Source organism: Crinia signifera, chromosome 3, assembly GCF_055691185.1.
Source record: "Crinia signifera chromosome 3, ASM5569118v1, whole genome shotgun sequence".
Taxonomy (NCBI): Eukaryota; Metazoa; Chordata; class Amphibia; order Anura; family Myobatrachidae; genus Crinia; species Crinia signifera.
The window spans coordinates 68,288,178-68,360,266 of NC_139219.1; the positions used below are offsets into that span (position 1 = coordinate 68,288,178).

The window sequence follows — 72,089 nt, forward strand, 5'->3', positions numbered from 1 at the left end:
GGGGATATCCACCCTTGTTGCCACAGGGACTAATACCCCTTTCACACCGGCCTAATTTCCCGGGTCCGCACTGGTTTGTAAGGTTCCCGGACCAAAATCCAGGGAAAAATTTGCCGGAATTTCAACCCTGCTATGGAGCAGGGTTGTTCCCGGGTTCAACCTGGGGTCCTGGCCAGTGTAAAAGGGGTAGGGGGTACTAAACCGGGTTGCCGGTCCACGGTGCGGGTGGTCAGGCCGGGGAACCACACAGGCGGCAGACGCAGATGACACATTCTTGCCTACTTTTGAAAACTAGTTTCAAGGAGATTATAGTTGGTAGAATTTTGCAAAGCGTCCCATTGAGGGGGCATGTCATGCTCCTCTCAAAGGGTGTGTCTAGTTCCATATATGGAGAGATTGTGAAAAGAGATTTTGAACATGGCACCTAGAAACGTGGGTGTGTACTGCTACATCTGAGAGGAATCTTTTAAAATGACTTATATTAGGGTTGCCGACTTTTTAATGCTCCTCTCCGGGAGAAGCCCGGAGAGGAGGCTTTCCTTACCCGATCGGGGGGTGGGGCTTGACGGTGACGTAATTAAGCCCCGCCCCCACTACGGGAAATAGTAGAAATGACTGATATCCATGGAGGGGGCGGGGCTAAAATGACGCGATTGTGTCATTTTAGCTCCGCCCCCTCCTCTGAGACCCGCGGATTGCGGCATTTACATGCTGCGATTCGGTGGTTTCAGGGGGGTCCTCCAGATTACGGGAGGGTTGCCCACCCTTCCGGGGGGCCGGGAGGGGGACCCAATTTTCGGGAGACTCCCGGGAATTTCGGGAGGGTCGGCAACCCTGACTTATATCCAAATGTAGATGAGCCTCAGAGCAGTTAGTAAGAGCTACTATACTTGCTAAAGTGCTGAGAAATGGTGCTGATGATTCAATGTAAATGTATCTATCTCTCATTCTTTTTTTTCCCCTCAAAAATGTAACAGTGTAATGTGGGCTAGGTGAAATGAGGGAGATTGCTAGACTAATGAGGGAGAGAGGGAGATTGCTCTTATTTTAGGGAGTCTCCTGCAGAATGCAGGAGGGTAGGCAACTATGAGATGACAGGACATGTGGCGGATGAAGATGACGCAGCTCTCCGGCACCCTCACATCAGCCGAAGAGCTGCGTCATCTGCGCCCCCCGTCTGACCTGTCATCTGCGCCCGCCACCTGTGTGGATCCCAGCCTGCACCGAGTGTACTTCCTCCCACCTCCTCCCCACACAAGAAAATGTAGGGAATTTTGTGCCCTACTCAGAATCAGCCTATGTGTATCTACACTTAGAAATAAGTGACACAAAGTCATTGAGCACTGAACCATACCATTTACTTATTCATTATTGCTAAGCTTCTAACTTCACTAAAGTAAATGGCAGCTATATCTCCTATATATTTGGCTACATCTGTCACTCAAAGTGGGTGTCTGTGTCTATAACGCTCTGTTCCTGGACTTTCCTCTTAATGTGTGATTGCCTTCATCTGTGCTGAACACCTTTCTGAGAAATTAACCTGTTTAAAACAGGTGATGGCAATCATACATTAAGGGGAAGTCTAGAAACAGAGCATTGTGTCCCTCCTGGAGAGGGTCATGTTGGGAGGTATGTGACAGAGAACCAGCCCAGTGAGCCCACAGACAGTGCCAGACACCCACTGCCTTCCCATGTTGCCCAGCACTGCTACTCCACAGCCACCAGGTGAGCGCCCCCCTCCCGCGATTTGCGGCAAAACCTCCCCTCCCGCGCGCCCCCCCCTCCCGCGATTCGCGGCAAAAACACCCGCTCCCCCGTGACCCCCCCTACCGCGATTCGCAGCAAAAACACCCCCGCGACCCCCCCTCCCGCGATTCGCTGCAAAAAGAACCCCCCCATGACCCCTCCCGCAATTCGCGGCATAACCACCACCCCGCGACCCCACCCCCTCCCGCGAATCGCGGCAAACCCTCCCCCGTGACCCCCCCCCCCGATTCGTGGAAAAAACACCCCCCCCGCGACCTCCCTCCCGCGATTCGCGGCAAAAAGAACCCCCCCGCGACCCCCCCTTGCACGATTGGCGGCACCCCCCCTGCGACCCCCCTCCCGCGATTCGCGGCACAACCCCCCCCCCCGCAATTCGCAGCAGCCCCAGGATTAAATGGCACATGCAAAACACTGACATGGCTATGGTCGACAATGAAAAAGGTTGACATGAGTTTTTGAAGATTTATTTTTAATTTTTTTAATTTTTTCATATTCATTGTCATGTGTCGACATGGACACCAATGAAGTGGCACACTTATGTCAACATTTACATGTGTTGACCTTTCTGTGTTGATTTTTTCTTGTGGCGATTCGTGTCACACCCCCCCCCCGCGATTCGCGGCACCCCCCGTGACCCCCCACAATTCGCGGCAACCCCCCACCGGAACCCCTGTGAACCCCGCCCTCCCGCGATTCGCGGCACCCAACCCCGCGACCCCCCCTCCCGCAATTCGCGGCACCCCCCGTGATTCGCGGCAGCTCCAGAATTAAATTGCACATGGAAAACACTGACATGGCTATGGTCGACAATGAAAAAGGTTGACATGAGTTTTTGAAGTTTTTTTGTCATTTTTTGAATATTTTCATATTCATTCTCATGTGTCGACATGGACACCAATGAAGTGCCACACTTATGTCAACATTTACATGTGTTGACCTTTCTGTGTTGATTTTTTCTTGTGGCGATTTGCGTCACACCCCCCCACCCCCCCCCACAACCCCCACTCCCGCGATTCACGGCACACACACACACCTCCCCCGCGATTCTCGGCACCCCACCCAGTGACCCCCCTTCCCGTGATTCACGGCACACCCCCGCGACCCCCCCTCCCATGATTCGCCGCAACCCCCGCCCCGTAACCCCCCCTCCCGCGATTCGCGGCACCCACCCCCGCGACCCCCCCTCCCGCAATTCTCGGCACCCCCCACGATTCGCGGCAGCTCCAGAATTAAATTGCACATGGAAAACACTGACATGGCTATGGTCGACAATGAAAAAGGTTGACATGAGTTTTTGAAGTGTTTTTTTTTTTCATTTTTTGAATGTTTTCATATTCATTCTCATGTGTCGACATGGACACCAATGAAGTGCCACACTTATGTCAACATTTACATGTGTTGACCTTTCTGTGTTGATTTTTTCTTGTGGCGATTCGCGTCACACCCCCCCCACCCCCCCCGCAACCCCCACTCCCGCGATTCACGGCACACACACACCCCCCCGCGATTCTCGGCACCCCACCCCGTGACCCCCCCTCCCGTGATTCACGGCACACCCCCTGCGACCCCCCCTACCATGATTCGCGGCAGCTCCAGAATTAAATTGCACATGGAAAACACTGACATGGCTATGGTCGACAATGAAAAAGGTTGACATGAGTTTTTGAAGTTTTTTTGTCATTTTTTGAATATTTTCATATTCATTCTCATGTGTCGACATGGACACCAATGAAGTGCCACACTTATGTCAACATTTACATGTGTTGACCTTTCTGTGTTGATTTTTTCTTGTGGCGATTTGCGTCACACCCCCCCACCCCCCCCCCCCACAACCCCCACTCCCGCGATTCACGGCACACACACACACCTCCCCCGCGATTCTCGGCACCCCACCCAGTGACCCCCCTTCCCGTGATTCACGGCACACCCCCGCGACCCCCCCTCCCATGATTCGCCGCAACCCCCGCCCCGTAACCCCCCCTCCCGCGATTCGCGGCACCCACCCCCGCGACCCCCCCTCCCGCAATTCTCGGCACCCCCCCGCGATTCGCGGCAGCTCCAGAATTAAATTGCACATGGAAAACACTGACATGGCTATGGTCGACAATGAAAAAGGTTGACATGAGTTTTTGAAGTGTTTTTTTTTTTCATTTTTTGAATGTTTTCATATTCATTCTCATGTGTCGACATGGACACCAATGAAGTGCCACACTTATGTCAACATTTACATGTGTTGACCTTTCTGTGTTGATTTTTTCTTGTGGCGATTTGCGTCACACCCCCCCACCCACAACCCCCACTCCCGCGATTCACGGCACACACACACACCTCCCCCGCGATTCTCGGCACCCCACCCAGTGACCCCCCTTCCCGTGATTCACGGCACACCCCCGCGACCCCCCCTCCCATGATTCGCCGCAACCCCCGCCCCGTAACCCCCCCTCCCGCGATTCACGGCACCCACCCCCGCGACCCCCTCTCCCGCAATTCTCGGCACCCCCCCGCGATTCGCGGCAGCTCCAGAATTAAATTGCACATGGAAAACACTGACATGGCTATGGTCGACAATGAAAAAGGTTGACATGAGTTTTTGAAGTGTTTTTTTTTTTCATTTTTTGAATGTTTTCATATTCATTCTCATGTGTCGACATGGACACCAATGAAGTGCCACACTTATGTCAACATTTACATGTGTTGACCTTTCTGTGTTGATTTTTTCTTGTGGCGATTCGCGTCACACCCCCCCCACCCCCCCCGCAACCCCCACTCCCGCGATTCACGGCACACACACACCCCCCCGCGATTCTCGGCACCCCACCCCGTGACCCCCCCTCCCGTGATTCACGGCACACCCCCTGCGACCCCCCCTACCATGATTCGCCGCAACCCCCGCCCCATCACCCCCCTCCCGCGATTTGTGGCAACCCACCCCGCGACCCTCCTCCCGTGATTCTCTGCAATCCCTCCCCTCCCGCGATTCGCAGCATCCACCCCCCCACAACCCCCCCCCCCCTCCTGCAATTCGCGGCACCCCCAGCGACCCCCCCTCCTGCAATTCACGGCACCCTCCGCGACCCCCCCCTTCCCTCGATTCGCGGACACCTAAGTTGCAATACAGGGCATCTTTCATACAATTCTAACCATATTTCTCATATACAAACGTTCACAAATTAAGGGGGCGCAGCCCCTTACGACGGTGTGAAGAGCGCCCGTAGGGCGCGATGAATCACCTAGTCACATAATAAACAGCTTCGGCCTCTCATCTGGAATCTGCTGCGTTGTCAATAAAGTTGTCGTTTGTAAAGTAAACTTTCTTTTAGCGGGCGTGGCCGCAGCACCAGGCAGAGAGAGTGAGATAGGCGGACACCGTGCTGCAGCGGGAGAAGCCTTCTTCAGTAGACACTCTTGTACTGTTGCTGCTGCGTGACGACGCGCCAGCCAAGCGCCTGACAGCACCCGACACAAGCTGCCAGTCGCAAGTGACTGCGGTGCAATGGCTTCTTTTATGGAGGCGTGGCTATACAGGCGTTGGGCGTGACTCTGGGGCACTGGGGGCGAGGTTTGCGCTTGGTTGTGAGACGGCTGCCGCTTGTCAGGAAGCTACGCTACCCCAGAATCGATTCCAGCAGCCAGTTCTCCCGGCAGGGTCTGCGTGACACACAGGCTGTGCAGCGGCGGCATGGCCTCTCAGACTCTGACAGCAGAGGAGACCGGCTCCTACAAGGTACAGACACCCTGATTCTTATTACTGGCTCACCTACGTTCGCTGTATGCAGCAGTGGGGCACTTCCTGATCCCAGATCTATGGCAGCAGCTCCCCGTGTCTTATGTGTGCTGTAGCATAGTACTCTGTATCTTCTCTCTGGAGTTTGCTCATTATTCTAGACGTGGTACAAACTAGCTATATGCACATACCTGGTCCTGTCATTTGCTGCAAGATGTTTTTTTTTTTTTATTTATTTCTTACTGTAATATTTATTATTATTATTATTATTAATAATATTGCAACTATATATAATTCATGATTTCAGTGAAACTTTTGCAAATGATCAGTCATGAGTGCAGTGTTTCTGCAAGTCTTTTATACATAATAATATTTTTATTTCTATAGCGCTCTTTTGCCAACCAGATTTGAATAAACTATTGCTCATGGTGACTAATAGGATACCCTTCTCTGTTTTGATGGAAAATCATTGGGTTTCAAAATACATCCTTGCATTCATAAAATAAATACAAAAATTGGCGTCATAAACCTATAATTTGTGCGCCATATGGTGCAAGACTTGGAAGTTTTGCCACCCAAGTATCAGATTAAACATCGTGATGCATTGGTCTCTAGCTTGTGCCTTTCTCCAAGATAACATTTTCCCCTGAGTTTTGCTACTTAATTTGTTAATTTTATTAGATTTTGGTTTCAAAGGAATTGGTATAAAGAACCAGGTTATGATGTGTATTTTAAGAAAGTCATATGGTGCAGCTAATATACTTACTGAACAAAAAACACCAGGATATTGGCACGATAACGCAGGTCCTGACTAAGTGTAAAATTGTCTACCTGGGTCCAAATTCTCAGGCCTCCACCCCATGCCATTTGCTACCATGGTTATTCCTAGACCTGACTCATGGAAGCCTCAGGTGTAAATGGCATGACCCGGGTCACGTTGACGTGAACCATGCCTTAAAGGAGCTGATTGGCATGCCCAGCAGTGATTAGTGATACCTAGTGTTCATTCTAGCACATGCTATCTTTGAAACCCATGCAGTTCCTCTTCCCTGCCTGTGGTGTCGCTGTCTGCTGTAGAGCTTCTAACACAGTGTGGTCTGTATATCAGCACTGATATGCAAACCAGACCTGTGCTAGAAACACCACAGCAGCCAGGGTAGAGGAACTGCATGGATTTTCAAAGATAGCGGGTGCTAGAATGAACACTAGATACCATCTGTGAAAGGTAACAATCCAGGAATCCGTCAGTGTGAAAGTGGTAAGTAACCTAAAACCCGTGTCTTAAGTTGGAGTCAAGTTTTGTGAAAGTGATATAGTGCTAGACCTAGGGGGTTATTCTGGTTGATATGCAAGGCTGCGAATTCACCAAACTCCACCCGGCGAATGCTGTGCTGCCCGCCTGCCTTTGCAGCGTGTGTTCCCACGCACAGGCTGCGAATGGATGTTTAACATAAACATCCATTTGAATGCTGCGGGGAACACCCGAATATTTCGATAGTCGCTGATCATCAAAAGATGTGGGAGGTACACGCATATAAAAGTGACTTTCAAGTCACTTACATATGCGTGCACGCTGGGATGGAAATGGATGGCAACTGACACCCAGTGATGTCAGCTGCCCGCCCCCCGCACCTGCGTCACAGCCTCATTACCATGAGAACGCCCAGCCATCTCATGGGAATGCCCATGAAACACTGGGCATTCTCATATGGTGATGGTGCTGGCCGGCGCCCCATACCCCTCTCCACCCCCCTGTCCGCTATGTTGGGTGTGTGCACCCGGCGAACAGAATGTTCGCTGTGGGTGCACTCACCCTCCGTATGCGCACTAACAAAACATCGGTCCCCGTGCGAACACAGACTAGCTGCGAATGGACCTGAATAAGGCCCAAAGTGCCAGCATTTTTGGCCCTGGGGCCCATTCATACCAGCAATAGACCCGGGTCGACCTGGGAAGCTGGTGTGAAAGGGGCCAACCCGGGAATGCCCCAGCATGCTCCCGGGACTGCATTCCCTGTGAAAGAGGTAAGTTGCAAATTCTTTGGCATGCCAGACAAGGCTGTTTGGTGCAAATTGATATACATTTTTATTTTATGTATTTTCAATGTATTCTCAATATGTGTTTTGTACACAAAGTTTACATTTATCATAAAACTGTAAAACCTTACTAGGGCTCATTTCAATTAGGTGCAGTCATATTCTGCCTGTGAGTATCTGTTGCTATATGCCGCAAATACGGAAGCTCCGCGCTGATTTTTGAACGCAGCCCTACTGAGCTTCAAACAACATTTGTCAAGTCTGAGTGAGATTGGGCTATAAGAGGTGCAAGTTCCGCTGTTGCCGCTGGAATTTCTGGAGCGTTGTAATGGCAACTCGCCACTAACTTAATTTATCCATTAGAATATTTTACGTTATTTGTAGTACAATAGAAAATATTGTACTACATCTCTAAACACTCAGTCAAATGTCAATAGACTATTAGAAAATCACTGTCATTATACAGTATAGTGTTTTGGAAAGCCTGTCTTGATTTCTGTATGTTTGTGATCATATTGTTAAAGTGTTAAACTTTGATATATTTTACATATTTATAAGTAAATTGATTATAGGTTATTAAAATATTGCTAGGTGTGGCTTGATGGCTGTTCCTCACTGGTCATGTGAGACATGCAGTGACCTAAGCAATTCACTGGTAATCCTTTATAAAAGATACAATGACTATTTCCTGCACAAACACTTTATAAATCTTCTGGGTATAGTTGCACAAATTATTTCATATAGATAGTTAAAAATGCACAAATTATTTCATATAGATAGTTAAAATATTAGGTACTTGTTTCCTATCTGGGCGCCCGTCGCGGGCATCGCGGGTACATTTATGCCTGCCCGCGACGCGACCGACGCGATGCCCGCGATTTTCCCATTGAAAACCATGTTAAACCTGAAAAATCGCGTCGGTCGCGTCGCGGCCGGCCATAAATGTACCCGCGATGCCCGCGACGCGATGCTCACGATTTCCCATAGGAATCAATGTTAAAAGCCGCGATGGACCCGATTTTACTGTTAAATGCCTCAATCCACCCGATTTGGCCATAGGAATCAATGTTAAATGGGCCACAGAGCCCATTAACCCTTAAATGTCCCCCCCATTTTTTGACGCCACCCCACGATCGACGCCAACCCGAAGCGTGGCGAGCGCAGCGAGCCCGCGAGGGGCGGCGGTACGCGTCCTCCGACCTTTTCATGCCCTACTATCCACTAGGGCGTGGTGTGAGAATATAATAGTGTGGCGAGCGCAGCGAGCCACCGAGCCCGAAGCGTGGCGAGCGGACGCGGATACCTTCACAATTATGTGCGTCCCCTCGCGGCCTTCACAGTGAAGGTATCCGCGTCCCCTCGCGGGGCTCGCTGCGCTCGCCACGCTTCGGGCTCGGTGGCTCGCTACGCTCGCCACACTATTATATTCTCACACCACGCCCTAGTGGATAGTAGGGCATGAAAAGGTCGGAGGACGCGTACCGCCGCCCCTCGCGGGCTCGCTGCGCTCGCCACGCTTCGGGTTGGCGTCGATCGTGGGGTGGCGTCAAAAATTGGGGGGGACATTTAAGGGTTAATTGGGCCTAATTCAGGGTTAATATGGCCAAATCGGGTCAATTGAGCCATTTAACAGTGAAATCGCGGTCAATCAGCCTTTTTAACATTGTTCCCTATGGGAAAATCGCGGTGATCGCGGTCATCGCGGGCATCGCGACCATCCAATTTTACCCGCGATGCCCGCGATGACCGCGATCACCGCGATTTTTACCCCCGATCACCGCGATTTTGATCGTGGGCGCCCAGATAGGAAACAAGTACCTAATATTATATAAAAAAACAACTAATTTTAGAATCCAAAAGAGGCAAAAAAAAAAGTCAGTGTAGTTGGATTTCCCATATTTGCTATTATTTTTATTTCGCCGGTGTACTGTTTTTATTACCTATTTGTACCATATTGGATTGCTTGGCATTGAGGAGATAAGCTGGGACAATTGAATGTGGTTAAATTCTGGGAATGTTTAAAGAATTTACTACAAGTTTTCACTGTAGATTCTTTCTGCTGACTTATACATTAGAGTTTTTTTTTATATCTACATACTATGTAGCAAAAATGGTGTATGTAGTGAAGCTTGTCCAGCATAAATACTCAATGATTTGTTACCTAATTAGACGGCAAAAATGTTTGAGGCAGTTCTGCCAAATGCACGCTTACAGTAGGAGCATTTTCGCAGCGAATTACCACACCGGGCCAATGCAATTAGCAGAGATCTAGACAAGCTTTATTCACATAGTCCACTTTTCGTTGCAGCTTAATGAGCTGTGAGGGAAAATTCCACACAAAAATAAAGCACCACTGGGGGTTAGCATGTGGGGAAAGCTCATTGATTCTCTATTTTCCATGGAACAAGTGAGTTTTTGCACATTAACCGCTGATTTTCAATTTAGGGATAAGGCTTCTTAATTGAGTAGCGTTTCCTTATGCGGAGGGGTTGGGATCGTTTTGTCTACAAACATTAGGTCGACATGGGTCTAGGTCGATGCAAGGAAAAGGTCAACATGGTGTTTTTCACTGTTTTTTTTTTTTTTCCCACCAAAATGTTGACATGGACACTGAAACGTAGCACTGCATCCCCTCACATTGCTTGCCATGCTTCGGGCACACTATTTTTTTTTCTCCCTCCACGCCCTAGTCAGGGCCGTCTTTTCGTATGGGCTTAATGGGCACTTGCCCAGGGGCCCCAGGTGTATAAGGGCCATATGCTGATTGCTGAGGATCCCCTTTTTCCAGGGATACCAGAATTTTGAAAATCGGCCCTGGGGAACTGGAGATATCGAACTTCAAAGCAGCAGTCCACATCTGACCTGTTAATTGCATTTGCCAGTATTTCTCAGGTTCTCTCTGACAGGGTTTTTCTAAGTATATTCCAAAAGCTGGGACTCTCCCCTTTCTGTCGGCACTAGCAGCTTGTCTCTAACCAGAGTATCAGCCTTCGAGCAGCCGATCCCTGCTCCAGCTCCAAACATCTGGTGTACAGATTTATATTTTTGTCAATGGATTGCTCTGGCTCCTGATCTCTGATCCCCAAGTTCCCAGCACCTCCTGAAAGTTGGGACTCTAGGTTTTTATGCTATTGAAGGCTAAGAACTCTATTTCCAGATAATGGCGATATCTGCAGTCAAAGAAGCTGCCCTTCCACCGGAAAAATTACGAATATTAAGCCCACTCCATTATCCAACCCTCCCCTGCATATAAAGCACCCCCTACCTCCCTGGAAGTCATTTACAAGGGACCCTTCATTCAGCTCAGTGCCCCCTTCCACACGTTAGTGTTCTCCCTCCCACCACCTGTGCCGTAAAGGTGTAATTAGCAGATGTTACTGCTCCAGGTCCTACATGTTGAATGGAAGATAGAGTACCCCCTGGCTGCTGCTGATAGCACCCCCCACCCCTAGGAGGGGAGAATGAGTACGGGCCCCAGTGCATTGCTTTGCCCAGGGGCCCACACTGCTGTTAAGATGGCCCTAGTGGATGGAAGAGCATTAAATACCGCCTGTCAGCACATGTCAGCTCAAAAAACCCATGTCGATCTTTTGACTGTCGACCTAATGACCTGTCAACCTAAAGCCATGTCGACCTAGACACATGTCAACCTAATTGGAGGTATGCACCCAGCAGGTGCACTCATTATCCAGACACATTTTAAAAGATCCACAAGTGGAGCTAATTATGTCACTTGTGATTCTGTGTGGAGACCTGGAAAATGTGCACTGTTGGGGGTACTTGAGGACCAGGGTTGGGAACCACTGCTGTAGACCAAATGACCGCATCCCATGCAGAGTGGTGCGTTAATTAGCTGCTCACTGAATAATGCCCCTAGTATAACTTTCTCAGCGCTCTATTAACTCTGGTTAAATTCCCAAAAAACGATATAGCAATGCACATGTGTGCACACGCTTTATGACAAGTATTCATTTCCCTTTTTGCTTGGATCGCTTTTTGCATTCTGTCAAGGAAAAAATAGAAAAGGGAAAGTATTATCTTAGTTGAGGCACTCCAAAGTATTCAAGGAAAGGAAGGAACTAAACTATGGCTCATCCCCTAAGGTTGTTAGAAAAAAAAAATGTCAGGACATATTTGCTTCCGGACTAAAACAAGAAAAAAAGTGGAGGGGAGTGAGGGGTAGTGGTTGGTGGTTTGTAGTGAAATTGTTTTTCTATTGCAAAACATAGTAGTCTTTGTTAATGGTACTTTAAAGAGAAATAAAATTCTTATCAAATTTAAAAAATGTTTACAGATTAATACAATGGGTGACATTTAATAGAATGCGATTTTTAGTAACTTTACAAAATCACCCATTCCGGGCAAAAAAAATAATGGGCGATTTTTTTTTTTTTTTTTTTTTTTTTTATTCCTGAGCATAACTAGCCCCGGGCTCATTGAGCCGGACCTGGTTCCAAAAATACGGGGGACAAAAAAAATCTGGGGTTTCCCCGTATTTTGAAACCAGCACCAACAGCCCCCGGTGTTATGACACTTTTTACATAAGGTCCCCCGGCCGAACCATGAGCACCATGGATGGTCAGCCTTGTCAGGGTCCCTGTGGGGGGGGGGGAGAGGGCTTTATTGGTGGGGTTCCCACTCCCCTAGGGACCCTGTCCAAGGCTGACCAGCCACGGTGCTCATGGTTCGGCCGCATGACCTTATGTAAAAAGTGTCCCCCGTCTGTGGCATGACACCGCCTGCTGTTGGAGCCCGGTGCTTGTTTCAAATTACAGGGGGACCCCCAAAATTTTTTTTGTCCCCCGTATTTTTGGAACCAGGTCCGGCTCAATGAGCCCAGGGCTGGTTATGCTCAGGAGGGGGGACCCCACGCCATTTATAAAAAAAAAAAAAAAATTCAATGATTCCTGCAGGTTTCTGCCCAATTCGCCTGTCAGAACCTGGTCTGCATGTGTGGCGATTTTTAGACACATTTTCCCGAATTTGCATCTCTCATTAAATATGCGATTTGTATACTTTTCAATGGGAGAACATCTCGATGCGAGTTCCGGTGTTACTAAAATCGCACCTTCAGAATGTGCGATTTCGCGGCAAAAACTGAAGTTTTTGCCGTTTTCGCATCTCATTAAATATGCGAATTCAGAATGGGATGGTTTTTTTTACTAAAAATCGCACAAATCACGTTTTCACATCTCATTTAGGGGGAAATTTACTAGAGGAAATTTGTAAAAAAAAATGGGTGTATTTGTATCCAGAAATACACTTATTTTTGGCATTTACTATCCCGAAAATACGGCAATTCGTAGTCGTATTGATGTGCTATCAATACGAATACGAATTGCCGTATTTTCGGGATAGTAAATGTCAAAAATAAGTGTATTTCTGGATACAAATACACCTATTTTTTACAAATTTCCTTTAGTAAATGTCACCCAAAAGCTCTATTTTGCCGATTTGATCTATGCGAGTAAGCGAGCCATGTGTATAAAAGTGGTGTCTTTAATATCAAAATAAACCTAATATCTTAATGGATTGCCTATTGCATATTCGCATGGTTCAGCCAGTGTTGTACATGGAGGTAGAACAAAAGGGTTATTGCTGTAGATCAGTGGTTCCTAACCTTTTTTCTCTCCCGTACCCCTTGATTAGGTTTTTCATTTATAATTACCCCTCCTCTCAATTTGAAATATCCACAGTACTTATGAGTGGAAGTGAGCAGTATGCGTGTCCTAATATTAGGGAGTACCCGTGGATTAGTATATGGTCAGGAATCAGGTCCGTCTTTGTCTGGCCGCTGGCTGTGTATTGTCCCCAGAGTTCCCGCTAATGCCTGTTGGATTAATGCTTCTTCCACCCATGTCCGTGTGGGGCAGATGTTCACAGGTAGCTCTCAGTGAATTGCTGTTTGGGCAAAAGCACGAGGAGATGCTGATGACGCTGCAGATGGAACTGGAAATGACACAACGTGGCTTGTTTCCATGTCAATGGTAGACTTAATTTGCCATTGGGAGACTTTTTCTTCTTCCGCCATTACCAATATTATTTCCAAGTACCCCCAACTGGTCTGCAGAGTACCCCAGGGGTACGAGAACCCCAGGTTGGGAACCACTGCTGTAGATGTTTGTTATTCGGATAACTTTTCACAGGTGAACATCTGGTATAGTCATTTAAACCATTTTATTTATGTTCTATGATATAATTTATATAGATGCATTTTCTGGCCCCGGTACTTGCGGTACTTGTTTTCTAGCACGGCGCTACCGATTTTGATTGTATCCATCGGCTCGGAAAAATCGTGTCCATCGCATGCCAACCAAATCGCATGCGATGCGATCGACCCGATTTTTACATTGAAATCAATGTAAAATGTTCCCTGAGACCCGATTTTACATTGATTTCAATGTAAAAAGCCCCAAAACCCCCCATTTTAATACCAAACCCCCCCCTCATGTTTCAAATGCCCCCCCCCCATTGTTAACGCCACCCCACTATTGACGCCAACCCGAAGTGTGGCGAGCGGTGGCGGTAGGCGTTCTCTGACTTTTTCATACCCCTACTATTCACGTCTGCGTGGAGTTTATTTTATATAGTGTGGCGAGCGGATGTGGATACCTTCAAAGGTATCAGCGTCCCCTCGCGGGCTTCACAGGTATCCGTGTCCCCTCGCGGGGCTCACTGCGCTCACCACACTATATAATATCAACTCCAAGCCGACTTGGCCCATTTCACATTGTCACCTATGTAAAATCGGGTTGATCGCGTTGATCGCATCGCGGGCCATTATAATGGCCCGCGACCGACGTGATCAACCCGATTTTCACTTTAAAAATAATTTAACATTGTTCCCTATGGGAAAATCAGGTTGATCGCAGTGGTTGCATCGCGGCCCCTTATTAGGGGCCGCGATGGACGCGATCAACCCGATTTTGTCTTTCACCATCAAATTAGCTGGTGATTGACACAAAATCGGGTCCATCGCGTTGATTGTATGCCTTAAGTGCCTTAACGTTAAGGCATACAATCAACGAGATGGGCGCCATGCTAGGAAACAAGTACCCTGGCCCCCTTCAGCGAACCGGCAATATGCCAGTTCACTGGTGTCATGTGGGAGCGGTGTGGAGCGTCATTGGGGGCAGGGAGGAAGCAGCGCTTTGAGCTGACACTTCTCCAAACACTGCCTCCTCCATCAGTGTGAATGGGAACCGGGTCGCTGGACCCGATTAACCCGTTCACATTGCACAGCAACCAGGCAACAAACTGGTAAGAGCCCTGCTTTTTTTTAATTTTTTAATTTTTTTTTACTGATTCCTAATGCCGGGTTGCTGGACCAGGTAAAGGCCCATACACACTGGGCGACTGAGCTGAAAGCCGCTTAAAACAGCAAGTTTGATCGGCTTTCAGCTCAAAGCCACCCAGTGTGTATGCCTGGCGATGAGAGGTGATGCACCCTTCCGCATCATCTCCGAGAAAGCCATTCATCTGCTGATATTATGTTTATTTATTAACAGTTTCTTATATAGCGCACACATATTCCGCAGCGCTTTACAGAGAATATTTGAACATTCACATCAATCTCTGCCCCAGTGGAGCTTACAATCTATATTCCCTACCACATGTACACACATTCATTCATTCTAGGGTTAATTTTGCTAGGCACCAAATAACTCTCCAGTATATTTTGGATTGTGGGAGGAAACCGGAGTACCCGGGGGAAACCCACGCAAGTACGGGGAGAATATACAAACTCTGCACAGTTAGGGCCATGGTGGGAATCAGACCCATGTCCTCAGTGCTGTGAGGCAATAATGTTAACCATTACACCATCCGTACTGCCCTTCGTGTTCAGCGTTATTGAATAAGCAAGAAATCCCATTCACCTCTCTAACCTTTCAGTATAAGGTATAGTTGTTTCCTCTTCTTGAATGGATTGAAACCCCCCCCCCCCCCCCCCCCCCCTCACAATACTTTCCTATTCCCCTTTCACATTTTACCACATCCTTGATGTGTTTATCTGGAGAGTGTACTTGGTTGAGCTAGTTATAAAATAATTAATTCTATGCACTATAATGATATGTAACCTGATCTTAAATAGGTGACCATACTAATACTAACTCTGGTGCCTAGAACCTCTTGTGCATCGTATTTTGACTGTAGTCCTAGGCCCACTTTGCTGCACTACTTTGCAAAGGGCCTGGTAGTGATGGCTGATGATTTAGCATCCCTGAGTTATCCTGGTGATTTTATTGACGATCAATAGGTTAACACGATATGGCCAGCAGGTACAAAAATGTTGACAGTATAGTGGTTTTTCTCACTCCCTGCATCTTTCAAAACCTGCGCAATTCCTCTTCCCTGCCTGGGGTGTCGCTGTCAGCTGTGGTGCATCTAGCACATGAACACTAACAGTGCATGGGTTCAATGGGTCTACATGAAAATGGTCAACACACAAATGGTCAATGTACCCAGGTGGGTTATTGCCTACAAGTAATATACTTATTGATGCATCATCTACAATTCAGTGGACTTGGAGCCACCTAGGAAGTTGGTAACAAAACTTGGGGCCTTATTCTGGTTCACTCCTTCTGGCAAATTCCTTGTTACAGATGTAGCCTGTCTTATTCAGGCAGGGGCTGGCAAAACGGAGATGGGCAGGCAGCCACCGAGAGACTGGGTCGCGTGTGCGCGTGAGACGCATATGCGTCCCTGTCCGCTGGAGCTCGTCAATAGGGGACGTTCTGGCGAGCGCCAGGCAAAGATGACCGGGGCTCCAACTGTAGATGGACAAAACCATGTGCACTGCAGGTGTGGTAGATGTTACTTGTGCAGATAGTTAGATTTGGGTGGGGTTTTACTTCAAAGTGAGATCTATATTGCAGGGTAAAAATAAAGGTACTTGTGAGTTATCCGGGCTGCCGATTTTTTTTCATTGCGCCCGAAATCGTGGGCATCGCGTCGGTCGTGGCCGTTATAAGGGGCCGCGACGCGATGCCCGTGATTTCCCATAGACAGTAATGTTAAAAGACACGATGGACCCGATTTCCCATAGACAGTAATGTTAAAAGACGCGATGGACCCGATTTCCCATAGACAACAATGTTAAAATAAAATGACAATGTGAAATTGGCCAATATGGGCATTTCACATTGGATATGTTTTAAAAAAAAAAATGTTTCATGGCCCCCCACCACCGTTAACGCCACCCCGCTATTGACACCAACCCGAAGCGTGGCGAGCGCAGCGAGCCCGCGTCCTCCGACCTTTTCATACCCCTACTATCCACTAGGGCGTGGAGTGAGAATAGAATAGTGTGGCGAGCGAAGCGTGGCGAGCCCCGTGAGGGGACGCGGACACCTGTGAAGCCCGCAAGGGCACGCGGATACCTGTGAAGGTATCCGCGTCCCCACGCGGGGCTCGCTGCGCTCGCCACGCTTCGGGCTCGGTGGCTCGCTGCGCTCGCCACACTATTCTATTCTCACTCCACGCCCTAGTGGATAGTAGGGGTATGAAAAGGTCAGAGGACGCGTACCGCCGCCCCTCGCAGGCTCGCTGCGCTCGCCACGCTTCGGGTTGGCGTCAATAGCGGGGTGACGTTAACGGTGGTGGGGGGCCATGAAACATTTTTTTTAAAAACATATCCAATGTGAAATGCCCATATTGGCCAATTTCACATTGTCATTTTATTTTAACATTGTTGTCTATGGGAAATCGGGTCCATCGCGTCTTTTAACATTACTGTCTATGGGAAATCGGGTCGGTCGGGTGTCCTTAAGTTAACTAAACTTAAGGACAAAATCAGCAGCCCGGATAACTCACAAGTACCAAAATAAAGCAGTCAGTATTTTCCCTGCACAGAAACAAAATAACACCCAAATCTAATTCTCTGCACATTTTACATCTGCCCCCCTGCAGTGCACATGGTTTGGTCCATCTAAGAAGGAATTTGCCAGAAGGAGTGAACCAGAATAAGGCCTTTAGTACTGTTGGGCAGTCATACATATAAAACAAGTACAAACAATAGTGACTGCTCAAGTGTACCGAGTACTCACAACAGACCGTGAGAGGTCACTGTGCCTGATAGAGGTTAATTCGCAAAGCGCGTGTGGTTTGCTAATGGACAAAACCATGTGCACAGCAGGTGGGGTTGATGTAACATGTGCAGAAAGATTTCGATTTGGGTGGGGTTTGTATTTCAAACTGATATCTATTTGGCAAAAATAAAGTAGTCCGTATTTACCCTGCACTTAAACAAAAGAACTCTCCCAAATCTAACACTCTCTGCGCATGTAACATCTGCCCCACCTGCAGTGCACATGTTTTTTGTCCATTAGCAAACCAATGCCCCTTTCAGACCGCACATTTTACCCGTTATTTTGCAGTTTTTTTACAGTTTTAAAATGGTAATTTATGCAGTCTGAAAGGTGCAGAGTGAATTTACCGGTTCTATTGAACTGGTATTTCACACCCGTTTTTTTTTCCATCCATTGTTTCCTATGAGTTAAAACGGGTTCAGTGTTGTGAAGGAACAAAAATTGCACTGAATTACCGTTTAAGGGCAAAAACTGCACTGAAATACCATTTAAAGACATGCGGTGTGAAAGGGGTTTTAGCTGGCAGACCCGTTTTTAGAAACTTTTTAAAATACCTGGTCAAAGCTACTTTTGCGGTCTGAAATCAGCATTAATGTGCTTATTGGATTGACATAAATAAAGCCAATTTCCAATCTTATCGATGTCCAATTTCTGGCAAAAATTTTGTTTTAATAGATAGGTTAACTGTATGTGTCATAGAGAATGCAGGAGCCAAACTGGCAAGATCACAACTGGATAAAATACAAATACTTCAGTTGGGTGCAGCCTGCAGGGAAGTATCTCAACAGCTGGAGGCTTTTCTGTGAAGCCTCCCTGATCTGGTGCATTCCCTGTGACGGATACACCAGTCTTTGCCTGATTACAGTAGTACATTGATTTGCTTGGCAGGAGTCAAAATAAGGAGGTGATTTACTTCAGGTGTAAGTATCAAACTGATAATATAGATGGGGGTCTTTTTTTTTTTTAACTGTATAGTTTTCAAAACCAATATTTATTAAAAAATCTACTTGGATTTAAAAAACAAAAACCTTCAAATAAATGATTAACAGCAGAAGGATTAACATGACCATGAAATGGTGAACAAACCGTTACATAGTATAGTAATTGGGTTGTCCATGACATATAAACACTGCAAAAATCACTGGTAAAATGATGTGGCAACCATTTTCCCTGTGATTTCTCCCTTCTGCAGTAAACACCCAACAGTAGTATGGTGGGTTACATATTTTTGGAGACTTTCACGTGTAAAGGAGAGTGATAGTGCCAAAGTCTACTCACCTGCTCTGGCCTCTACAGAGAGGAGGGAGACTGCACACTGCGTGCTGTATAATGTGTATGCCATGCGTGCTGTATAATGTGTTTGCCATTTAACCAAAGTTGGGGTATGCAAAATTAGTATTCTGGAACTCAGTAAACTTCTATTTCAAAGTTTCTTTGAGAGGAAGTGATTAATGTAGAAAGGGGTTGGGCAGAGCGAGCTTTTAGACTTTAAGGGATGGTATTTTATCCCGGGTCATGACTGACGATCTGGCCCGACTGCTGTGACCCTGGTCTGTTTTTGATTTGTTCGACCGTAGATTGCCAGGCGCAATTAAATGTCCTGCCTACGGTCAGCGAAAAGGGGGCATGTCCGCGTAAAAGGCAGTGAATTGTCGATATTCGGCCACGATCGCAACAATTCACGTCCAAAATCATCAAAACGGGGCCTACTGCTTTTTTTAAAGTCGTGCCCATTCTGTCGATCTGCCTCTTCAATGCTGTCGGGAAAGACGGCATTGAATAGGTGGTAGCCACTATTTCCCTTGTCGCAAATTGTGGCTGGGATTGAATACCCCCCATAGTATATATTTTTTTTGGTACTTGTTTCCTAGCACGGCGCCCACGATATTAAGTTGTACGACATAAAATCGCATCGCATGCTATACACCCGATGCGATTTAAAATTGTATAAGCCCCTATACGATTTTTAATTGTATAAGCACCCTAATGGGGGCTTACAATGTTTAAATGCACCCCCACTATCAACGCCACCCCGAAGCGTGGCGAGCGCAGCGGTATGCGTCCTCTGACCTTTTCATACCCCCACTATCCACGTCGGCGTGGAGTTGATTTCATATAGTGTGGCGAGCGCAGCGAGCCACCGAGCCCGAAGCGTGGCGAGTGCACGCGTATTACTTTACATGTATTCCGCATCCCCTCGCGGGGCTCGCTGCGCTCGCCACACTATATAAGATCAACTCCACGCCGACCTGGATAGTGAGGGTATGAAAAGGTCGGAGGACGCGTACCACGCCCCTTTGGGTTGGCGTTGGTAGTGGGGGTGCCGTTGGGGGTGCTTTTAACATACTAAGCACCCATTACGGTTAATTATCTTATGGGGGCACATTTAACATTGAAAACACCCATTAGGGTGCTTATACAATTTTAAATCGCATACCATTGTATATGCCATACAATGCGATGGTATACAATTTAAAATTGTATAACATCGGCTGCCATCGTGTAACATCGCATCCCGTACCATCGTATGCCTTATGGTCTGCGATGCGATGGGCGCCGTGCTAGGAAACAAGTACTTTTTTTTTTTTTTTTACCTGCTAGTCGCACAACATGTAGTAGTATACATTTAAAGATACAGAATCCTAGACTGATGTTCAGTCAACATATATTGTAGACTTTGTGCAGAGACCCTAAATATGAGACTAAATCCTAATATTGTAAACGTTTGTGGTAGTTTATAAGTATGTTTTGTCCTCTCACTAAAAGAAAACCGGGGAAAAGTATTTCCTTGGCCTTATGTGAATATGTGCTTTTTGATACATTTATATGCCACAAAACTTTGGGTAAAGAATTAGAACTTCCACATTTGGGGGAGAGTTTGTAACATATCCTACTGCCTAAATCAGGCATTCCCAACCACGGTCCTCAAGGCACACCAACAGTGCAGGTTTTGTAAAAAGTGGTACATACAGTAAGTGCCAATGCTCAGTGTCAGGCCCCCTACCCTTAAGGCCCCCATACATTAGTCCGACTTGTCCTAGGGACAAGTCGGACCTGATTTCACCCTGCAGTTCCCCGGGAGGGGGACACACGATTAGGCACTTGATGTGCCAAGGTTTGCATATGATAAATCGCATGGATTTATCATATGCAGTCCCCGGGGAGCTGCAGGAGGAGGGAGCCGGGCGGGGGATGCCGGCTAATAGAGAGCAGAGCAGGGGGAGGCTGCATAGGGAGCCGGGCAGGAGGAGGCTGTTGTGGTGGGGTGACACCGGGAGCAGGGCGTCGGGCAGGGAGGATGACGCTGGCTGCCGGGCAGCGGCGGGAGCCGGCCCGGGAGGAACAGATAACTTGGAGAGAAAAAAAAGCCCATACAGATGACTAGCAAGCCATTGATTGGCTGAGACCTCTCTCTCTTTGGCTGAGAGAGGTCTCAGCCAAACAATGGCTTGCTAGTCATCTGTATGTTTTTTTTTTTCCTCCAAGGTATCTGTTCCTCCCGGGCCGGCTCCCGCCGCTGCCCGGCAGCCAGCGTCATCCTCCTTGCCCGGCGCCCTGCTCCCGGTGTCACCCCACCGCAACAGTTTCAAGTGCCTCCTGCCTGGCTCCCTATGCAGCCTCCCCCTGCCCGGCTCTCAATAGCCGGCATCCCCTGCTCGGCTCTCAATAGCCGGCATCCCCCGCATGGCTCCGGGGCTGGGCTGCACATAAGATTTAGCAAATCTTATGTGCAGCCCGTCCGACCTCCCGATCCGATGCGCACGGGACCGCGCATCGGATCGGACAGGGTGTCTGCTAGTGCGATTTGGGCCGATTTCATGGCCCGATTTCATCCGAATCGGGTGAAATCGTGCCCAAATCGCATAGTGTATGGGGGCCTTTACCCTTCCAGCATCCTGCAGCTCTCATCCCTGCCTGCAGTGCGGGAGCTCCTGCTGGCAGTCTAGGTGCGGGCTCTGGTGCCTGATCCCCTCTCTATACCTCTAAGAGGTCACTGCCCAGCGCATCTCCGGGATTGCTTTCACAACGCAAACCTGCTTTAGACCAGGTAATTACATGCGATGTGAAAGGGGTTAAACTTGCTCTGACCCGTTTTAAAAAACATGTTAAATACCTGGTCTAAGCAGGTTTTGCGGTGTGAAAGCAGCATTGTTGGCATATTTCCTGTTTGTGGACTGGATGAAGAGAAGTTGAATCCTGCTTAGAAATGAATGAAGGATGCAATCAGAGTTGTCCTTTTTTTTAAAGTTTCTTTTTATTTTGTTTTTAAAAACCCTTTATGGTCTTTGTGGGCAGTACGGATGGTGTAGTGGTTAGCATTACTACCTCACAGCACTGAGGTCATGGGTTCGATTCCCATCATGTCACTAACTGTGGAGTTTATATATTCTCCCCGTACTTGCATGGGTTTCCTCCGGGTACTCCGGTTTCCTCCTACAATTCAAAAATATACAGGTAGTTTAATTGGCTCCCAACAAAATTAACCCTAGTATGTCTGTGTGCGTGTACATGTGGTGGGGAATATAGACTGTAAGCTCCACTGGGGCAGGGACTGATGTGAATGTTCAAATATCCTCTGTAAAGCGCTGCGTAATATGTGTGCGCTATATAAGAAACTGCTAATAAATAAATAGTTTGTGATTTGTACATAAGCAGGAATACATTGAGCAGTTGCATGCAGTCAGTATCAACAATGAGCTCACTTTTTCAAATGCAAAAAATAGTTATCGGGACAAGGAAATGGAATTGGGGAAAATAGTGTGTGTGTGTGTGTGTGTGGTTGGGGTAGTTGGACATGGGATCATAGATATAAGAATTTGGAACAGGACTATGTGGAAAGGGAATATGGAAAGATGTATGGGAGGAAGCAATGTGTCGGAGGTGTACCTAACTGAGGAAGTATAATATGGAAGGTTGAAGCGAGGGTGAGAAAGGTGGCCCATCCTGTCGCACATGGGTCGGTTGGTGCGGTGTAGGTATAGGTGTCATGTTTTGGTGGTGCATATGTGAAAAAGCCACAGAGCCCAGACTAACGTACAATAGCCCTGGTCATGAGGATCTTTAAGGAGCCCATACACGCTCCGTTCCTGCTCCGGCCGTTTTGTACTCTGAGATGCGCGCTCCCGCATGGCATGCGATGCGATACGATTTGTACTTTAAAAGTACAAAACGGACGCCCAGAACGGAGCGTGTATGGGCTCCTTAAGTCATATTTTTCACTGCAGCAATGTGCCAGATTTGGTAGGGTCTTATGGAATAGATTTTTTTTTGTTGCGAGCTATCCATTTTTAGCAGCTACCAGAATATAGCTTCTTAGAGAATCTGGAAAGAACAGGGGGGAGGGTAACACAAAAGAAAAACAAACAAATTAAGTATTTCTAAGGGTGTGGACCGAGGACCAAAAATCATCTAGAATCTGGATACCTATATATTTTTTACTACATTCCTTTTGGAGATCAGACTTTAGTGAATAGTTTAAGTCAGTGGTTCCCAAACTGTGTGCCATGGCTCCCTGGGGTGCCTCGGAACACTTGCAGGGGTGCCACAGGTTGGTGGTCCAGAACCAATTCAAATTATTTATGATCAATTATTTATGGACAAAACCAGTGCTGGTGGCTGCTAATCATAAAACATTTGTACAAACAGAAACAAAGCATGCCCTTTACCACATAACTGACCCTAAGAAGCACATATAAACACAATCTACTTCATTTTATATATATTTTTTGGGGCCTAGGGGTGCCGTGGACAAATTCTCATACTCTAGGGTGCCGTGATTCGAAAAAGATTGGGAACCCCTGGTTTAAGTGTTTATAAATAAAAAATAACAACACCATACCATCGCCGATAAACGTGACTTCATCTAGTGCATTAAATCATATCTATTTTCACAAGCTGTGACACAACTCACTTTTTTGTGTTTTGAGATACTTTCAGCTCCAAATCTGCTAGTTTGTATGGCCAGGAGCGTTGATGACACACCTAATCACTGGCAGTCAGCTGTTGAAAAGTGGAAAAAGAAATGGGTTTGGGTGGTGCGCTATCAACAGCAGCTGGTACTGGATTGTCAAGCCCAAATGGTAGATAGGAAAAAAGAAGAATAGTGTACCAGCGCTGGCTGTGCAAATATATATAGACCAGACGGTTTCTCAAAAAAATTATTACAATTTATTATACATGAATATAAAAACAAATAAAATAAAAACACATTAAATGAAATTATATATAGCTAGAGAGCACAATATGTTTTGTCCATATGATCTGGAACTCCACAATTAGTGGCTTTACTGAATGAAATTTCAGAAGAGGAGTATATTACCATCTGATGTGTAGCTGGTTGTTATGCCAGGAGGGGGTGTGATGATGTAGTCCCGATATAAAGTTCCCTTGTAGGAAATAAATGATCTCCCTATTCAGCATCTTCTCCTTTAACGCTGGAATATGTTTAGGAATTTTGCAGAAATCCCATTAATTGTAATCCAATTTGGTCAGGAGGTCCTGGACGTCATTGGGAGTGGGACATCACTTTATATGGCAGATGGATATTTTCATTCAAAGTAGCTCAACGCGTTTCCCCGGATGTTTACTGTCCGGCTTCCTCAGGAGCAAGTGTTGGAAAGTGGTTCACTGTCCGTGAAAGTCGCTGGGCTGGGTGAAAATCGCTCAGTGTGTATGCATTAACGTTTTTTTTTTGGACCATGAATTTTCACATCTCCGCTCCTCATACACGCTAGGCAAAAATGCCCAGTGTGTATGCACCTCAATTTAAAGTGCTTTGGACTATGGAAAGATTGCTGTGGTCAGATCGGGTGATTTGAGTTATAAGGAACTGCTCATTTCCTGGGACATCGCACCCAACAGTCTGTAGAGTGTACAGAGGGAGGGTGCATGAATCAAAAAATATGCAGTGAGCATCAGTTCTATGGGCAAAAACACCTCGTCAATGAGAGCGGTTAGAAGAGAACTGGCCAGGCAGCAGTTGTCTCTAGAAGAAAACAACATTGAAGTTGATGTGGTACAGGCACATGTTATCTCAAGCTTCTCCGGTGGCTTCCATAGTAACCAGAAGTCATTAAGGAGCAGGAGGTTAAATCTGTCTATCACCTGCCTGGTTTCATAGACTAGCTTTTGAATAATTTGCTCCGAGCGGGCTTACTAGTTTCCTATATAAGGTAAACATTACAGGTCATTATGATGAATAATAAAAATGTTTGCTTGGCAATTTTAACACCAATAATAAATGTATGACAAAACTATAAAGTGTTCAAAGGAAATGGGTACCTATCCAAAAACCATACAGGAATCTTTTTATATAGCCTCTTTATACGAGTCCTTGCTTAGCACCTGGTATTATCACAGGGGGCTACATATCCTTGCAAGCCTTGCCACAGGCTTAGCATTCCCTAACCGTAAAAATTTGCAGGGAATACATGGGGGTGTAGTTCCAGCACTGTTGAATTACCTCAGTCTACCTACCCTGTATTATTAGATACGTAGGACGTTGAAATAAAAATTAAATTGGAAACCACAAAAGAGGCTACATAATCCTTAAAAAAATACTTGTTTGTTTTGGAGGAACTAGTGTTAAGACATATGGGAGGTACATAAACAGTAGAGGTATTTCTGTCAATCATAGATTGGATGGTGACCTTTATATGCTAAAGGGTGCTTCAGGTCCATTGAACTTGGCAAGTTAAAATGTTCTGTTATGTAAAGAGCTGAAAGACTGTTCTGAGTATGAACAGAATGCCAATGGAGTGGTACGCAAGGATGTTAAGACAAATTGGTTTCATTAATGTGATTTAACCAATTTATCTGAACCAATTTTGCCATTTCCTTGCTTTTGGGACTAAATGCTTGATTGACATTTGCTCCCATACTGTACATTACCAGATTTTAGCTTCAGTCAGAAAACTGTAATTTATAATCTTATAGCGTATATCTGGCTTTCGTTCTTTGTAAGAATAATCATAAGCTTGTCCCAAGCATGTTTAAATTGGTCTACTGATTTAGGGGGATATTCAATCTCCAGCGAGCACCTCCCATCGGGGAGATGCCCGCCGGGCCCTATTCAATGCTGTCTTCCCCGACAGCATTGAGCAGGGTATCTCAGCAGAACGAGCCCGACATCACTAGCTGTCGGGCTCGTTCTGCCGAGAACAGCCGGGAAGTGACGAGCTGCCGGCTGCAGCTCGCCTCTTCCCGGCCGCAACTCGCCGCCACGCCCCCTTTTCCGCTCCCCGGCAGGCGGGACATTGAATCCCGCCTGCGTGTTCTCGGTCGAGCTGACCGAGAACGGGACTGGGTCACGGCGGTTGCGCAAGCTCGACTGCCGTGACCCTGACATTGAATACCCCCCTTACCCTCCACTACCTATGGCAGGTTGTCTACTTGTTCTCTACACTTTCTGTAAAGTCATTTTTCCTCAAATTTCCCCTGAACCTACCTCTGTCCAGTTTGTCTATGGCCCTTATTTAGATTTGATCGCAGTACAAATTTGTTCTCAAAATGGACAAAAAAATGTACACTGCAGGTGGGGCAGATGTAACATGTGCAGAGAGAGTTAGATTTGGGTGGGGTGTTTTTAAACTGAAATCTAAATTGCAGTATTTACCCTGCACAGAAGCAAAATAGCTCACATAAATCTAACTCTCTCTATACATGTTACATCTGCCCCACCTGCAGTGCACATGGTTTTGCCCATTTTGAGAACAAATTTGTACTGTGATCAGATCTGAATAAGGGCCTATGTCCTTGCGTTCTAGTAGATCTCTTCCTTTTTGAAGGTTTCCCTCCTGGACATTGTTTAAACCCCTTGGTATATTTTAAAGTTTCTTTCATGGTCCTCCTTTTCCTTCAATGTGCCAAACTGTAGTGGCAGCACAGCACAGCAAGTGAAACCAATCCTGTTTTAGTGATTACTATAGTTTTCTTGAAAAACTGAAATAGTTCAGGTTTATACTCAAACTTTTTGCCTCCTTTATTAAGAGCAGTGCATGTGTGTTGCAGTACCTGCTTTTGTGCTGGTGCAGTGAAGGGTCCTCACAGCATAACCTATGGCAGTGGTAACCAAACTGTGCCTCGGGGCACTTGCAGGGGTGACTGTCCACGACCAATTCATATTAGTTATGGGTGTTGTAATAGTAAAAAAAACCAGTGCTGCTGGCTGCCAGTCAGAAAATATGTTGGCAAACAGAAGCAAATATGGTCCCTCACCACATAATTGAATTGACCTACAGATGGAGTCGCTCTCATTTGAGCAGCTCACGACGAATAGCATGGCGTGAGTGAGGTGCATGGGGGACACTTAAGCATCTATGTCCCGGGGAACGGCGCGCCGAGTCAGGTCACCTTGATCAGTCAGTGCACCCGATGAGAGCGGCTCCATCTGATTAAACACCATTTACTTATTTTTATTATTTTTTCTACATTTCTCACCCGTAAACTGTTGGCCAATAGGTACTGTGAAAAGTACTCTGATACGCTAGGGTGTTATGTTGTGATTTAGAAATGTTTGGGACGCCCTGCCCTAGAGTGTACATCTACTCTCTACTTGGTGATCGCATAATAGAAGTAGAAGTGTTTCTATTTAGGGCACGGATGTGGAAAAGCCTGAAGAGATGTACTTTCTATCATAGGGGGATATTCTGGTTCACTCCTTCTGGCAAAGTCCTTCTCAAATGGACAAAACCATGTGCACTGCAGGTGGGGTAGATGTTACTTGTGCAGAGAGAATTAGATTTGGGTGTGGGTTTTCTTCAAAGTGAGATCTATATTGCTGTGTAAAAATAAAGCAGCCAGTATTTTCCCTGCACAGAAACTAAACAACTCACCCAAATCTAATTCTCTCTGCACATGTTTCATCTGCCCCCCTGCAGTGCACATGGTTTTGTTCATTTAAGAAGGAATTTGTCAGAAGTCGTGAACTAGAATTACCCCCATAGTCCAAAATCACACCACTTCAGCAATATCCAGCTGTTTAGCTCCATTCATAGCTTTATTCATGCATGGGTAAAGCTGGGTACACCCTATAAGATCTTTTGTATCAATATATCTTTCTGATCATCATACACGGTCGTCATTCATTAAATCGTCCCTTTTGCATGTACTGCACATCTGATAGCACAATTCCGTGGTGGACACTGGTGTAGTTACATGCAGCATGTTACACCACGTTACCACATAGCTGGATCATGTCATAACACAGTGTGTACCCAGATTAAGGATAAAATGCCTTTGGTTTGTTATGTTCTTCAGTTTTTGTGGGCTGCATGGATTTGTTCCTTTTTTTTTTTTCTGTCCAGTGCACCTGGGAAGGTTTAAAATGCATCTTATTAAAAGACCCGAAGGCCTCCAGTGAAAATGGCTCCATTCCTTTCTAATAAAGGAAACTATAAATGCAAGCTCTGCGCCCCTTTAGCTTTCCCTAGTATTACATGTATGCACAGGATTGCATCTGCTGTAGTGCACAGCACCGTTTCCCCTGTCCTGTGGCACAGGCACTTGTACAAAGATTGCAAGGTGCCGTCAAAAAGCAATCTGCACAGTGTCTTAGCTTTTATGTTCTTTGTGTACTTGTATTATCTAATAACTCAGTCTTCTAATGAATAATAAAGTGGAGAGCCACAAAGAATCCTGTATGCGTTAATCAAAATGGAAAACATCTTAGGCGTGTTTACACAGGGACTTCAACATCACTTTAGAATTCAAAGTAAAACAAAGCAAAATTTACCACTTGGCACATTGTAGATTGTCTAATCTATACCATACTCAGTGGCCCTTATTCTGGTTCACTCCCAAAGGCAAATTCCTTCTCAAATGGACAAAACCATATGTACTGCAGGTGGGGCAGATGTAACTTGTGCAGAGAGCATTAGCTTTGGGTGGGGTTTTACTTTAAAGTGAGATCTATATTGCAGTGTAAAAGTAAAGCAGTCAGTATTTACCCGGCACAAAAACAAAATAACTCGCCTAAATCTAACTCTCTCTGCACAAGTTACATCTACCACACCTGCAGTGCACATGTTTTTGTCCATTTGAGAAGGAATTTGCCTTTGCGAGTGAACCAGAATAAGGGTCAGTGTCTGTGAAGACCGTCATTACGGAATTGCATCAGATTAACTTTTTGAATATTCTGCGGGCGTCGTGGGCTGCATGCGCCTCTTAGCCTACTCCGCGGGCATCGTGGGCTGCATGCGCCTCTTTGCCTACTCTGCGGGCGTCCTGGGCTGCATGCGCCTCTTTGCCTACTCTGCGGGCGTCCTGGGCTGCATGCGCCTCTTAGCCTACTCTGCGGGCATCGTGGGCTGCAAGCAGCAGTGCGATTTCTCAGAATAGTTCCGTGCTATTCTGAAGCCAAATTCAGCATGCGTTAGGTCTAAGTGGTAATGGTGTCGGCTACTCTCATGTACAGAAGAGTGGCACTGCCCAGATGCGTACACCCTGGACATGCATACAGTGGCATTTGCTTTCCATTCACAGCGGGTGGATTTACATTCACATTAGGCGCTGTTCCTTTAAATAAATTCATGCTTTGCTCTCATTCCAGTCTGTTTCCTGACATTTATCTAATAGGATGTTGGTGCTCTGGACTTATCTTCTGATTCCCTAGTATTCAGCAGTTTCTAGGTGTTTATTCTAAAACCAATTATTGCTGAAATAGGAGAGTATTATATGAGCCTGTATGAGCAGATCCGTTCTACAGTTTCTACTATATCACAAGTTTATTCATTGTTTGCTTGTTACCTTTTTTTTTTTTTTTGTCTATGTAACACTAAAGTATAAATGCACGTCCTCGGGGGTTGGGATCATTTGGTCTACAGCATGATGGTCGACAGTCATTAGGTCGACATGGGTCTAGATCGACATGAGAAAAGTTTGACATTGCCTAGGTCTACAGTCAAAAGGTCGACATGGGGTTTTTTGACCCGAATGTGAACACAGTCGACATGGACACAGTTTAAAGTGCACCGCATCCCCTCGCATGGTGCCTCGATACGCTCGGCACACTATTTTATTCTCCCACCACGTCCTAGTGGATGGTAGGGCATGAAATACCGCCTATCGGCTCAAAAAAACAGTGAATGACCTAATGACTGTCGACCATCATACTGTAGACCAAATGACTGCATCCCATCTTCGGGCCCCCACCTCTTCCACTGCCATCTTTATGTAACTTCGCTATTTGCTGACCAGGACTTGAGGACTTGACTAAATTCTGTGAATAAGTGTATATTCTTGAGATATATATACTCGGCGTTGCGGCCTGGCACTCTCCCAAATCTCGACTGCCCTGGTGCCCTCCGGATGATATTTAGGCTGATTAAAGCTGAAAGCAGACAGCGGCACTCCAAGGTCTTGCAAAGGTATCAAAACCGCATTTATTGGGTAAATGCAAAGATCCGACGTTTCGGGGATCAAGTCCCCGTTTTCAAGGTGTAGGTGAGACGTCTCACCTACACCTTGAAAACGGGGACTTGATCCCCGAAACGTCGGATCTTTGCATTTACCCAATAAATGCGGTTTTGATACCTTTGCAAGACCTTGGAGTGCCGCTGTCTGCTTTTAGCTTTAATCAGCCTAGATAGATATATATACATAGCACTTTTTCCTTGGAGGGAAAGAAAAACCAGCACTCACGTTTTTGTGAAAAAAAATAGATGTATTTCAAACGGTCATCATGGTTACCAGCCTGTCAGCAGTCCTAACAGCTGTTTCAGGCGGCCACATGCCAGCCTTCATCAGATATATATATATATATATATATATATATATATATATATATATATATAATTATTTTATTTAAGGCAATGTACATAAAGTTACTGGGTATCATTGCCCTTATATCACACTGTAGTGATGCCAAAACCAGAAGACAAAAGTATTTTCTACCAGCCGAAATATGTTTTCTCCAATGTAACCTTTTTATGTGGGAAGTTCAAGAGCAAAGCATTTTATACATTAGAAGATCTTGTTCCATATTAAATACCAGCTAATACATATATATATTTGTTGTAGAAAATCTGTCCATTCTAGAAGGTTGAAGAATAGTTTAAAAGGGAAGCTTCTATCCGACTCATTGGGAGTAACTAAAGCTGAGTACACACTGAGAGAAAGTAATTTCTGAAGGCACATTGTTTTACCTGGATTCTGGGATTTTTCCAGCCTTTATATTGATATGAGGAACATCATATATTTTATTTCCAACTGTTCTTCTGTTTGAACAGATATTACTAAGACTTTACGACAGTGGTGTCAAACTCATGGCCCTCCAGCTGTTGTGGAACTACACGTCCCAGCATGCCCTGCCACGGTTTTAGCAATCCATTGTATAAAAACTGCGGCAGGGCATGCTGGGATGTGTAGTTCCTCAGCAGTTGAAGGGCCATGAGTTTGACACCACTGCTTTGCGGTGTTTATATTATCCCTGAACCAGAACAGGAAGCCATAAAGTGTAAATTCGGATCCTATGACCCTTCACCCACTGCTAACCGCACATCATTACCCTAAACTCTGTCTTGCTGCTATTAGAAAACCATTAGAGAGAGTTTTTATGTGTTGTGGAATGTTGCTCAAATTAGGAGGTATTTTAGTAATCTTGCTGAAGTTGGTGTTATCCTATTATAGTTGCACTGCAAATTTATTTCCTGTTATTCTGAAAATGGTAGTTATGCCTTTATTAAAATGTTATACGTTGAAGATTTTTCCCAGTAGGAGAAAATAAAATGTAGATGAAAAAGCTTTCCCTGCATAGTTTACTCAACAGGCTACAGACTGTAGCTTCCACATTGGGGCAGATATGCTGAGCCGTGGAAAGTGATAACGTACCAACCAGTTGGCTCCTAACTGCCTCGTTACAAACTTTGAAGCAGATGTATGAGCTTGCGTTATGGGGGAGAAGGGGGTACCGCTTCTACCCCATGTATGATGGGTCCGGTGAGCGGTAAATGACAGGGGAAGGGTCAGCAGCGTTAACAGTTCAGTCACCTGCGGCTATTGACTTAGACAGCTGCAGGGTGGCGATGCCCTATCCACAAGCAGGTACAGCGCTGTCCTTGCTGCTGGCTTCAGCTGCGTAGGAGATCTTGCGTGATTAGCAAGATCTTGCGCATGCCCAGTACAGCTGGCCAGGGCAGGGGCGTAACTAGTTATTCGTAGGCCCCATAGCAAAATTTTTAAAGGGCCCCCTATTTAGCAACTGATGGTGATTATTGTATGTAAAACATATTACTGGGCCCCATAGCAACTGCACCCCTTGCACCTATGGAAGTTACGCTCTTTGGCCAGGGGGAAGGAGACTGATGCACTGGAGACTGATGCACTGATGCACTCCAGGGTACATCACTGCGGCGGACAAGATTTTAATACGTTATGTAGATGTCTCTTCCTGCTTTGCCTCGTTAATGAGTCACCCGTTTGCCCAATGGCACTTTTCATATCGCACCCAGCAGTTTTGTTGAGTTTAGCTGTTTACATGAATAAACACAACCCTTAAGCATAGTTGACTAATCTTGAAAACTAGTATCTCTATTTTTCTAAACAAAGATTACTAGCAAGCATTATTACTCTTGTCAGTCCTAGCAGAAGCACACTATGGATGAGTGCACACTAGCACAAATGATAAGACCCTGTGTGATCATGTACCTCTGTCTTACTTTTCTGTCAGGGGTTCTCACAAAGTGGGAAAATGAGTAGTCAGCAGGAACCTGATCATCTACAGCAAATCATAGTGATTTACAGCAAATCGCTGTCCTTGCAAAGAAACCCCTTAGTGGCACTCCTGGCAGAATCTGAAGAATCAAGGAGATATGAAGTGCAAGGCAGTAGGAGATTTCTGACGAAAATGGGAGCCTCCCACAGGAAGCTCCAATTTCCTTTCATACCCCTTTCACACTGCACTTGTTAAACGGTATATTGCTGTTTTTAGTGCAGTGCTATGCAAAGCCATCCACAAATTCACTCCTCTTCTGGCAATACAGGCAGTTGAATGGCTTTCCCGGCGATGATACGGGAGTGCACATCACCGCTCATCGCTGGGCTGTACACACTGGGCAGCTTTGAGCTGAAAGCTGCTCAAAACACCAAGTTTAAGTGTCTTTCAGCTCAAAATCACCCAGTGTGTATGGGCTTTTACACTTCTCCACTGGGTATGTCCCCCTTTTTAAGCACCAGGATTTAAGCACAGATCTCTGCTGCTTTTACACCGCAAAACCTGCTCAGACCAGGTATTTAAAATGTTTTTTTGAAACGGGTCAGAACAAGTTTAACCCCTTTCACACGCATGTAAATACCTGGTCTAAAGCAGGTTTGCGGTGTGAAAGAAACAGTGTGAAAAGCGGTAAAGCCCCCCCCCCCCCCCTTCCAATGCTCATAGAGACAGTCCGACACAGGCAGCAGCAGCGCAGGGTGTGCTGATGTTGAGAGGGACAGCAGCTGTCCAGCTGATGGAGAGCGGGCAGGGGGGCGCATGGTGAGGTGATTGGGGGCATCACCTCACCATGCGCCCCCCTGCCCGCTCTCCATCAGCTGCACAGCTGGCTGCTCTCTGTCCCTCTTATCATCAGCACACCCTGCGCTGCTGCTGCTTGTGTCGGACTTTCTCAGCGCCGTCTCTCCCACCCCCACAGAGGGCGAGGAGGCAGTGGGACATCCACGTCATGCTCCCGCTGCCCGCACTCCGCTGCTGAACCGCTGCTGCTCCAGAACCGGTGAGTACAGGCAGACAGCCGCCTGCACCCCAGCCCAAGCCGCCCGTCCCCGCTCACCTCCTTAGCGCAGGACTGCGCCGTCAGCAGTAGCAGCAGCTCTCGCCGGGGCAGGACACACTGTGCTCCGGCGGACACTTGCAGGGACCCCCTGCCCCCAGCGCGACCATTCCCTTCCCTGCGCTGGGGGGGATGGGGGGTAGAATACCGTTTCAGACCCGTTCTAGACACCAAATAAACGTGTCTGAAACGGGTAGGACCCTCCATATTTACCGTTTCCAAAAAACGTTTTTTGGAAACGGTAAAATCACTCAGCACCTTTCAGACCGCACACATTACCGTTTTGAAACGGTAAAAAAACGGCAATATAACGGTTAATATGTGCGGTCTGAAAGGGGCATTATTTGCTACAATTTCTCTGTTTCCAACTACAAAATAGCCTCGATAGATAAATGTGATTCTCTTTTTCCACTTGAACAATTTAAAGCTGAACTTTTCATGAAACACAGATCGGGCATGGTAACGAAGGTCATTGTATCTACGTTAAATAAACTGCACATTCTGTGGAGAAAGCCGAGAGCCCAACACCAAATTGCTACATTGCTCTATTCCCTGCTGGGTCAGTAGTTATGTCGGCTAAAGAGTTTCCCTTTCACCCATTATTTCTTTATTTTCATTCTTTGGTAGATCCCAGTTATTTAGACCCAAGTGCTCCTATATAAAACTAAAACTTTGAGGTCCATCCTAAATAACTTTTTAAAGCTGGTTATGATTGCAGGCAAGTTTGGATGTGATGCGTCTCCTTTGCCTGCTTAATCCGAATTAGTGTAGCTGCTGCAGGATATGCTGTCAGGTATTATTTCTAACACGGTTAATAGTTTATGGAGCAGATGACTTGTCTCATGTGACTTCTGTTCTATTCATAACATCCAGAATTGTATTCAGGGTTGCAGTGACAAACATTATATGTCTGCAGCCAGCAACAATATATCATGTGTAGTCTTTCTTTTTTGTGAGATTCTTATGCCACACACATTCCCCTGGGCATAAAGTAGTTTTCTAGATTTCTGTAATTAAAATGTACTTTATAATTTGTCAGATGTTCTTAATGGATTTCCTGTATCCTCTCAAAGTTCTTGTTATTCAGCCAGCTCTTCTGACAGACGGACACATTGGTTGGAAATCCCATCCTCATCCCTTTGGCACAAACCCTTATATACATAATTACATAAGATTATTTTACTGTGAAGAACTAGGCTCAGAGACAGATATTCAGCTGAGGGTTTTTTCTTTAACATTTTTTCTATTAAATACTAAAATCTGGATTTTGTTCCTCTTTAGTAAAACACCGGGTACTAAAGTTTGAGATATTAATTAACTTATTTACCCATTTATATAAAATGAAGTATGAGTTTGGGATTGGTTGTGTGGAATACACGGGTGGTGTAATGGTTAGCATTACTGCCTCACAGCGCTGAGGTCATGGGTTCGATTCCCACCATGGCTCTAACTGTGCGGAGTTTGTATATTCTCCCTGTACTTGCGTGGGTTTCCACTGGGTACTCCGGTTTCCTCCCACAATCCAAAAATATACTGGTAGGCTAATTGGCTCCCAACAAAAATTAACCCTAGAATGTCTGTGTGCGTGTACATGTGGTAGGGAATATAGATTGTAAGCTCCACTTGGGCCAGGACTGATATGAGTGTTCAAATGATATCTGTAAAGTGCTGCGGAATATGTGTGCGCTATATAAGAAACTGTAAATAAATAATGAAACATAAATAATACTGGTTCTTAGGGGAAATACTCATGTACAGTATGTTGCACCCTTTAATACAGAGACTGTAGATCTAAATACTAATCAGTGCATTTCTACTTTCAGGTGCGGTCGGTATCTGTAGATCTGAACACTGACCCATCTCTGCAGATTGATATTCCAGATGCCCTTAGTGAGAGAGACAAAGTCAAGTTCACTGTCCACACAAAGGTGAGCTGGCCTGGGTATGATTGTGGTAGTGTGCCATGCTGAAGAGGTGTGGCCATCCACCACAGAGGCTTGGCTAAGCTGGGTACACACTAAACCATATTTTGCAGATTATGATGGGTCGGAACGACAAAATGTTCATGTGTGTTTGCTCTATGATGTCGCTGACTATGCGCGTTACTATGTGTCATCAGCGTCCGCCTTTGTCGTATGTACATGCAGGATGACTGAGTACATCACAAGCGAGGGCCATGTTGTAGAAAACTCTGTTGATGCCAGCTACCCCAATGGGTCCAGACAGAGGGGATGTCGCTGGGTACACACATCGTTTAGTGTGTACCCAGCATCTGAGCGGACTACAATGCATGAGTACCCTTTTATAAATATGTATAGTACATACAGATCATGCATAGAGTATATATAGTTTAGCACTAGGATGGAAGTGTAATATAACTAACCTATGTATAATAAAGCACACAATGGTGATACTGTCTGTGTATACCACATTAATGTCCTATACACAGTGTCTAATTCTCAAGAACTATATTAGATGTAGCAAAGGGGAAATACTGTATATGCCAATGAAAAAAAATCAGTCTATTATACGTGTTGGTCACTTTTACAACTCATTCTTCATTTTCTAACATGTTGTATTTTAAATGTTATTTTCACACAATATAGATCTGTCAAACTAAGTGCACATTTTTATTGGCACTTTATACATTGAGTAAGTAAAAGAATATCATTATTCCAAATTCTGCATTGTGTTCCATATTTAAAAGTTGAATAAAGCATGTTTGATAACTGTCTTTCAGACCACGCTGACCACATTTCAGAGCCCAGAGTTCTCCGTGATACGTCAGCATGAAGACTTCAACTGGTTACATGATGCTCTTACTGAGACAGAGGAGTACGCAGGTTTGATTGTGAGTCCTCCAAATAAGCCGGGTATTTATCTGCCTGAATGCTTTCATCTTACAGGAGCAAATATATAGGCAAAGTCCACCCTGGCTTCATTGTATTATGTCAAATCACAGTTGGTTTGCAACATGGCTGACTTAAATGATATATTTGGTGAAAATATGCTTGTTTGATATGATTATTGTTCGTATGGATGTAGCATATTTTCTTCCTACGATCCCCATGGCAGCCAGTATACTGGGATATTCCCCTTTCCAACCAATCAGACAGGTGATCTTTTGCAGGGACCGCCCACTCTGGGTACATCAGCTCCCTTCTACCTCCCCTCAGTGTCATTTTCTCCTGTCTCCGTATAGACAGTTAGTGCAGGGTCATTTTGTTTATTTCAGAGGCTGCCTCGTTTGGAGGGGGATAGGTCCCCCGGGGGGAAGAAGGATACGCAGGTAAGGACCTTATTTATAGGCCCTTTCCCTGTAGTATGGTGCCTGCCGTCCCGTTAGCCACGAGTGCACGCTGCGGGGGTGAGTCTTACCTCTTCCCTCTGTTAGGTGCAGAACAGCGCGCCTCGCGTGTGTGGTGTGGTAGCCAGCCGGCATTTCCAGGTGCCCGTTGGCTTCAGAGCGCTCTGCCTCAGAGCGGGGAGAACGCGGCTAGTGCAGTCACGCCGCCGGCAGGAGATGCGGAAGTGCGTCAGACGCGTACTTCCGGCCGGTGTTTCCTATGGGTGCGCAGTCTAAAAAGTGCCCCCCGGAAACAATGCATGGACATATTGGTTCCGCTTGCCGTTCTCAGCTGTGGAAAGCTGGGACAGGAAGGGTTAAGGCGCGGTATTTAAACCTAGCCTCCCTCTGTGCAAAGTGGCTTGTTCATCCTGTTCCAGTCTGGTGTTGCAGCATGGATGCGCCTTCACCCCAAAGACCTGATGGTGCCCCCAAGAGGTATGCCTGGTTTTGTGGCACTTAGGTACTCTCTTTTGTTTTAGTTAGCTTAGTTAAACTTTCTTATGTATTTCATTTATACAGTGTGCCTTCTTCACCTCCTAAGAAGAGGACTTCAAAGAAAAGACATGTTGTTTCTCGGTGCCTGGCATGTGATAAAGAGATCTCTGCTGCAAATAATAAGTCAATTTGTGATGAGTGTGATACCTCGCCTAAGCAGGATAAGGAGCCTAGCTCACGAGATGACCTGGTACGGAACCTTATGGACTGGATGAAGAAGTCATTCGTGTCCAAAGAAGATCTTGCCCAGATGCAGGTCGTTAAAAGGTCAAGGTCCATGGCGGGGTTGTCCTATGAGGAAGCTGAGACCTCCACGGAGGAAGAGGTAGATGTGGAAGGTTCGGGTGCAGAGTCCGGAGAAGTGGAAGACACCAGATCATTTGACCTGGAGATAGTTGACGCTTTATTGAAAAATATATATAAAGCGATGGACTATAAGGAAGATGGTGCGACTGCTGACAAGGACCCACTGTTCGAGTCACGAGGAAAGAAGGGTAAAGCCTTCCCAGTACATAAAGTAGTACGAGATATTATAGTGAAAGAACATTCGACTGTGGAGAAAAGGATGTCGATGGGCAATAGAATTGATAAAATGTACCCGTTCAGGGATGAAGAATTCCTTAACTGGTGCCTGATTCCTAAAGTGGATGCGGCGGTAGCTGAGCTCACATCAAAATCAACTATCCCCGTAGATGACGCAGCGGCTTTCCGTGATTCCATGGATAAAAGAATGGAAAATGCATTCAGGAAAGTACACTCATCCTCAGCAGTGTCCCTGAAAGCTGGCGTAGCAACAGCCTCGGTGGCCAGAGTCCTCCGCCTGTGGTTAAACAATCTTCACACAGATGTGGAAGAGAAAATCTCCAGGCAGTATATTCTGAGGAACCTTAGTATTATGCAGAAGGCAGTGGAGTATCTGTGCGAAGCCTCGCTAGACTCAGTTCTGTACGCTGCTAGATCCATGGCAGCAGGGGTCTGTGGAAGAAGAGCGCTTTGGTTGAAACCATGGAGCGCGGACGCTAGCTCTAAAAATACTCTAGCGGCTCTACCCTTTCAGGGGTCATACCTGTTTGGCCCTAAACTAGATACTCTGATCCAAAAGCTGTCAGGGGGTAAGTCTATCAGACTGCCCCAGGATAAGAGGAACAAATTTCAGAATCCCTCAACCTACAAGCAGAACTATAAAGAGGCCAGAGGCTATAGGCCGGGCAAACCGTTCTACCGAAGAGGCAATCCGAACACCTCCAGATTGGGGTCCCGACAGCCTTTTCGTAGAGGAGGAAAAGCATGACTATGCGAACGTGATGGGCGTAGGCGCCAGACTTCTTCGGTTTTGGGAAAGATGGGAGAAGTCCATTTCAGACAAATGGGTACTGCAAATTATTTACAAAGGCTACAGTATAGAGTTCCTAGAGGTGCCCTACCAGAACAGATATATAAAATCAACTATTCCGAGCCAAAAGATCCTCAGAGACAACCTGAGGTTAAAGGTTCAACAGCTTCAAGAAATAGGAGCAATAGAAGAAGTTCCTTTTGCCCAAAGAAGGAAAGGGTTCTATTCAAGGCTATTTCTAGTGGAAAAGAGCTCAGGAGGATACAGGATGATATTGGACCTGAGACAGCTGAACGAATACATAAAAGTAGTAAAGTTTCGTATGGAGACTATGTCTTCCATCCTTGCCGGTCTAGCAAAGAACGAATTTCTAGCATCGGTGGATCTCAAAGACGCCTATTACCACATCGCTATAGAACATCGGGACAGAAGGTTCTTAAGGTTCTCCGTGGGTCACAGTCACTTCCAATTTACCTGTCTACCCTTCGGGTTGAAAACTTCGCCAAGAGTATTTACGAAAGTCCTGGCCCCCCTGTTAGCAGAGTTGAGGAAGGAAGGTGTGCAAATCTGGGCGTACCTGGACGACCTGTTGATAGCGGGGAGGTCGCGTCAAGAGGTTCAGGAGAAGATTGCCCGAACGACCGAGTTCCTGGGTTTCCATGGGTGGATCCTGAATATGGAGAAGAGTTGTCTGCAGCCAGTTCAACTAATTCAATTCCTAGGGGTCAGGATAAATACAAGAGAGTTCCATGTGGCTCTGTCGCTGGAGAGAGCAGTGAAGATCCAGTCTCTAGCAAAAGAAATGTTAGGGGCGAACAAATTCGGCCTCAAAGGGGCGCTGAAGCTATTGGGAATGATGGCTTCTTGTATTCACGTAGTGCCTTGGGCACAATGGCGAATGAGAGACTTTCAGTGGCTACTGCTTCCCCTTCTAAGGAAAAGATGCGACGACAGAAGAATGTTGAGCTGGTCTCCAGCCGCAAGAAGCTCGGTTCGCTGGTGGATAGAAGATCTACACTTGAGAGTATCAAGCCTGGAAAGCCGACAATTCCGGGTTCTAACTACGGATGCAAGCAGCAGTGGCTGGGGAGCTCACATAGAAGATATATCGGTCCAAGGACGGTGGTCAAAAAGAGAAAGAGCTATGTCCTCCAATGCAAGAGAGCTGTTTGCGGTTTGGGAGGCAATCAAGCAAGTGCACTGGAGAGTCAGGAAATCTCATTTGAGGGTGATGACAGACAATGTGACAGTGGTGTCGTATATCAACCACCAAGGGGGCACAAAGAACAAGAGGCTCATGGGCATAGCAGGTCAAATTATGGCATGGGCAGAAGAGAATCTGTTGTCGATCTCAGCCGTTCATATCCCTGGGATGGAGAATGTAGAAGCAGATTTCCTAAGCCGGAAGACGATGGATCCGGGCGAATGGGAGCTGAACACAGAGGTCTTCCTCGAGGTGGTCAGAATCTTTGGACAACCAGAAGTGGATGTAATGGCGTCTTTCAGCAACAGGAAGGTGAAGACATTCTTTACAAAATATTATCACCCACAAGCCTCAGTCCTAGATGCCTTCTCGATAAAATGGGAATTCAGGCTGGGGTACGCATTTCCGCCGTTCCCCCTGATAGCCAGGACTCTGAAAAAGATCAGAGAAGACAAAGTAGAGATGGTGGTAATTCTCCCCTACTGGCCAAGGAGATCGTGGTTCACGAATGTCCTGAGAATGGCGAAAGTCTCCTCATGGTCCCTCCCGGCCAGGAAAGACTTATTAAAGCAAGGTCCTCTGACCCATCCAAACCCCACAATGTTATGCTTGAGGGCATGGAAATTGAGCGGCAGATCTTAAAGAAAGCTCAGGTTACCGACGCAGTATCAGATATGTTACTAAAGACAAGGAAAACAGTGTCCTCTCGCCTGTACTACAGAGTCTGGAAGAAATTCATCTCATGGGGTGGATATGAAGGTGACTTCTCAAAGATACCCATGGCAGAGGTGTTGCAGTTTCTTTATGAAGGCTTTGAGCTGGGGCTCGCACCGGCGACCCTAAAGACTCAGATCTCAGCCCTGAGTGTTCTGCTGGAGCGTAGACTATCAGAGAATAACCTCATCATTAGGTTCTGTAATGCTATGAGAAGAATCCGTCCTGCCAGGAAACCCCTAGTTACTCCTTGGGACCTAAATTTAGTTCTCGAATGTTTAAGCAAAGAGCCATTCGAACCGTTGGAAGAGGTACCTGGGAAATACATGACTTGGAAGGTCATTTTCCTAGTGGCCATTACGTCAGCCAAACGGGTCAGTGAACTACAGGCCTTATGGATGGAGGAACCCTACTTGAAGTTTCTACCTAATAGAGTTGTGCTAAAGACTAATCCAGAGTTTCTGCCGAAAGTAGTCTCGGAGGCCAATATCAATCAAGAGATTGTCCTACCAGCCTTTTGTCCAGATCCTAAGGATGACAAGGAGAAGTCCTGGCACTCACTAGATCTTAAGCGAACAGAATCGTTCAGGAGATCCAAGAGTCTGTTTGTAATACCGGTGGGGATCAGAAGAGGTCTTACACCGTCTAAACAGACCATAGCTAGGTGGATTAAAGAAGTCATTCAATTCGCCTACAGTAGCGTGGGAAAGACAGTTCCACTGGTGATTAAGGCACATTCGACCAGGGCAGTAGCGGCTTCGTGGGCTAAGAAGGCTAACGTGTCAGCGGCAGAGCTGTGTCGGGCAGCTACGTGGTCTTCACTCCATACGTTTTCGAAGCATTATGCTCTCAATGTGTCTTCCGCCCACTTTGGGAATTATGTGCTTGAAGAGGCCCTCCTGGGTAACTCTGTGTAAATAAATTGTTTAAGCAGCATCTGGTTCCCGCCCTATTTTTTTCAGGGATTGCTTGGGTAAGTCCCAGTATACTGGCTGCCATGGGGATCGTAGGAAGAAAAATGCGAATTATACTCACCGATAATTCCTTTTCTTCTGAGATATCCCATGGCAGCCAGGGTTCCCTCCCTATGTATGTGTTCTTCTGCAGGGACTTTGTTGGTCCGGAGACACTCGAATGACACTGAGGGGAGGTAGAAGGGAGCTGATGTACCCAGAGTGGGCGGTCCCTGCAAAAGATCACCTGTCTGATTGGTTGGAAAGGGGAATATCCCAGTATACTGGCTGCCATGGGATATCTCAGAAGAAAAGGAATTATCGGTGAGTATAATTCGCATTTTTTTATTTGCCCTCTTTAATAAAGATTGGCAAACAAGGCAGGCAAACCTCTGTATTCAGTCATCTGGTCAGTTATAGACCAAATAGATTGTGTTCCATCATGCCTGCATCTGTTTCCTGTGGTTTCCCTTCTATACTGTCTTCTCAGCTTAATGCATTGTTTGTGACTTGGAAAGCAAGGAGATTGTAATGCAGTATACTGGTTTCCACTTTTGGAAATGGCCCTTTTAAGAATGCATCACTCCCCCATACATGTGAGGGTATCCTCTCATTGGCAAACCACTTTCTCCTTCCTTGTAGCTAGGGGAACACTTATTCATGTGCTTTGTTTTTACTGTAGATTCCACCAGCACCTGCGAAACCTGACTTTGATGGACCCAGAGACAAAATGCAGAAGCTGGGAGAAGGAGAGGGCTCCATGACAAAGGATGAATTTGCTAAAATGAAACAGGAGTTAGAAGCGTGCGTATCTGAGATAATTACGTTCTTTTCTTTACTTAGAGCTAATCTAATCATGTCTGTCACCATTATTCTCATTACTGCTGCTAATCGGATAGACAGTCCTGGCTAACATCAAGTATACGTGATCATCCTGTGGGCCCTATCTGTTCCGAGGGCCACCCCATACATGACTTGTTCTTGCTACACCACTAGTTACATATTGTACAATGAATGTCACCATACAGTCCAATTTCTGACATTGCCTTAGTAGATTTGCCATTGAAGTCCCCTGACTGTAAATGACGTGGCAGAAATATAATACTTCACAGTAGTTCGGTTTTGCTTTGTAAACTCCGTCGGCTATGAATTTAGTTTTCTATATGAGCAGATTAATAATGCCCACCAATAATTGAAATCTTGCATTTATCTGCTTGTATTACACCATGGCCTATATTCCATTACTGTGCTTTTATCAGTTAGGTCCTTATTAATGCATTCAGAATGAAAGTTTGTGTGTGTGTGTCTGTGTGTGTGCGCGCATAATTGTTGAGAGAGACTGATCAGTCATGGTCAGACTGCCCACAGGGGTACATTGGAAATTCCCAGTGTACCCACCCCCTCCTGTACAGGTATCTTTGGTGTCTGGCTACACCCTCTTAAGGCTGGTAGGTGGCGGCAGGATAGGTGCACTGTAGGTGGCGGCAGGATAGGGGTACTGTAGGTGGCGGCAGGATAGGTGCACTGTAGGTGGCGGCAGGATAGGTGCACTGTAGGTGGCGGCAGGATAGGGGCACTGTAGGTGGTGGCAGGATAGGTGCACTGTAGGTGTCGGCAGGATAGGTGCACTGTAGGTGTCGGCAGGATAGGGGCACTGTAGGTGGCGGCAAGATAGGTGCACTGTAGGTGGCGGCAGGATAGGGGCACTGTAGGTGGCGGCAGGATAGGGGCACTGTAGGTGGCGGCAGGATAGGGGCACTGTAGGTGGCGGCAGGATAGGGGCACTGTAGGTGGCGGCAGGATAGGGGCACTGTAGGTGGCGGCAGGATAGGGGCACTGTAGGTGGCGGAAGGATAGGGGCACTGTAGGTGGCGGCAGGATAGGTGCACTATAGATGGCGGAAGGATAGGGGCACTGTAGGTGGCGGCAAGATAGGGGCACTGTAGGTGGCGGCAGGATAGGTGCACTGTAGGTGGCGGCAGGATAGGGGCACTGTAGGTGGCGGAAGGATAGGGGCACTGTAGGTGGCGGAAGGATAGGGGCACTGTAGGTGGCGGCAGGATAGGGGCACTATAGATGGCTACCTAGTCAGCCTGTATCTTTTTTTTTTTTCTGGGTCACTGCTATTGCAGTCCCCTGTGCATCTATGCTATGGAGCAGTGAATTATGTCTCTGTCTCAGACTTGATCCCAATATGGGACCCACTAGAAGATGCCAGGCACTGACACCGTTAAGTGTGTAGTTCCAGACCATGAAGAGCTTCATGGTGGTAAGTGCCCCTGGGAGAGGATGATCACAACCTCAGGGACTTGGGTGTAGAGATACTAAGCACTGATGCTGCAGTAACTCACCCAGCCACATCATAAAGTTGACCCTGGAAACGAGTGTAGCTAATGAGTTTCCGTCAACAACATTGGTCAACTTGTAACTTCAAGGCATGATGTTGCATTCACCAAAATTTACCAGATTCTTTCCACTTTTAAAATTGCCTGCAGTGCAGTGTCATGCAGCTCCTAATCAGGTAAAGGACTAGTGTGGTAACTTCTTAAAGCAGGCCGCAACTGCCCAGCGCGGATGCTGGCCCTGAGAGGTTGGGAGCAGCACCAGACAGTACGGCACCTCCTTTTTTTTTTTGGGGTGGAAGACTATGTTCATATTGTAGCCACCAAAAACTGCAACACATCTTTATAACTAACGTACCTCACCCTGGAGCTGATGTAACGTGCACTGCAGGTGGGACTGATGTAACATGTGCAGAGAGAGTTAGATTTGGGTGGGGTGTGTTCAAACGGAAATCTAAATCACAATGTAAAAAGAAACTAGACCATATTTACCCTGCACAGAAAATAATGTAACCCTCCCAAATCTAAGTATCTCTGCTTATGTTAGCCACACCTGCAGTGCAACATGGTTTTGACCATTGGCATGTGTTTTCTTTGCCTTGCTAACAAAGCTGAATCTGGTTGGATCCTATTGTATATGCATGGATACTGCACAGTCTTTATATAGATTGTATTGTATATACAGAGTATCCACCTACATCTAATCTCCGTACACTACAAGTCGTGTTACACAACGCGTGTGACTTGGTAGCACCCACGGTATCTGTATAAGAAATGGAACATTACAGTGTTTCCTGTACAGTAATGTTTCTATATAGAGACAGCACTTTTATTTAGTGTGCACTGTGCATTATTCTGTACCACTGAGCAGTATTGCTGAGTATTGGATTTGTAAACGCACTCTAAAGCTGGGTACACTCTATGCGACTTTCGTTAACAATACCGTTAATTATGTTGTTGTGCATATTGTTTAGTGTGGACCCACTATACCATTTACCATCTGTGTTAACACGGGTCCTTAATGAACCCTGATGTCGTCTGAAAATGCAGTCAAATTTGACAATATCGTCAGCAACTGCATGTTCGGCAATTGTCTGTTATTTTAGACTCCTCCCATCATTTTGTGCCCCCCACAATGCTGCCATGTAGGTGCTGACTACACATGTGATGTGATGACTCCTGCAGTAACTTGCTGGGGTCCTGTCATTATTTTTATTGTCTGATGGGGTCCCGGAGCAAAATAGTTTGAGGACCCCTGATTTGATATGTGACACTTGTATATTGTGCATGACGAGTCTCTGAATCTGTATATAAAGTGCTACAGTGTATTGTTCTCTAATACAAGTTCTGCTCCTGTTCAGTATACAGACTTGGTCACACACAATATTAAAGTGTCATGTATCAAATTAATCATCACAAACTCCCTGTTCAGTTTAGTGACATTATGCTGCGCTTAAGACAGCATAATGACAAAAGACACCAGACGTTAGCAGAATTGCACAGAACCTGGCTGCTCAGTCACGTGGCCAGTCATGGCAATGCTGCATGATGCGTTACAGCGAGATGTATGAGGACACATCTGTGTGTTGACAAGTTGGTTACTTCACGTAATAGTAAAATACATAATCCGGTGCCCTCCAAGGCTCCCTTCTTTGCAGCTGGGCCTAACATGTACAAATCATGATAAAAGACAGAAATTAATGTAAGGTATAAATTATGTGTTTATTAACCAAATATTTATATTTATGTATTTAACTATAATTTATGTCTTTTAATAAACACATCATTTATACCTTACATTAATTTCTGTCTTTTATCACAACCTCACACCAACATACTCATTTCACCGCGTCATTAAGGTGAGTGCTTAAGCTGCCCATACACGCTGCTAAGCGTGCTGTCCCGATGTGTGCTTTGAGGTGCGCGCTCCCGCGGCACCTCATCGCACAGTACAAAAAGTATGTGCTTGCACATACTTTTTGTACTTAGGTTTCATCACATTGCAATGCAATGTGATCCGTGCTAGTACAGCACAGAAAGCACGCCCACAAAGCAGCATGTATGGGCAGCATTAGTATATATTTCTTCAATACTGGACTTTCCATAGGGTCCTTGGACAGACTCTTTACTTAGCGGCTCCCCACCCACATTACTGGACTCATATCCAGGACACTAGTAACTGACGATTAGAGCGCTATTGCCAAACCCTCTACCCATGTACAAATCATAACGGTGGCACTCAGAATAAGGACAGATGTTTTTATTCTCCCGAACTACAAGGCCCACCATGGACAAGGTTATGACTGTCAATGTCATTTATCTGTATTTGAAGTGATGTCAGTTGAGCAGGGTATTTTACAGCCTGTATATTAGTTTATACATTAATTAGCAGCTGTGATTTACTGGCAAGAACAGGGACTGTTTAGTTGGAACTTGTACATTAGTTTGTCATTTTCATTAATGCTCTATGTCCGGACATCTCTAAAGCTAAAGTTGTCTTGGGCACGCAGTGTGGAGCTCACTGCTGGCATACCAGATGTACGCAGCATGGCACTGCTGTGCAGCCAGCTTGCCCTGTTTGATTTCCTTTCTGTAAAACCTGTTATACGCTTTATAAACTATACAGACATGGACTGCTAAATTAGAGCCAGATGTATCCAGCTTCAAAAAGTAATAAAGTGGAGAGTGATAACCCCCCATCCAATCAGCTCATGCCTGACATTTTTCAAACAGTCTGTGACATGGAAGTTAGGTGCTGATTGGCTGGCTGATTACCACTCTCCATTTTATCACTTTTTAAGCTTGATACATATGGCTCTTAGCCTGGTATAATGGGCATTCAAAATGTATTGTGTACATGTTGTTGCCATTCTACAGTCTATGACTTTCTTTTCCTTGTTCTGACAGTGAATATCTGGCAGTGTTTAAGAAGACCGTATCGGTCCACGAAGTCTTTCTACAGAGACTTTCCTCTCACCCTATCTTGAGCAAAGACCACAACTTCCATATATTCCTGGAATACGACCAAGATGTAAGCACCCTTCCTTCCTGTGCAGAGTGTCAGCCTGGGATGTTGAGGCAGCTGTTTTATTTGCTGACCTATCCATTTACAATTGTTGTAAAATCATACAAATCCATTTTGCTTCTTTCTCTGGGATGAGGATAGTATAAACCTTGCTGCTTTTGTCTGTTTATTTTATTAGTCCTTCAATTCAGTTTTTCATAATATTGGAAACTACAGTATTTACTCACTTTAAGATTTTACATTTGTTCCTTTTAGTTGCAGTGCTAATGATCCCTTGTCTAAAATATAATATGCCTTGGAAGCCCCACCACAAAATACACACAAGCAATTTTCATACCTCCCAACTGTCCTGCTTTCTGCCAGGAAAGGCCTGTTTTTTGGGACGTTCCCACGTCCCGTTCGGTGCCGGAGTTGTCCCGGTGGTGGCAGTTGGTAGTGAACGTGTGTCTCCCCCCCCCCCCCCCCCCCTCTCCTCCTGTCACCTGTGAATAGACACTGAGCGCTAGCGGGTGTTCAGCAGGACAGGCAGCGGCGGGTATTAGAATTTTAAAATAACCTGTCAAATGACTGGACGGCCTCTGATTGGCTGATAGTGAGCAGTCTCAGCCAGTCAACGGCCTACCTTCTGAGCGGCCGAGAGAGCTCTCAGCTAATAAGAAACCGGCTAGTCATTTGACACCTGCCTGTCCTGCTTGAACACCCGCTACCACTCGCCCCGCCCCGTTGCGCCTCACCGCTGGCTTCAGCACCAGATCAGGTCAGACATAATCTTATGTACAGTCTATCTGACCTCCTGATCCAGTCTGATGCACACGGGACCATGCATCAGATCGGATGTCACACACATGGGATTTTGGGCCCAAAATCGCATTGTGTATGGGCACCTTTAGAGCAGACAAATAATAGCCCCAATTCAGATATTAAGTACAGCAACTGTGTATTTCTTTTTATTTAGTATGTTTCAGCCCCACTATGGGGGGTTATATAGTGGGAGGAGCAGGGGTCCCCCAGCAGCACAGAGTTATCTTTCACCATTTGAAGATGGTGTGAGATAACTTACGTACATTGATAATAACAAGGACTGCGATCTGCAGTGCTAAATGGCATTATGAAGGAGTTTTTCCTGCATTGAATATTCGTACATAGCAACCATAACTATAAAGTTATACAGAAACTATAGTGTTTCTGTATCATTTTGATACAAAGGCAGAGGTTTTGGCTTCCTTATTCCTTATGTATTTCATTCTCATTGGCTGATTTTTTTTTTTTTTAAATGTGCAGGCACACTCCCACCCCCATAACGTTAGTCAGAAATAAATGGCTAAGAAAAAAAATATATAAATGTTTATTTTAATTGGTATAAATGATTAAAAGTAGTAGTAACTTTTCCCCATATTCATCTATTTATTATTTTTTTATTTATTAATTAACCGTTTCTTATATAGCGCATACATATCCCGCAGCGCTTTACAGAGACTATTTGAACATTCACATCAGTCCCTGCCCCAGTGGAGTTTACAATCTATATTCCCTACCACATATACACGCACACACAGACATTCTAGGGTTAATTTAGTTGGTAAGCCAATTGGCCTATCAGTATATTTTTGGATTGTGGGAGGAAACCGGAGTACCCGGAGGAAACCCACGCAAGTACGGGGAGAATATACAAACTCCGCACAGTTAGAGCCATGGTGGGGATCAAACCCATGACCTCAGCGCTGTGAGGCAGTAATGCTAACCACTACACCGTCCGTACTGCCCTAATAGTATTTCAAGTAATACCATTTCTAAGGGTGCAGATTATTAGATAGACAGTATAGGTCTACCCCAAAAAAGGTTGATGGGGTCAAAAAGTCGACATGAAACGGTACACATTATTTTTTTTTTCCACTTTTTTTTTGTGTCAATGTTGACTATTTTTTGTATGTATGTTTGTGGACTGTAATGTGTAAGATATAGAGGACTAATTACCGAGTAGCTGACAATGTTGAAAACACCACCCAGTGCATATTTTGCACGTCTCCTCACAGAATCAAGTGAAATAATTGGCTCCACCTGTGGATCTTTTAAAATGTATCAGTGAGTAATGAGTGCACTGTGTGGGGTCCTGAGGACCGAGTTTAAAAACCACCAACCTAAACCATATTATGCAGCTGTTGCTCTATTGGGAAATCAATGAAATCTCATATATATATATATATACTTTCAAATGGAATCATCTGTGCCATTTCCCTGCATTGGTTATAAAGCACAATGATCCCCATGGCTACATGCATTTGTTTTTTTTAAGTTTTACCTTATATTAAACCACTTGTAAAATACCATAAATACAAGATCTTAATTACTTTTGACGCTCCTCTACATTTGGATATAAGCAGGGCTTAAAGTGGTCATGCAGCGGTGGGGGAACTCATTTCTCTATGCCACCTAATTACCCCCCAGTCACATCCCCCCCATTAGGCAGAGACAGGGCCAGTGGTAGGGTTTTTGGCATCCCCCTGCAAACTAGAATGCTTTTCTGTAAGAATTACTGTGCAGGGCCAATGTGGAGGTTGAAATTTCCACCTCACCATTAGAGGTGGTGGAACTCCGTTCCACCCCATTCTCCTCACTTTAACCCCTGGATATAAGTCATTTTGACGCGCCTCTCCGATATAGTACTGCATGTCCACTCTTCTAGCTTCACAATCCCCCTGACATGCTTTTCCAAAAGTGGCAAGTATGCCTAAAATACAGTATTATAGGCACAAACTGAATTAACCCCTTCAGTGGCAATCCCGAGAATTTTCCGGGCTGTGCCTCATTGCCCAGTCTGGCAAGCCCGGAAAATTCTCGGGATTGCCACTGTTTACAGCTGGGCAGCGCTGCTGAGTTCAATTACTGAACTCAGGCAGCTTCAGCGCTGCCCGGCTCCCTCCCCTCTGCGGCGCCTCCTCCTCCCCCTCCCCTCCGGGTTTTGTATTGAAGTCCCCGGCGCCGGCTTATCACAAGCCGGCTGCCGGGGACAGGGACGCGGTGCGGGGGGCGCAGGTCCGGGCAGCCGCTGATTGACAGTGCAGCAGCACTGCCCAGACCCAGGGAGGCAGTGGTGTTTATTTTTTTTTTTTTTTTTTGTAAGGGAGCGCTCCCCATAAAAAACTCGCCCAGTGGGGAGCTCTCCCAAAAAAAAAAAACACCACTGAAGGGGTTAACTATTTTAAGGTTGTTTTCAAAGATGTAACCCTTTGTATACTCTTCATTTAGTTGAGTGTGAGGAGGAAAAATACAAAAGAGATGTTTGGTGGATTTTTCCGAAGCATGGTCAAAAGTGCAGATGAAGTTCTTCTTTCTGGAGTAAAGGTGAGTTGTACTCCATGTAGGTGTCCTTTCCAACCTACCATACATGAGGAGTGGAGCAATCGGGAATGCTTGTAAATGTAGTCAGATGATAACCGCTGTCAGACTGACACTGCTGTCATTTTCTGACCACAATAAAGTGGGATTTTGCAGCCTACTGTGAGACCATATTGGCACGGGTCCGGTTGGCATTGTGAAGAGTGCAGTTTTTCCACAGTACGCCGTCTCGCCAATGAGACAGCTGTAATTGACCAACTTTGGTGGAGGAGTAAATAGAAGACATTTCACTCAAACTTACTACTTCTCAATTTCAGGGACAACCTGATATTGTCCACTCATGTGATCGTTTTTTGTATTTATTTTGCACAGGAAGTTGATGAATTCTTTGAGCAAGAAAAAACGTTCCTGGTCAATTACCACACTAGGATCAAGGATTCTTGTATTAAAGCTGACAAAATGACAAGGTCCCACAAAAGTGTGTATTTTTACTGCAATAGACAATATTTCTGTTCTTAATTGTATTAATTGTCGGTAGTCGTAATCCACTTTCCTGGACAGGAATTGGTGGTTCTTGAACACATTGCTCTATTTGGAGGATTTTCAGCTATTTAGGGCTTGAGTCCTCATACATCCGGGCCGCGCTATGCTCTAGAACCTGGTGGGGTTTAAATTCCCCTGTGTTTTGGCAAAATGGGGTGTAGCCTCATTGGAAGCGGGCACGGCCTAGCATTTTTATCACTCCAGGGGTCCCAGAGATCCCGGGCTGTCCTCAGAGACTGTCTGGCTGTGCTGCTGGATCCTGCCTTGTGACAGGAGCCAAGCGCTGCACCGTATGTTACAGTTTAGCACCAGGCTCTAGTCACTGAGGAGGAGTCAGCGTTTTGATGTCACCCCTTGGCAGGTGACACTTGGGTATGTCCACATCCCCGTAGTGACACCACTGCTCATACATTCTCCCAAGAGCTGATTATGTTTTTGGGGTACACTATAAAACACAGCTGCCTACTGATCCTACAGATTATGGGCCAGATGTACTAAGCTTCAAAAGTGATAAAATGGAGTGTGATAAACAGGCAGCCAATCAGCTCCTACCTGCCATGTCGCAGACTGTGTTTTGAAAAATGTCAGACCGGAGCGGATTGGCTGGTTGTTTATCACTCTCCATTTTATCACTTTGGAAGCTTAGTGCATCTGGCCCATTGTCAAGTAAGAATATCCACTTTACTTAAACAAAGGAATGCAGTGCTCTGATATGGTCCTGTATGAACGGATTCAGTATGAAATCCCGGCGGTCGGGATCCCGGCATTCAAAATCCCGACGCCGGAATCCCGACCGCCGAAATCCTGACAAGGGGGGACATGGATCGCCCCCCCTTGCGGGCTCGCTGCGCTCGCCACGCAGCGGGCCCGGTGCCTCGCTACGCTCGCCACGCTAATTTATTCTCCCTCCAGGGGTGTCGTGGACACCCACGGAGGGAGAAACTGTCGGGATTTCGGCGGTCGGGATTCCGAACGCCGGGATCCTGACCGCCGGGACTTAAACTGCATCCCGTATAATCTATTGGTGCAAAAGTTTAGTGCAAGTCTGCTTCATCCCTCATGCAGTGTTGCTGTACATCATGAACATAAGATTAGCAAATACAAGAACAATGAAACGGAGCAGAGAACTAGTGTAGGAGCATTTGTTATGTACACTGGGTGTGCCATGTGTGATTGTACAGATGATAGATAAATGATGCGGCATGAGACGACCACCCAGATAGTTTCATTGCTTCCAACTATTATAAAAAATATTTTGTTCTCGTCTAGTGCTTAAGGGGCATACACACAGGGCGATTTTTGCCTGTTTTTCTAAGTGATCTATCTACTGTAGATTGCTTAGAAATTAAGCACACATCGCCCAGTGTGTGTACACCCCATAGCGATGACGATGTGCAGTACCGTCCATTGCCAGCTTAGATATGTAGTCAGATCGCTACGGCTAGATCGCTTTAGTACACATCGCTAAGCACACGGTCACCCCATGTGTATGTCCCTTTAGATTGTGCACCTAGAAGTGTAAAATCATGCATGGCAACCTTACTTTTGGAGCAGATAAGGGGGCTGGATACTCTGACACAATTGTATTTTTTTTAACACTAGTTACATGAATGGTTCAGCCAGAAAGTAAATCCGATATAGGTGCTGCTGGCCCATTTTAGCCTCCACTGAACCTCGGATCCCCTCTGCACCACAGGGCCTGGGATGGGTGTACCCTTTGTTCACAGCTGTCACCAGGCCTATGTGGGGAATGCGGCCGTTAGGTCGGCACAAGAAAGCTCAACAGGGACTGAAGGTAGACATGGGTCTTTTCATTTCCCCCCCCCCACTGTGGTTCCAGAACAGGCGGTAGTTCATGCCCTACCATCCACTAGGGCATGAAGGGAGAATAGAATAGTGTGCCGAACATAGCGAGGGTCTCCAGACACTTAGACAGTGTCCAGAACTAGACGTCTAGATCTAGACGCCTAAAAAAAATCTAAATATGTGTCTACCTTCTGCATTGCCGACCTTCCACCTAAGGACCCTGTCGACCTTCTACTTGTCAACCTTTCTTGGGTCAACCTAACGATCCATACCCCTGTGTGGTATATTACCAATAATTAACTTTCCGCCTTGTTAACAGATTATTCATAGCGTATTCTCATGGAATCCGTAGAGCATACTATACCAAGCACCGGCATTAATAAAGTTTTATGTGCAGAGAACTTGTACATTAGATAAACTACATAAAAGGGTGTTGAACAGGCTTTAAGTACGTACATAAAAAGAATTCCTGACTTCAATGTTCATGTACCTGAAAGCCTTTGTATTACTACGTATATCACCGTTGATACTCTGTGTTCTTTGTAGATGTTGCTGACGATTACATTCATATTTCGGCTGCATTGACAACTCTAGCTGATGAGGAGAACACTCCAGTTAGAAAGTAAGTGTGATTGTCAGGAGTAGGCAGAAAATTATTTGGAGTAGGAAGTCCTTTTTATGACTTCCCAGTTGTTGAGTAAACACATTCCTTTTAGCAGAGGCCCGCACATTCTCTTAACACCACGCTGTGTTCATGTGCTACATATCAGGCTGAGCACTGAAAGGCAAGGCTGTCATCTGAGATACACCACAGGAGGGCGACATTGTATAAGTTAGATTTTTTTATTTTTTTTTTGCCTTTGGCCCTTCTCTGTCTCTTGTGTACTTTGTGGCTCTAGAGCAGTGGTTCTCAACCTCGGACCTCAGGACTCCCCCAACAGTTCACGTTTTCCAGGTCTCCACACAGAATCACAAGTGAAGCAATTACCCCCACCTGCGGATCTTTTAAAATGTCTGTGAATAATGAGTGCACCAGCAGGGTGATCTGGAAAACGTGAACTGTTGGGGGTCCTGAGGACCGAGGTTGAGAACCCCTGCTCTAGAGTCATGTAGCGCACACTTTCCAGTGTATTATTATTTTTATCCTTTATTTATATGATACCACAGGACTTCCCCAGTCCCTTGTATTATAATGACAGATATTTTTTTTGTAAACATTGTAAGAATCTTTGGAAAAAAATATTCAAACTTGATCAAACAGCTTTATTTATATGGCGCCACAAGAGATCCGCAGCGCCCAAATTCAGAGTACATAAACGAATAAGTAAAAGAGTGACTTACAGATGAATACAATAGAGGACATGTACTGGGTATAAACAATAGCTGCATCAGCCGACGACAATGGAATAGGTATCAGTGTGTCAGAAACCTGCAGGATTTGGTTCCATCAAGTTGGAGAAGGAACAGCACATGAGGGAAGAGGGCCCTGCTTGTGAGAGCTTACACTCTAAAGCTAAAAGTCATTTGAGGGCTGTATCTGCAATGCTGGCAGCCCCTGTTACTATCAGCAGCTAGATACATATCTTGACAACCTATGATTATAAATATTTGTAATGAATAAATGGTGCAAATATGTATATTAGTGTGTGTCATTTATTAGAACTATTACTACAACTAGTGGTAGTAGTAGATTATTATATTTTCTTCACACAATTAGTCTACAGAACCAAATCATTAATCACAGCTCTAAAGTTTAGCATCCCATCACTATATGAGGACTATTATTTCTTTGTGTATGATATAATTCTCCAAATACTCTTGCTTTATATGTGAATGAAGGCTACTTGTCACTGCGTGCATGGCTCGGACACTCACTCACTGTATGGGATGCTTTCCCATGTTTATCTGTCTCACCTCTGCACTGCTCTTTGCCCTGAGGGTCATTTACCCCATATAACCTTTGTGCCTGGAATCTGCCTGGTTACTGGAGACACAGGTCTCTCATACATCCACCGACAATGTTAATCTACGAGACGTGTTATTCGGAGAGCATTACAGATCACCCCCCTGAATTGCATGTAATGTTCTTTCTGTATTACCAAATCAGTCTTTACTCCATTTATAAGTCATCCTTTAACAAACATTTCACAGAAATCCTACCACAGCCACTGTCCTTTCTTTTTTTTAAATCATTAGCCAAATTGATTCTTCCTTTGCCAGTTACAGTAGGCTTGGCCGCACCTCGCTGAGCTGGGCGCACATTTATATTACTTGTAACATCTTCTTTAGTGTAGTTTGAAATTGTCCTCACAGTGACCCGTAGTGGTCATGTTCTGACCGCATTTAACAACAAGGCCAATATGAATACTAAGACTGGGCACCACCATTGTTCTATGAATATGTTTTGTTATATGTTCTATTGCCAAGATGACTTCTTAGAATGGGTATGCTGGAAACATCACCAGTTTATTGTAGAGATGTGTATCACTCAGTCAGTACCAGCAACATGAAATACAAAGTCTGATCCAGGTAGTAAGGGGAAAGTTAACTAAAGCATCTATAAAATGAAAAGGTGATGTTTCCCATAGCAACCACTCAAATTCTATAATTTTCTAGGATGCAGTAAAGAAATAATAAACAGAATCTGATTGGGTGCTATAAACAACATCACCATTTTATTTTATTTTTTTAGAAGGTTTAGTAAATGTACCCCTTAATTTGTCCATATCTGCACAGTTCCTGTAAAAAAAAATATTGATAAGCATATTTAAATATGTATACATAACAAAGCCATAACTGCAACAGTAAAAAATCTGGACGTTTTTATATAAGTTTTGTCCAACTTTTTGACTGTAGCGATTTCAAAAGCAGTTAACAGACAAAACGTGCAATTAGTTGTGAGGTGTCCCAGGCAGGACAGAGGTGTTGTCCTCCCTGTAATTACTCGCCATGTGCACATCCGCACATTACATCGGAACCTCACACTTCACGGAACCTCCCCAGATGAGGACACATTGTGAAATAATATTTATTCTTGACTTGCAGATACTTACTAAAACTGGCAGAGTTATTTGAAAAACTCCGGGTAAGTTTTATTTTAATGTTTTTTTATTTTTTTATTTCTATCTTTAGTTTGCATCTTTAAAATGTATTTATCTGTGACTTTTTTTTGTTTTTGGCATAATCTTTAGAAAGTAGAAGCCAGAGTTGCGTCAGATGAAGACTTGAAGCTTTCTGAACTGCTAAGATACTACGTGCTTAATATTGAGGCAGCCAAGGTAAATGTATTTGTTTACTCATGTTTCAAAAGTGGGGAAAAAAAAATTCTTAAGTAAATTTTCATTTATTTATTTATGTTTCCCTTCACCCTGCTACAGGACCTGTTACACAGACGGACAAAGAGCCTGGGTGAATATGAGAATTCAAACAAAGCTCTTGATAAAGCAAGATTGAAAAGCAAGGATGTGAAGCAGGCGGAACTGCATCAGCAGGAGTGCTGCCAGAAGTTTGAGAAGCTCTCAGAGTCTGGGAAACAAGGTTGGCAAACCAAATAATAAAAAGGAGCGGAACATGTGTGTGTTGTCATTTCCCCCCACTGCAGTGTCCGGATGCGATCTTGATGCCTGCGTTCAGTATACTAGTGCCAGAGCCCTGACCAAAACTGGATCCCGGCATTAGTTAGAATGCTAGTGCTAGAATACCGACTACCAGGATGCTAAACACGGAGTATGCTAAACACAGAGTATGCTGTTAGTGTGCGTCCAGGGAAGCAAAGGGGAGGTTAGGTTTAGGCACTAGTGGGGGAACATAGGGTCAGGCTGTGGGTATGGGAAGGTTAGGGGTAGGCACCTAGAAGAGAGGTTAGGGTTAGGCTGCTGGGTGTGGGGGTTAGGGTCAGGCTGTTTGTGTGTGGGGGGAGGGGGGTTTAGGTTAGGCTGCTCAAAAGGAAGGTTGGGGGGGGGGGGGTAAATATATACTGACCCATGTAGTGGTTCTGTCCTCTGAGATGTCGGTGTCTGCATTCTGACCGCCTGTTAACTGTATGTATCATACTAGATATCTCTATGTGTTTGGGGGTAACAAACCATTTCCTGTCTGTTTATGGGGCTGTAATGCCTCATTTAAAGCTCTACATGCTTACTATAAGGGATAGGCTCCCTTTTATGGTATATTATGTTCCCTTATAGAGTTCTCTGTTGTAGGAAATAACTTGGCCTTCAGCTGTATGCCTCCTTTATGTGTTCTTCCATTATTATAGTTTACACACAAGGCGTATTGCTGTTAGTAAATTTCATTAACGCCTCAACTTAATGGTGTTTGTTTTGCAGAGCTGATTAGCTTCAAGCGAAGGAGAGTATCTGCCTTTCGGAAAAACCTTGTGGAGATGACAGAATTAGAAATAAAGCATGCCAAGGTATGTGGGGCGGTATGGGTGGTATAGTCGTACATTTACTAAGACTGGAGCCATGTTTTGGATGAATCTCTGTCCAATGAATTGATGCAGTTGCACGCCCTGGTATGCAGTGCATAATACACGGATAGAGCTGCATATGTGTAATGCTGCTTTTTAGATAAAATGAACACGTTTTAGAGATAAAAGGGACAGGAAGGTCTATTTGCTTAAGGTACATTGCAGCTTTAAATGTGATGCCGCCTTGCAGGGACAGAACATGTGCAACCTCCATTAAGGGCTCCCCTGTCTGACTGGCTTTTCCTGCAGTGTACTCCTGGCAAGTGCTGAGCGCCATGAAAATTGCATGTACACCATTTTCTCTGTGACTTCTGTAGTGCACATGCACAGTTCTCCAGAAACATGATGGATCCGTGGTGTTTGTAGTGATAGATGTGGCACAGATCTCCAGAAACACGGCATTTATGCTATGTTTCCAGGGATATCTGACATAAGGTAAGTATTTTGGAGGATATGTGGTGTGGGCCTCACTGCACACATCACAACCATCATAGATACGCTCATGCCGCCACCTCACTTATAGAGCAATGGATGTTGTCATGTCTTCAATTGAATAGTCAGGAGTCGGACCGTGGCCCGTCATGTGAAGGAGTAATCTGTGGGTACATTTAAACATCCCTCAGCCAGGAGAGCTTCCACCATTCATGTATCCTGATTTCTGAACCACCCTAGGTAGTACTGAGCCCTGCGGCTGGATGTTCCGGGGACTGATAGAGGTCGGTGATAGGCACAGTCACCCGCAACATGAGTCAGGAAGGCCTATCTCTTCACAGGAGCTCTGTATTAATGTACCGCTGAGAATGGAATGCGTGGTGGGGGGGGGAGAATGTGCAGAGGGGGCGTCACTGGGAGACCTGCAGAGATTTGGGGAATTCATTAAGAGACCGGAGGATGGGGAGAGCATAGAGGCAGAGGGAAATATGGGGGCAGTGTATGGTGACACTATGTAGGGACAGATGGGCTGCCTATTTTTCAGTGTTGGGCCCTGCAATTTCTGATAGAAGATCTGCATGGAGGCATTTGCTTGCAAGTAACAGTTAGTTATTTTTTAGAAAGTCTATTTCTGAGCAACCTCATAGGATTTATTCAGACCTATCGTCTTAAACCATATAGCACAGGCATGAATACATCCACATATATTTAAATTAGTTCTGTTAAAGTGATCTAGATGGGTCTGTAAGTTGTGAGTTGCCATATTGCAGTTAACAACATTAAGAGCAATGGTGTCCTAGACCAACCTAACAGGATGCCGGCTCAGAGATTACCACTGTTTGCCACAGTCAGAAACACCCACTATTAGGCTGCTGGAAGATAAGACTCCCTAAGATTGGCAACTGCTTGTAGATTAACACCCCCCCCCCCCCCCCCCCCAACACAAAGCTCTGTGCCAATGATCAGTGGGAAACCTTGAATTATCAATATATCTGTGAATTAATATTTTTATAAGCACATTTTTCTTTCATATCCAAATTATTGTAAATGCTGATTTCTTGGATGATTATGGAGATCCCATATCAATACTATACAGTACACTAGGGTTGGGCAATGCTGCACCATCATTGGTAGAATTAAAAATATTTTGAAAACAGGAATTGAATGATCTCTATTTGGAAAATAAACTGTGGCTGTCGGTGGGAGAACCAGGACACATGAGGGTATACTGTTGATAGCCATACGTACAAGATGTCCTGTTGCAAAAAATATTAATAGCCGGTACCCAGCGGAAACAATGGTGCATTCTACTGTGACCCCTGAAGTTTGCTCACCACTAGGCTAATTCTCTTTTCATGTTATTGCTGATACTTCCCGGCAGGGGAAATATCGGTGCTCACCTATTCAATGCTGCCATTAACAACCGCATTGAAGGTTGTCAGATCCTACTTAAAAAATAGTCGGATCTGTTTTGTTGGAAACGGCCTTGGATTATTGATTTCACAGCCATATTCCAACACTGCGTGTTTCGGACAATTTACGGATTTTTTCCGACATGCGGAACATTGAATTCCGACTGTCGAGTTTGTGTCTGATCCGTGATTCCGGCTGTCGGAACATAATTCCAGAATTCCGGAATGAATACCCCCCTATATCTCAAACGAGTGCATTAATCAACCACCAACAAAGGAACACTTTGGTATAATGCACTTAATTTTGTTAATATCTCATATTATCTCATATTAGTATCCATGGAGATAGCGAAGTGTACTTATGGTTATTGATCTGCCTTTTTTTTTTTTTTTACAGAACAACATCTCCTTATTACAAAGCTGCATTGATCTCTTTAAGAACAGTTAAACTGAGTGAGGTGATGAACTCGAGCACCAATTGCACTTCCGAAGTCAGCCATCCTGCGCAGAGCAGCTGCATAGTTACATGTGATCTTACCTTTGTGTCTTAAGATTACGATGATATAAGTCCACTCGTATATGTTTGTAAAGATAAACAAATCTAAATCTACTTCTAGAGATTACATATTTTTCTTGAATCTTTTCGTAAAAAGTTTTCGCTGATATTTTCAAAGTATTTTTCAGTTGGAGCAATTTTTTCAGCTATATATTTTCTGCGTTGTATATATCTAAAGATATACACTAGGTTCAAAATTTCTATTCCTTTGTTTTGAAAATACTGCTTTACCTAGTAATAAAATGGTAAAATTTATAGAGCGCTCGTCTCATTTTATTTCTTTACTACTTTGTGTTTCGTAGGCCTGATTCAGAGATTTATATAAACCCAACAGTTGTGTGGCTATGCATGTACATTCACATGTGGCGTGATTCTGGCGAGTCCAGTGCCTTCGCAGAATTACTGGTGTCACACGAGCATGAAGTGGCCGTTCCAAGTAAGGTTAGATGGCCAGTGCTGCCACCGGTGCGTTATGGACAGAGATGACCGCTGTCATCGCTAGGGGGAAAGCTGAGCGGCTTTCCCCCTGCCCGGTGCAGTCAGCAGGGGGCGGATGGCTTTGCTTAGCGCAGCGCTATGCAAAGCCTACCACAAAGCGGCTCATCTGCTGGTAATACCAGCAGATGAATGGCTTTCCCGGCGATGATGCGGGATCCCGCATCACCACTCATCGCCAGGCCATACACACTGGGCTCTGAAAGACGCTCAAACTTGGTGTTTTGGGTGGTTTTCAGCTCAAAATTGCCCAGTGTGTATGGGCCTTAAGTCCTGAGATGCTGGCAGGAGATGTCTTTTTTCCTTGAAATGCCTGCTGAAGGCATTAGCATATTTGTGCACAGTAGCTGCAGTTTTTTGGGTATGCAGCTGCTGTGCACATTACCATCAACCTGTTAATTACATAGAATTTTTTTTATATTGGAAGTAGATGCTAAAATTGAACAATTAACTTTATAGCTAGGACAGTTATCAATGGTCTTTGTTTAACAGGATCCATTTATCTACCTCTAGTAAAGGGGATATCCTCTATGCAATGTTTTGTTTGCAGGCATAATTTCCTGGATTGGCAAAACGCGAGGGTGGTTCAATAAATAAGGTTACAGGACCTTTCATGTGTGAAATGTTCTCTATTTTATTCTAATTTGTCACCAGCCCACTAGTGGCTGAGGGAGGGTAATATAGAGAGGCAGTGGCGTAACTAGATACATGTGGGCCCTACTCCAGGCAGAGGGCTTGGCGCTTACCCATCTGGAGCATGGGATTAGATCAGTGGTTCTCAACCTTGGTCCTCAAGGACCCCCAACAGTGCACGTTTTCCAGGTCTCCACACAGAATCACAATTGAAATAATCAGTTACACCTGTGATCTTTTAACATGTTTCCGTGAATAATGAGTGCACCTGCCTGGTGACCTGGAAAATGCACTGTTGGGGGTCCTTGAGGACCGAGGTTGAGAACCACTGGCTTAGATGGCCAGCAGGTTGTGCCCACTCAGAGGGGTATGTTGCGTTCATTAGTGGGTAGCGTTTGATTGCTGAAATGGCAGCAGACTCCAGTTCCCGCTGATCTACAGTTCAGAACTAGCCAGTCTGGTTCCACCCAGTCCTGGCCTGTTCCGCGATGCTCCATCTCTCTTCTTTTGTTCAATACCAAGTGACCCATGCAGAGGAAGTAGTGACAAAGAGCAGCCTAGTTCATATTATGCCACATAGTAGAACAATCCTATTCATGTTACATAACACAGATAGTGACCCTTATTAATTTACAACTCACATAGTGACCCATATTCATGTTAAACCTTATGTAGTGACCCATATTCATGTTATATAAAAATAGCAGTGTCCCTTATACAGTACTAATTTAATAATGTCCATTGTATTGCAATTTTACATTAAATAGCCACTCATTCCCCAGCAGGGAGGATAGCTCCGCCTTCTCTTCCTTCTGCTGATGCCCTGTTACCAGGGGAACTACCTATATACATTTCCCCTGTCTACAGAGAGTGCTGGGCTAAGGGGGAAAGCAGCACAGTCGCTGGGCGGCATATAACCACCTTTCCCAGCTGGAGGGAGTGCCGGGCGGGGGTGAGTGGGGATGCGGAACAGCTGCCAGGCGGCATATAATTACATTCCCCGGCTGAAGTAAGTGAGCGGTGGGGGGATGTGACGCAGGCTTTCCCCAGCTGCAGGCAAGGAAGGGATTGCTGCTGGCAGAGCTCCGAAACTGACTTTAGATTGTGTCCATCCAGGGGAGGGACTGGGAGCAGAGCAGTCAGTGTACCGCGTTTCTTCTGGAGGGAGGCGCATAGAGCAGAGAAGCCTGCCTTCATTTCATCTACTGCTGCGCTGCTGTAAGTGGGTGGATGGATGGAGGCGGAACCGTTCCGCCTCAAATTTGAATTGACGGAACTCAGTTCTGGCCCACTTTAACCCCTGGTCTTCACCAACCTCTTGGTATTGATACTGTATATGACCTTCTCATTGATTGGGAAGACACTATCAGTCCAGATACATTTATCGCACCTGTTAGCACACTTGGTCTTGATCCAAGGTTGACTCCACAACAATCCAACCTTGTGACAGATAAAAAAGTCACTTCTATTTCATCGGCCGACCGTTTGTGGTATAGCGGCCCAGGCTCCCCCTCTCTGGCATATTAGCCGTGCTTGAGATGGTTGTCTCCATAGTACTCCACTGATAGCAGCCCTGTATAACTGGGATACCTGCAGCCATCCTTCTATTCTCAACTGCAGCCGCAACCCGCATGATGATAATGCGATGCTGTCAAGCTTTGGAGAAGCATTCCCAAGCTTGACCCCTTGAACGAACGCCATCTGAAGATAGCATTAGCCTGTTGAAGCCTATGGGCTACATTTCCCTCATGCGTGGTCAGTGGTAGCACAAATGCACAGGACTCGAAGTCCTACTTTCTCTTCGCACATAGCATGAAACTGATCATTCCGGAACCCATGTCCCTGCGGTTGCTCTTTATTACATTCTGCCGATGTAATTACATGCTGTATTGCAATTCTGAATACTAATTTTGCACCCAGATCGCGATGCAATTATTGATAAATTGGCCCCTAAGAAGTGGATTGTGGCTAGAGTGTCGCTTCGTGCACACAACACTGAAAGTAAGGGGAGGTAGATGGAAATTATTTTGGTCAACAAATAGGAAGGCTGATATCACAGATGGGGTGAAGACAGTTGTTTGGTTCATAAATGTCGCTTAATGAGCAGTTTCTCAAAAGGATTGTGTTGGACCTTCAAGGAATGTTGTTGTGTATTGGTAAAAATATGAAGCATATAAAGAGCATTGAAGGTACTTGTGAGTTATCTGGGCTGCCGATTTTTTGATTGTATGCCTTAAGTTAAGGCATACAATCAGATGCGATGCGATGCGATATCGCATCGCATCGCATGCGACCATCGGATGCGATGACCCGATTTTTCCATAGGAATCAATGTTAAAATGGACTGAGTCCATTTTAACATGGAATTCAATGGGAAAAAGGGGTCCTTTTCATACCCCTACTATCCAAGTGGGCATGGAGTTGGATATAAACCTGTGGCGAGCGTAGCGAGCCACCGAGCCCGAAGCGTGGCGAGCGAAGCGAGCCCCGCGAGGGGACGGTATTCTGTGTCCCCTCGCGGGGCTCGCCACGCTTCGGGCTCGGTGGCTCGCTACGCTCGCCACAGGTTTATATCCAACTCCATGCCCACTTGGATAGTAGGGGTATGAAAAGGACCCCTTTTTCCCATTGAATTCCATGTTAAAATGGACTCAGTCCATTTTAACATTGATTCCTATGGAAAAATCGGGTCATCGCATCGCATCCGATGGTCGCATGCGATGCGATGCGATGTGCCCGATCCGACCCGATTTAGAAATCGGCAGCCCGGATAACTCACAAGTACCGCATTGAAAAACATCTATTTTTTAAAATGCATGTGCAGTTGCTTTTCTGCATAATTACCCATCCTGCCAGCGCATGGGTGACTCCTGAGTGTATATATGGCAGATTTTCCATTCCTTTATAGAAGAGGTTTTGTACCAAGAACCTAGAGAAAAAACTCAGTGCTGCAGTTACTGTACTGGGACACTTTCTGTACAGTGTAAAGTGATTCCAGACTTACAGGGGAAATGTACCATACATATATTTTTAACAAATGTGTGCTCTTCTGAGGAAAGAGTAAAAATGTCATGGAGTCCACATTCCATATGTGTCTGATAATTTCTAATGAGAGACAGATGGTTAATATGAGAACACAAAGAAAGTAAGCAGTACTTATGCAATAGTTATAAAGCGCACACTAGCTGGAGATCAGGTAAAAGTCATAACGGTCCGGCCCCTGAAACACCAGACTGGATCAGCTCCCTGCAGCAAACTCTGCCATTCTTGAACTTGTAGTGTTGTCCCCATCCGCCTCTGTCTGGCAGGTGTCTTGTCTGTGAAGGCTTTCTCTGGGGACAGGGCCTGGGAGAGACAACAGCCTCCCTGTAAAATTTGGACCGTTCCAGTTATTATTCCATACCCTCCCCAGCGACAGTTGTTACAGATACCCATCTGAAAAGGACACCGGACGGATAATAATGAATGAGCACTACAAGCTCCAGAATGGCAGTTTGCTGCAGAGTGCCTGACTGGCCTGGTGTTCCGTGGTCTGGTCCATTCTGGTTTTTACCTAGTTCCCAGGGTATGGGTAAAAACTGGACAGGACCCTGAAACGCCAGACCGGACAGGCTCCATTCATCAATGTCATTCTGGAACTTGTAGTGTTTGGTCCGGTGGGGGGGGAGCTCTGACACCTGTCACCAGGGAGAGGAGAAAGGGGAGAATACAGACTCCCTGCATGGTCTGGGGGTGTAATAAAAACCGCAACGGTCCGGACCACACGGGGAGGCTGTAATCCTCCACTTCCACATGTGCCTGGTGAAAGCTATCACAGGGACCCTCCAGACAAGACACCCCTGGACGGGACACCCCCTGGTTTTTACTTAGTCCCGAGTTTCCATTAGCTGGAAATTCTTGATAAATATATTTATGCAACATTCTCATGCCATAATAAAGTCTTATTTTAGAAAATGTTATTTGATGGTTAAATTATTCTTATCAGTTACTGAGATATAATGTAAGGTTTTTCTGAGTGGCTCATACTGTTGTTGTTCAAAAAGGTAATAAAAATGGCAAAACGGTTTTCCTCGATAATATTGTGTGTGCCTATCGCAGTTTGCCAAATAGGGAGTCCCACAGAAAAGCCCTGCCACCTTGACCTCACCACAATAGCAAATTGTCCATTCAGTAACCCTGTACATTTATGTAGGGCCTAATTCAACTTTGGATGCAGAAGAGTGAAAAATGGCAAAGCGCTTTTGGACTTCTGTACAGGACTGTGCAGCAGCTGCAGCATACTGTACAAGCTTCCACTTTGATTGACAGTGACGGTTGGTGATCCAGCGTTTCACAGGAGTGATCTGAATAATGCAGGCGTGTCTAGACCATTTGCGAGGTGGCTGCATGATATCATGCGTAACTGCTGTTCAAGAAAAGATGGTGCGGGTGCGCCAGCGTATGGAGCAATACGGCATATGGAGGAGTCAAGCTGAACCCTTTTAATATGGACGTCTTCAGCAGACCGTAAAACATCCTGCCAAAAATAGACTTCTTGAGGAACTTTTTTTTTCAACCTTTTTGCAGCACTGTAAACCTTGTTCTCGCTGAGGGATTGAATAAGTTAGAAAAAATACAGTGATATTCTAATGTGCTGAGTTATTTCAGCTATGTATGAGAACTTCCAAAAGTAATGGGACTTGCCAGCATAAGCTTGTTCCTTGCCAAACTTCATAACTTCTAGTATTTTGTATAGCAAACTTAAGGCTTGGAAAAATGTCCTGTTTCAACCAAGAAGCAGTTAATGCCTAGCATAGTAAAGTCTATGTCAATCCAAATTCTTGAACCAGATGGAATTAACAGGTCTAAAATTCCTAATTTTTGTATACAGTATAATATATATATATATATATATATATATATATATATGTATATAATTTTAGAATGCTGTAACACTTTAAGTACATTAGAAGTAAGATTTGCTACAGAAAGCATGTTGTCATCCGGGTTTTATATGCTCGTTTATACTGTGGTCACCAGGAAGTATTTTTATCCCTGAGATACCTTGATTTGCAAATTATATTGACTTTTATTATTTGATATAAGATGCTAAGTGTACTTGGCATAAGAAGATATATAAGTCCTATGGTGTTTTTTGGACTGAAAAAAAAAAAAAAGACAGTGTCTTATCGGGGAAATACGGTATGTATGTATATATATATATATATATATATATATATATATATATATATATATATATACAAAGGGTTAAGTAGGGAAATGGCAAAGAGGTTGGCATATACAAGGGCCTGGCACAGAAAAGAGGGAAAATAGAATATACTTACCTTCCAGCAGTGGCTGCAGACTTTGGGCTTCAGTGCCGTACATGTATCGCCAGCACCGAGAGCATCGGATGATATATATGCACCTCCAAATCTGGGTTACCCCCTTAGGGGTGAGTCCATTCTATAAGGTTGCAGGGAAATTTATTAAGAAAAGTGCTGGTGCAGTTTAATGCATGTACTGTATATGTGTGTGTGTGTGTGTGTGTGTGTGTATATATATATATATATATATATGTTGCGATGGGGACTGCACACACCGGTCCTTGTCTCAGAGAATAAATGACGCCGACCACAGGGGTCTTTTAGCAAGCTTTCGGGACTTTATTGACCCGTCTTCAGGCTCAGCATAACACACAGTGAATGAACATACAGGTTACCTTCAAATACCTTCACGTTTCCTGGGCGGTTCTATCGGTCCTCCCCCAACAGGTCTCTGATTACTATGCAGGTGAGCAACTCATTCTGCTCATACCTGTGTAAATTGGCAGAGTCCCTAGCCGTCCAGGAATCGTGTTACAAATCACCAACACTAAAAAATTAAATGAAATATAAAACATTGAAACAGTGAGATATAACAAAACATCAGATGCACAGTGACAACTGCCACCCTGCAATATTAAAATATACAAACGTATACTAGAATCCAGTACATAGCCTCTCTCATTTGGTATATGGATGAATATAATGAACTATTTATCTTAAATTGATAACTCTTAATATATCCAAAAACTTTATACATATAAAATTTCATCCAATTAAATATTGAATTATCTAAAGAGGTGACATGTGTTAATTTCACAGGAAGATGCTATAATTTAAGTGATCATTCAACCCTCGTGGTTTGAGGGTATCAAGTATATGGATCCACTTGGATTCACATTGCAGCAATCTCCGGTGTCTGTCCCCCCCTCGACCATCATCTGGCACATGATCTATGATCATGTGTCTAAAATTGGCCAAATTGTGCTTTGCCTGCACAAAGTGCCTGGCTATGGGTTGGTCGACACTCTTTCCATTAATGGCAGCTCTTATGGACGTTCTGTGCAAGGCCATGCGCTCTTTGAAAGTGCGCATGGTCTTGCCCACATAGCAGAGCCCACATGGGCATTTGATAAGGTAGACCACAAAGGGTGTAGAACATGTCAGGGTGTATTTGATAGTATATTTATGTCCAGTGTATGGGTGGTGGAAGTTCTTCCCCACTATCATGTGGCTGCACGTAGTGCAACCAGTACACTTGTGGCACCCTGGGGCTCTTCTGGTGACTTTCTTCATGTTCTGGAGTTGCTGGGTGACGTCTGTGTGTACTAGCCAATCTCTGATGTTCCTTCCTCTATGGTAGCTGTGTCGTATATTGGTGTGTTTAAGACTCTTGAACTCATTCTGTACTACCGGCCAGTTGTCCCTCGCTGTCGTGGATTGTACATTGAATTTTTGTACCCAATTCAAGGTGGGATTAATGGTTGTATGCTGTTTAGATTTGAGGGTATTGGCTCTTGAGATTTTTTCAACTTTGGCTCTAGCTCCTCCCAAGGTGATATCATTATAGCCACGATCCCTAAATTTGGTAGTCATCTGATCTAATGTTGTTTCTAGAACTTCAGGGTCGCTTGTTATGCGTTTGGCCCTCAAAAATTGTGAAAAGGGCAGGCTCAATGTCGTTGATTTGGGGTGAAAGCTGTCTGCCCTAAGGATGGTGTTTTTATCTGTGACTTTTGTGTACACACTAGTGCTAATGTTGCCATTATTTAGTTTGATAGTGACGTCAAGATAAGCAATTTCCTCCAAGCTCATGTTGAAGGTATATTTTATGGGGCAATCAGTGTTGTTAATATTCTCCATCAATGAATGAAATTCGTCATAGCTGCCCCCCCAAAAGAGGATGACATCGTCGATATAACGCCTATAAAAAAGTATTTTATCACGTGTCTCTCTATTAAGGAAAAATCTCTCATCTACAGTATGTGGGACATGTAGCCATTTGCGTATGTCGGTGATACATTGGCCCCCATAGAGACTCCTGTCTTCTGTAAGTAATATTTTCCATTAAAGAAAAAGTAGTTTCTCCTAAGGATACATTCCAATAATTTGAGAAAAAAATTATCCTAGGTCCCTTATAGAGAGGATTTTCACAAATCAAATTCTCAACCGCCCGAAGTCCATCTGCATGTGGTATGTTGGTGTAGAGGCTGGTGATGTCCAGGGTCACCATCCAGGTGTTAACCGGGACATCACCCAGCCCCCCCAACAAGATTAGTAATTCTGTTGTATCCCTAAGATATGTTGCACCCGCCTGTACACATGGTTGTAAGTAATAGTCTAAGTATTTAGAGATGTTACTAAAAAGTGAATCTCGTGCAGACACAATTGGTCTGCCAGGCGGGTGCAACAAATCCTTGTGGATTTTCGGGAGAGTATAGAGGATGGGGACTCTGGGAGCATCACATCGTAAATAATCAAAAACATCTTTATCAATAATGCTCATATTTAATGCTTCAACAAGAATCATATCCACCTCTTTCTTATACTCATCTGTAGGGTTGTTCTTGAGTAATTCATACACCTCAGCGTTATTCAATTGTCCATATATTTCTGCACAGTAGGTCTCAGTGTCCATAACGACCACAGCACCTCCTTTGTCGGCAGGTCGTATGCATATATCATCATATTTGCTAAGATTTTGTAACGCAGTCCATTCTCCATGGGATAGATTGTTTCTGCTTTTTGTGTCGTCAGTTGCTGCAATGTTGACTCTTGTGTCCAATACTCGCATAAATCCTGCTATCGCTGCATTGTTAGAGTGAGGATCAAAATCAGATTTTCTCCTAAATTTGTACTCCTCCGTGGTATTCGTTGATATGGATTTAGAATCAAAAAATTCCTTGCGGTGTAATTGTCTCTGCAAGAATTGTTGGTCTATTTTCCAGTCAAGTGTATTAAAGCTGGTAGTTGGAACATAGCCTAAACCTTTATTAAGGACAGCATATTCATCAGGTGACAGATTTCTTTTGGACAAGTTGTAAACTACTTGTTCGTCTTGCGACCCCGTGTGTTCTTTTTTCCTCCGTCCTTTATTGCCTCTCCTGGTGCGTCTGTTCTTATTCCGCGACCTCCACGGGTTCTGATCCCTAAAGGGGGCTTATTGCTGGAGGAGGGGCCCTCTCTTGGGTCACTGGTATCATCACCTGACGAGGTTTGGGCATCACTGGAATATCTATTATAGCCCCTTCTGTTATTAAAGCGTCCTCTGTTCCATTTCGGTCTTTCTGTCTTTCCTGACAGCCAGCGATAAACTCCATGGGATCACGCTATCTGAATACCTGAGGGAGAAAAAAATCCCACGGGGATTTAGAGTACGCAATACACCTACTATAGGTCGCTACAATAAAGACTTTGTGAGGCGATGGATAGCGATCCTTAATAAATGTTCCTTAGATATGATGACGCTGGTTGTAGAGGAGGCTGCAAAGGAACTAAGAAACGTACAAGCCAAGATTGCAGATTATGAAAAAACCCACAGCAACCAGATCGCTAAAGTTATGTCTCCAAAGTGGTTGGAGAAATTGGAAAGTCAGGTACAAGACTACAAAAAAGAACTCGTTACCTTTAAAAAACAAAAATATGAAACTGTCAATAAGGACTATGAGGACCTTACTGTTTATCGCTGGCTGTCAGGAAAGACAGAAAGACCGAAATGGAACAGAGGACGCTTTAATAACAGAAGGGGCTATAATAGATATTCCAGTGATGCCCAAACCTCGTCAGGTGATGATACCAGTGACCCAAGAGAGGGCCCCTCCTCCAGCAATAAGCCCCCTTTAGGGATCAGAACCCGTGGAGGTCGCGGAATAAGAACAGACGCACCAGGAGAGGCAATAAAGGACGGAGGAAAAAAGAACACACGGGGTCGCAAGACGAACAAGTAGTTTACAACTTGTCCAAAAGAAATCTGTCACCTGATGAATATGCTGTCCTTAATAAAGGTTTAGGCTATGTTCCAACTACCAGCTTTAATACACTTGACTGGAAAATAGACCAACAATTCTTGCAGAGACAATTACACCGCAAGGAATTTTTTGATTCTAAATCCATATCAACGAATACCACGGAGGAGTACAAATTTAGGAGAAAATCTGATTTTGATCCTCACTCTAACAATGCAGCGATAGCAGGATTTATGCGAGTATTGGACACAAGAGTCAACATTGCAGCAACTGACGACACAAAAAGCAGAAACAATCTATCCCATGGAGAATGGACTGCGTTACAAAATCTTAGCAAATATGATGATATATGCATACGACCTGCCGACAAAGGAGGTGCTGTGGTCGTTATGGACACTGAGACCTACTGTGCAGAAATATATGGACAATTGAATAACGCTGAGGTGTATGAATTACTCAAGAACAACCCTACAGATGAGTATAAGAAAGAGGTGGATATGATTCTTGTTGAAGCATTAAATATGAGCATTATTGATAAAGATGTTTTTGATTATTTACGATGTGATGCTCCCAGAGTCCCCATCCTCTATACCAGGCATGTCCAACGTTGGCCCTCCAGATGTTTTGAAACTACACATCCCAGCATGCTTTGCAGTAGTTTTAGCATTCTCTAATAGCAAAACTGTGGCAAAGCATGCTGGGATGTGTAGTTTCATAACATCTGGAGGGCCAACGTTGGAAATGCCTGCTCTATACTCTCCCGAAAATCCACAAGGATTTGTTGCACCCGCCTGGCAGACCAATTGTGTCTGCACGAGATTCACTTTTTAGTAACATCTCTAAATACTTAGACTATTACTTACAACCATGTGTACAGGCGGGTGCAACATATCTTAGGGATACAACAGAATTACTAATCTTGTTGGGGGGGGCTGGGTGATGTCCTGGTTAACACCTGGATGGTGACCCTGGACATCACCAGCCTCTACACCAACATACCACATGCAGATGGACTTCGGGCGGTTGAGAATTTGATTTGTGAAAATCCTCTCTATAAGGGACCTAGGATAACATTTTTTCTCAAATTATTGGAATGTATCCTTAGGAGAAACTACTTTTTCTTTAATGGAAAATATTACTTACAGAAGACAGGAGTCTCTATGGGGGCCAATGTATCGCCGACATACGCAAATGGCTACATGTCCCACATAGATGAGAGATTTTTCCTTAATAGAGAGACACGTGATAAAATACTTTTTTATAGGCGTTATATCGACGATGTCATCCTCTTTTGGGGGGGCAGCTATGACGAATTTCATTCATTGATGGAGAATATTAACAACACTGATTGCCCCATAAAATATACCTTCAACATGAGCTTGGAGGAAATTGCTTATCTTGACGTCACTATCAAACTAAATAATGGCAACATTAGCACTAGTGTGTACACAAAAGTCACAGATAAAAACACCATCCTTAGGGCAGACAGCTTTCACCCCAAATCAACTACATTGAGCCTGCCCTTTTCACAATTTTTGAGGGCCAAACGCATAACAAGCGACCCTGAAGTTCTAGAAACAACATTAGATCAGATGACTACCAAATTTAGGGATCGTGGCTATAATGATATCACCTTGGGAGGAGCTAGAGCCAAAGTTGAAAAAATCTCAAGAGCCAATACCCTCAAATCTAAACAGCATACAACCATTAATCCCACCTTGAATTGGGTACAAAAATTCAATGTACAATCCACGACAGCGAGGGATGTAGTGAGGGACAACTGGCCGGTAGTACAGAATGAGTTCAAGAGTCTTAAACACACCAATATACGACACAGCTACCATAGAGGAAGGAACATCAGAGATTGGCTAGTACACACAGACGTCACCTAGCAACTCCAGAACATGAAGAAAGTCACCAGAAGAGCCCCAGGGTGCCACAAGTGTACTGGTTGCACTACGTGCAGCCACATGATAGTGGGGAAGAACTTCCACCACCCATACACTGGACATAAATATACTATCAAATACACCCTGACATGTTCTACACCCTTTGTGGTCTACCTTATCAAATGCCCATGTGGGCTCTGCTATGTGGGCAAGACCATGCGCACTTTCAAAGAGCGCATGGCCTTGCACAGAACGTCCATAAGAGCTGCCATTAATGGAAAGAGTGTCGACCAACCCATAGCCAGGCACTTTGTGCAGGCAAAGCACAATTTGGCCAATTTTAGACACATGATCATAGATCATGTGCCAGATGATGGTCGAGGGGGGGACAGACACCGAAGATTGCTGCAATGTGAATCCAAGTGGATCCATATACTTGATACCCTCAAACCAC

The 72,089-nt window shown here is 45.0% G+C and overlaps 1 protein-coding gene across 1 annotated transcript; it reads left to right on the plus strand.

Annotated features, from left to right (window-relative positions):
• The first annotated feature begins 5,163 nt into the window (after positions 1–5,163).
• On the plus strand, positions 5,164–59,605 carry SNX5 (sorting nexin 5). Its single transcript, XM_083175954.1, has 13 exons — positions 5,164–5,491; positions 35,203–35,307; positions 36,120–36,230; positions 42,110–42,231; positions 46,677–46,800; positions 50,041–50,136; positions 50,503–50,608; positions 53,026–53,101; positions 55,525–55,564; positions 55,671–55,757; positions 55,857–56,016; positions 56,808–56,893; positions 59,192–59,605. The coding sequence occupies exons 1-13, from the start codon at positions 5,447–5,449 to the stop codon at positions 59,240–59,242; spliced, it is 1,209 nt and encodes a 402-aa protein (XP_083032080.1). The 5' UTR covers positions 5,164–5,446; the 3' UTR covers positions 59,243–59,605.
• The last annotated feature ends 12,484 nt before the right edge of the window (positions 59,606–72,089 follow it).

Bases quoted from the DNA above. Each gene is read 5' to 3' on its own strand.
- SNX5 (XM_083175954.1), top strand. From the start codon at position 5,447: ATGGCCTCTCAGACTCTGACAGCAGAGGAGACCGGCTCCTACAAG. The intron at 5,492-35,202 runs GTACAGACACCC...TTCTACTTTCAG, and splicing joins AGGAGACCGGCTCCTACAAG to GTGCGGTCGGTATCTGTAGA. The intron at 56,017-56,807 runs GTTGGCAAACCA...TTTGTTTTGCAG, and splicing joins CTCAGAGTCTGGGAAACAAG to AGCTGATTAGCTTCAAGCGA.